Source organism: Erinaceus europaeus, chromosome 14, assembly GCF_950295315.1.
Source record: "Erinaceus europaeus chromosome 14, mEriEur2.1, whole genome shotgun sequence".
Classification (NCBI taxonomy): Eukaryota; Metazoa; Chordata; class Mammalia; order Eulipotyphla; family Erinaceidae; genus Erinaceus; species Erinaceus europaeus.
In genome coordinates, this window is record NC_080175.1 from 45,532,721 (window position 1) to 45,593,668 (window position 60,948).

The 60,948-nt window shown below is 53.4% G+C and overlaps 3 protein-coding genes across 15 annotated transcripts; 2 read left to right on the top strand and 1 right to left on the bottom strand.

Moving 5' to 3' along the window:
* The first annotated feature begins 15,485 nt into the window (after positions 1 to 15,485).
* Positions 15,486 to 46,787, top strand: SLC38A10 (solute carrier family 38 member 10). Of its 7 annotated transcripts, none has more exons than XM_060171790.1 (17): positions 15,488 to 15,889; positions 21,751 to 21,868; positions 27,888 to 27,933; positions 29,511 to 29,604; positions 30,807 to 30,950; positions 31,168 to 31,292; positions 32,905 to 33,007; positions 33,824 to 34,006; positions 36,583 to 36,691; positions 37,040 to 37,146; positions 38,443 to 38,614; positions 42,158 to 42,316; positions 42,561 to 42,968; positions 43,276 to 43,380; positions 44,073 to 44,096; positions 45,337 to 45,495; positions 45,609 to 46,787. In XM_060171790.1, exons 1-17 carry the CDS (start codon positions 15,791 to 15,793, stop codon positions 46,586 to 46,588), a joined length of 3,135 nt encoding a protein of 1,044 aa, XP_060027773.1. In that variant the 5' UTR covers positions 15,488 to 15,790; the 3' UTR covers positions 46,589 to 46,787. The 7 variants fall into 7 exon arrangements, with proteins under 7 accessions (XP_060027777.1, XP_060027779.1, XP_060027778.1 ...); XM_016193261.2 differs by having other exon boundaries at positions 15,489 to 15,889; positions 36,580 to 36,691; XM_060171796.1 differs by lacking the exons at positions 45,337 to 45,495; positions 45,609 to 46,787 and adding an exon at positions 44,808 to 45,326 and having other exon boundaries at positions 15,487 to 15,889; positions 36,580 to 36,691.
* Positions 46,788 to 49,733: 2,946 nt separating this feature from the next.
* On the bottom strand, positions 49,734 to 51,096 carry NDUFAF8 (NADH:ubiquinone oxidoreductase complex assembly factor 8). Of its 3 annotated transcripts, none has more exons than XM_060171801.1 (3): positions 50,841 to 50,999; positions 50,642 to 50,752; positions 49,734 to 49,881 (listed from the first exon to the last, which is right to left on the bottom strand). In XM_060171801.1, the coding sequence occupies exons 1-3, from the start codon at positions 50,922 to 50,924 to the stop codon at positions 49,855 to 49,857; spliced, it is 222 nt and encodes a 73-aa protein (XP_060027784.1). In that variant the 5' UTR covers positions 50,925 to 50,999; the 3' UTR covers positions 49,734 to 49,854. The 3 variants fall into 3 exon arrangements, with proteins under 3 accessions (XP_060027784.1, XP_060027782.1, XP_060027783.1); XM_060171799.1 differs by lacking the exon at positions 49,734 to 49,881 and adding an exon at positions 49,888 to 50,064 and having other exon boundaries at positions 50,642 to 50,765; positions 50,841 to 51,096; XM_060171800.1 differs by lacking the exon at positions 49,734 to 49,881 and adding an exon at positions 49,888 to 50,064 and having other exon boundaries at positions 50,841 to 51,028.
* Positions 51,097 to 51,143: 47 nt separating this feature from the next.
* TEPSIN (TEPSIN adaptor related protein complex 4 accessory protein) lies at positions 51,144 to 56,786 on the top strand. 5 transcript variants are annotated; one of them, XM_060171797.1, is made up of 13 exons: positions 51,144 to 51,322; positions 51,755 to 51,827; positions 52,098 to 52,189; positions 52,306 to 52,399; positions 53,690 to 53,757; positions 53,879 to 53,957; positions 54,095 to 54,166; positions 54,403 to 54,603; positions 54,879 to 55,059; positions 55,126 to 55,242; positions 55,317 to 55,395; positions 55,486 to 55,620; positions 55,971 to 56,786. In XM_060171797.1, exons 1-13 carry the CDS (start codon positions 51,275 to 51,277, stop codon positions 56,442 to 56,444), a joined length of 1,713 nt encoding a protein of 570 aa, XP_060027780.1. In that variant the 5' UTR covers positions 51,144 to 51,274; the 3' UTR covers positions 56,445 to 56,786. The 5 variants fall into 5 exon arrangements, with proteins under 5 accessions (XP_060027780.1, XP_007534814.1, XP_016048751.1 ...); XM_007534752.3 differs by having other exon boundaries at positions 55,129 to 55,242; XM_016193265.2 differs by having other exon boundaries at positions 54,879 to 55,242.
* The last annotated feature ends 4,162 nt before the right edge of the window (positions 56,787 to 60,948 follow it).

Sequence of the window (60,948 nt, forward strand, 5' to 3'; positions counted from 1 at the left end):
GGAGTTGGGGGAGAGTGGTTTCCACTCCTTGTGAACACTGTCAGGAGCCTCACTCAGGTGACCCAACCAGAGACAGATGTGCTCCTGGACAGAGTTGTGGCAGGGAGAGGGGATGTGGAGGCCTCCTGCCAGGAGGAAGCTAGGGATGTGGCTCTCCATGAGCTAAGCCTGGGACCTGGGTCTTCCCTTCAACCTGGCCACACCCTGTACCCCATCACAGGTGAGGGATGCCCTCCCTCAGGGTCATGTTCAGGGCAGTCTAGTGCTGAAGGGGCTCTGGAGCCTGCCCTGAAGGTCCCCAGGCCCCATGTGGACCTTATTGCACTCTGCTACAGTGTCCGTGGGCATGTACCCCAGCACCCCAGGGATAGACACAGACCAGACACAAGGTGGGAGCTAAGGTAGCACAGGGCCAGGAGACATGGGGCATGGTGGGGGCCTTGTGCGCAGGGAATGGGCCATGGGCACAGGCCTGTCCCCATACCCTCTTTGTCAATCACGGTGAGTCACAGAGCCAGACATTGTATAGCCCAGGCTGGTCACCATAGCACTAGTGGGTCTCAGGAGATCTCAGGTCCATCTTTCTTCACCCTTCCATGGGGGACTTCCTTCTGCCCCAGCAAGGGCCTCTGGGATTTGAGCGGACCTTGCTCTGGGGGTCTCCCTCCCTGGCTGGGGTGAAGAGAGAGTGTTGCAGATGGTCGCCACAACCAGTGGTCGCTCATGGGAAGTCAGGTCCTGAGGATGGACCAGGACAGAAACACCTGGACAATCAAGACAAATGCAGCTCATGGGTGAGGGTTATACCCCAACCTGCTATTAGGGTATGGGGGTCCCTGTGGGGAATGGGAAGTGTGCTCAAGGATTCGATAAAGACAAAAATTGAGGGGGGTGGAGAAAGGGAAAGAGACAGAGACACCTGCAGCCCTGTTTCGCCACTCATGAAGCTTTCCCTCTCTCTGCAGATGGGGAGCAGGGGCTTAAACTCAGGTCCTTGCATACTATAATGTGTGTGCTTAGCCAGGTGCACCATCGCCTGGCCCCTCCCCTTTTATTGTATATATTTTTTTCTTTTTCTTTTTCTTTTTTTTCTTTTTTTTTTTTTTTTGCTTCCAGGGCTGAGACACTGATCTAGTGCTCAGTGTTTGCACTATGATTCCACTGCTCCTGGCAACCATCTTTTTTCCATTGCTGTTGCTGTTATTGTTGTTGTTGCTGCTGTTGTTGTTGTTGTTGGGTAGGACAGAGAGAAATGGAGAGAGGAGGGGAAGACAGGGAAGGGGAGAAAAAGATGGACACCTGTAGATCTGCTTCACCACTTGGGAAGCGACCCCTCTGCAGGTGGGGAGCCAGGGGCTTGAACCGGGATCCTTATGCCAGTCCTTGCACTTGGTGCCATGTTCGCTTAACCTGCTATTCTACCTCCCAGCCCCCCATATATTTTTTTCAATAGACAGGCAGAGAGAAAGAGTGAAAGAGACCACAGCACCAAAGCTCCTTCAGTGCAGTAGGGGCTAGGCTTGAACCTGGGTTGCACACATGGCAAAGCAGTGAACTGTCTGAGTGAGGTATTTTGTCAGCCCACACTGATTTTACCTTGACAAACACAGAAATGCTCATTGGATAAAATGTTGAACTCCCCAGGGCCAGGTGGTGGTACACCTGCTTGGGCACACATGTTATAATGTGCAAAGACCCTGGTTCAAGCCTCTGGCCTCCCACCTGAGGGGGTGAGGCTTCATTAGCTATGGAGCAGGGTTATAGGTATCTCTCTGTCTCTGTCCCTTTCTATCTCCCCTTCCCTCAGGATATCTCTGTATTAAATAAATAAATAAATAAATAAATAATAAATAAATAAATAGAAAATGTTGGAGTATGAGGTCTTGAGTTTAGTTCCCAGAGTTTCATGTGCTAGAGCGATGCTCTGGTTATCTATCTTCTCTACCATAAATAAATAAACAAATGCTATTTTTAAAAAAGCATCCCAGAAGATGGTATAGTAGCCTAGAAGTGTTGAATTCTTTTTGTGTGTGTGTGTGTGTGTGTGTGTTTTATTTTTTAATTATTATTTATTTTCCCTTTTGTTGCCCTTGTTTTATTGTTGTTGTTGATGTTGTCGTCGTTGTTGGATAGGACAGAGAGAAATAGAGAGAAGAGGGGAAGACAGAGAGGGGGAGAGAAAGACAGACACCCACAGACCTGCTTCACCACCTGTGAAGTAATTCCCCTGCAGGTGTGGAGCCAGGGCTCAAACTGGGATCTTTATGCCAGTCCTTGTTCTTTGCGCCAAGTGCACTTAACCCACTTTGCTACTCCCTGGCCCCCAAAGTGTTGAACCCTTAAGCATGAGGTCTTGCATTCAAATCCCCAGCAATTGTCTGGTTCTCTCTCCCAACCCCCACCCACTAATAAATAAAACTTTAAAAAATAAATAGAACAGGGCTTACACCTCAAGAAACACCTCTAGACTTTCACCTCCCCAGCCCCAGAGACACCTGAGTGACATGATGTCTCACTGTGTCTGCCAGGCCAGGAGACCAGAAGCCACCCAAGTGTCCACAGCAGGGCCCTGGGCAAAGCACAGGAACTGCCCAGTGAGTACCCAAGGCCCCACATCCCAGGGACATCCCTGCAGGCCCCCAAGCCCTGCAGTTTGCTGCTATCAACATGAGCAACACAACCAGAGAGCACTATGAAGGCATGAAAAATGTTGGTGGCTCTGTGTGGAATGAAGTGGAAACTGTCACAGAGAGGGATGAACCCAAGGAGACTCAGATAGCACAACAGGGTGGGCAGGTGAGCACTCACCTGTAGAGCCACTCTGAGACCCACTGCTGGGGGTTGTGGGGGAACAAGGGAGATGCTGCCCTCTCCACCACCCCCTGTTGGCTTTGGGACCCAGAGAAAGCACACATTCGGGTTTCCTGATTCCCAAGTTTCCTCTAAAGGAAACATGCCCTTGGGTTGCAGTTGGAGGCAGCCTGTGGTCAATTCTAGCTACAGGGTGCCAGGGAGGGATGCAGGTCCCACCAGCATGGAGGAAGATGGGAGGAAGGAGTGCTTAAGGTCATGGAAGCATGCCAGAAGGCAAGGTAACGGGAGGCTATGACTTCAGGGCATCTTCTACCTATGGCTTCCTCCCCCTTCAGGTGGGCCCCTGGGAGACAGACAGTCCCAGCCCAGACCCCTTTGGCTGCTCTGTCCCCAGTCGCAGGCAGCCCGGGCTCCAGCCCAAACCCTACCGCTCAGACTCTTCCACAAATTGACTGGTGGGGGCCCTGTGCCTGACTAATTTCTGCATCTTAACGAGCGGGAAGATGAGGGTTCTTTTTTTTTTTTTTAATTCATCATTGGGGCTTTAAAAGTTGCAGTAAAGTGGCTCACTTTATAAAGAAGAAAAAAATCAATTGCACAAAGAAAACAGGGCTATGTAAATGGACAGAGTGACAAAAAGCAGGCCAATTACCCCCCCAAAAGAGACTCAGTTACAGCTCCATTAACTCAATTATATTTTCAAAAGGATTTCTTACCCAGCCCCCACCCCACCTCACCCACACATGCCTGTAATTTTTACATCAACTTCAAGCCATTAAGTTGCATTAAATTATTATTATTATTTTGCAGAAGAGAGGTGTGTTTGGGAGAACAGGAGACCATACAGATCCAGTCTGTGTGTGGGTGTGGGTGGGGGGGTTGGTGGGGGGTGTCTGGGGTTAGGTGTGAGCAGACAGGGCCCCCCACCAGGGGAGGAAACTCTGGGAAGGGAACCCCAGCCCGTGAAGCGACTACCCTGCAGGTGTGGAGCCAGGGGCTGTAACCGGGATCCTTACATCAGTCCTTGCTCTTCATGTCATGTGTGCTTAACCCACTGCACTACCACCTGAAACCCTCCAGGAGGCTCTTAACTCCCCCACCCCCACCCCTGATGCCCTGCCCCCTCCCCCCACAGGTAATTTCTGTGTATGCTTCAACTTACTGGCTTCCAGTATTTGTCTCTTAAGAGTCATAAAACTTAGTACTTTTTTTATTTTGTATTTGTTTTAACATACACACTAAACTGGGGTGATCCATGACTGCTCCTCCTCCAGCCCTTTGCAGGTGATGGTGGGGGACATCCTCTAGTTTCCAGGGTCCAGAAAGGCACTGGACATGGGGAACCCCTCTCCACTTTGCTGAGGGGCCTAGAGCCCTCAGTGCAGTGGGGGGCATACCTACTGCACCTGGCCCCCTGCTTCCTTGTCTATTTATGAATGCAGCCCTGAGGGTGGGGGCTGTAACCTGCTTTTCTCGCAGCCACCTGGGGAGCCACTGCTCTACTTACTGGCTGGCCTTGGGGACCCAGCACTGGTGGCAAGCATGTGGGGTGCAGGGAGGAAGGGCAGGGCCAGCCAAGTGGGGTCACTGAGCCAGGCCCAGGGTGGCAGACCTGGAAGCACACGCCAGGCCCTCCCCACCCCTGGGACTGCCAGAGAATCGGGCCTGGCTGCATGGGTCATCACTCCCAGCAGTGTGGCCACTCAGAAACTGACTTAATTTTCCTCCAGGGACAAAGGACTGGGTTGGGGGCAGAAGGAGGAGAAGAGGTAGACTCTAACCTAGGGAGGGTCACTTACTTATTGGGGTGATGGAGTCCATAGTGGCATTTCATGAACTTTGCCACCCCACAAGCACCCCAAGTTGCTATGAAGACAAGCCCCTGGCCTCCCTGATCCTCTCCCCAACTCCCAATTCCAGAGCCTGGGCAGGAGACAGCCAGCAGGACTACTAGACCCACCCACAGCATGTGCTGGGGTGTGTGAGCATGAGAGATGGAGTGTACAGCTTCCCTGTGCCCCAGGACCATGTGCCAAGGATGGGGGGCTGCTTGGAATTGGACCCTCACACCCATTTCAGGTTTGGTTCTGGGGCCTGGGCCACAAGGGAAGATATCCTAATGTGTCTGGGCCACAAAAAGGGTGAGGGGTCCCGGAGTGAAACCAGTACAGACTAAGAAGGGGTGGCCAGGCAGCTAGAGGGGGCTGTGTGGCTCTGGGAGAAGCTTCCACAGCCTGCCCTCCAACTGCCCTCCAGGGTTAGAGAACACCATTCCTACTTAAGGCCCCACTCTGTATCACCACTATCCGACATGGTGAACCCCCCCACAGGAAGTCCTTCTTACTGGGACAGCCCCTCCTTAGCCCCTCTCTCAGGTCCCCCTCTTCTGGTGGAGTGAGGGGAGCCCCCTTCCCTAGAGTTGGAGAGTCTTCCTGCTTGCTCTCTGCCTTCCTTATCTGCTCATTGTCACCAGGGTCACCCGCTGCATCCAGACCTGCCTCTTTGTGGTGAGCCATTGCCATTGTTCCCGAGGAGACAAAGGACAGGGCATGGCGCAGGCGGCCAGTCAGGGGGAGGCCCAGGCCCTTCTAGCCCTATTCAGGACAGGCCCTGGCTACTAGGGGTCCAGGCAGGAGCTGGGTCCTCTGTTGTCCAGAGCTCTCTGTGAAGGCACCCTGCCAGGCTGGGCAGCTTTATGGGGGAGGGGTAGTGCCAGGTGCAAGGACACACAGGCATCACCTCCTGGGACCTGCCTTCTGTCTCTAGGTCTTTCTCTCTCCCACCCCAGCTCCAATCTGCCCTCTACAGCCAGATGCAGGGATGTAGAGTGTTCCAGGGGCTGCCAGCCTGCTACACTCCCCCAGAGGCCTGGCCCTTGGTCCCCCATGAAGTGGCAGTGCCACTCATGGAACATGTGGGCACACTGGCAAGTGGGTGAGTGTGAGGGTATGGGGCTTAGTATGTGAGTGTGACCCCATGCATGTGCTCTGCTTTTTGTGTCTCTCTGCTTTGCAAGCTGTCCTGTATCCCCAGCAGGTGGTCAAGGGTTGGGGCCTTGTTGAGTGGAATCTACTCCTCTGGCCCTGTCTCCCCACCTGAGGGGCTGAGCTGCCTTCCTCTCCCAGCTTGGGACCCAGGCTGAGGTCTGTGCTCCTAGGTGACCACCAGCAGGGGCTGGCACAGTGGGAAGGGGTGGGGTGCCTGGAGAGGATGAGAAGAGATTGCATGTTTTCGAAGGGACTTATACTGCCTGCTGACATGTATCTGGTCTTCATCCATTTTATAGCCCACAGCTCCGGTGGCGAGACCATGGGGGGCAGCCCCTTCCTCCCAGAGTTGACTCCCTTTCTGCTGCCCTTTCCTCTTGGGTTTCCCAGGCCCCATCCCAGGGGTGGGGGCTTCTCAATACAGGTGGGGTCCCCGAGAGGAGGAGCAGCTAGTCACTGCCTATCTATCAGGCTGACAGGTCAATTTTCTCCCATGTTTTACAGGACCTTTCAGAGCAGGAAATGTGGCCTCTGGGCTGATTTATATCTTTACCTGCTCTTTGTTCACAAGGCCTGCTCCCCTGCCTTTTGCAGGACTGTGCATCCCAGGAGACTCTGGGTCCATGGGCAGGGTGGGTCCCCCCACCCTTGGTCTGTCTGGGAACCCAGATCAGAGGTACTAGAAACAAATTCTCCTCTGCCTGCCTTGTGGACAGCATTCTTGCCTCCTGTGAAAGGGTCTTTGGGGTGGGGGTGGGGGTGGGGGCTCCTGGGCAGAATGCTTCCTCCCTGTCACCTGCATGTGTGGAACAGAGATCTGGGGCCACTCTGTGTGGGTAGGTTGGCCAGCATAATTGTCTTTTTTAAAGATTCATTTATTCATTTACAAGAGAAAACCGGAGTATCACTCTGGCACATGCAGTTCTGGGGTTCAAACTCAGCTTGAGAGTCCAGTGCTTTATCCACTGCACTACCTCTCTGATCAGGTAGTAATCATGGTAATGGAACTGAGCAAGTCTCCCACTGAAAGAATTATCAGCTTCTGTGTGCCTCTCTTCTCCAGGACCCCCTTCCCAAGATCCACTGTTCCCTTTCCTTCTATCTTATCCTTTCTGATGCAGGGAAACATCCTGGCTTCTGGTATCATGAACTAACTCAAAGAACTTGGTCCATATCAGACCCACAAAGGTAACACAGGATTGGAAACATAGGTTCTACTCAGGGGTCATATAGTCCAAGTCATAGCCACCAGCTGATACCCACTCATTCATCCATCCATTATCCATCCATCTAGCAACCATTATCCATCTATCCATTCATCCAGTCACCCATCATTATCCATCCACCCACTCATCTCTCCATCTTCCCATTCATTTACTCATTCATCCATCCATCACCCTTCCATTATCTATCCATCCATTCATTACCCACCCATCCATCCACTCACCTACCTGTTCACCCACCCCCCATTCTACCCACAACTATGCCCAAACTTTCCCCTTCCTTGCATCTATTCTCTCACCCACTAGTCCCCCATCCTCTCCTCCATCCATGTATGTATGTATGTATGTATGTATGTATGTATGTATGTATGTATGTAATTGTTTATTTGTCTCCAGGGTTATCGCTGGGGCTTGGTGCCAGCACTATGAATTCACTGTTCCTGGAGGCCATATTTCCAACTTTAGTTGCCCTTGTTGTGCCCTGGTTGTTGTTATTGTTGTTATTGCTGTTGTTGTTGTTGGATAGGACAGAAAGAAATCAAAAGAGGAGGGGAAGAGAGATGGGAGAAAGATAAACATCTGCAGACCTGCTTCATTGCTTGCAAATTGGCCCCCTCCAGGTGGGGAGCCGGGGGCTTGAACTGGGATCCTTGTGCTGGTCCTGTGCTTCACACCATGTGTGCTTAACCTGCTGTGCTACCGCCCAGCTCTTCCCCCTCCATCTTTTATTAATCTGTCCCCTCCCTTCACCAAGCAGTGACAGTATTCCAGGAACTGAGCCCATAGTGACACACAGACCTAGCATGAGTCTCCACCTGGTGGAAGAGACAGTGTGTAGGAAGCCAGGGCTTCTGGGGACACAAACAGGGTGCATATAACCCAGCTGGGAGAAGCAGGAGAAAGCCAAGGTGGCTTCAAAGAGGAGATACTGGAAACATGAAAGGCAAGGAAGTAGGGACTTCTGAACAAAGGCAAGAAAGGCCTGGAATCTTCATGCTTTGCACTGTTCTCTGACATGCCACCTTCATTTGCTCCCACAGCTGGAGATGCACATGGCATTGAGCCCACTGTCATGCATGTGGTCATGTCAACTTGTTTTTCCTCTGAGTGACATTATGCAGCAAATTAACAATTGTCCTGGGGGCCAGGTGGTGGCTCATCCAGTAGACACACATGCTAATGTTACCATGCACAAAGACTCGGGTTCAGGGTTGGGTGGTGGCCCACCTGAGAGCATATTACAGTGTGCAAGGACACAGGTTCATGTCTCCGTCCCTACCTGCAGGAGAAAAGCTTTATAGGTTGTGAAGCAGTGCTGCAGGTGTCTCTCTGTCTCTCTCCCTCTCTATCTCCCCCTTCACGCTCTATTTCTGGCTGTCTCTATCCAATAAATAAAGATAATTAAAAAGGACTCAGGTTTAAGCCCCTAGCCTCCACCTTCAGGAAGCTTCACAAGCAGTGGAGAAGTGCTGCATGTATGTCTCTTCCTCTGTCAAAAAGGGAAGAAGAAAGAAAAAGAAAGAAAGAAAGAAAGAAAGAAAGAAAGACCGAATGATGTTGGAGTCATGCAGGCATCTAGTCTTAGGGATAGCACTGGTGAGGAAAACATAAATAAATAAATTAATTAAAAAGTCTTGGAGTTTTTGTCTGTTTTCATTCTTTCTTTATTCCTCTTCCCTCTTTTCCTTTCTACCTTTTTCTTTCTCTCCCTTCTTCTTTCAATCCATCCTCCTTTTCCTTCTTCTTCCCAAAAAAACAAAGTGAAATAAAATAAAAGATGTCCTGGTTCATGAGAGACATGGTGGTCATTGAGTCACACTCAGACTGGTCCCTTTGCTTTCTGCCCTGGGCCCCTGTTTAGGGTGAGGGTCCTTCAGGGGGACCAGGGACTTCTCTCCCCACAAGGATTAGGATGCAGCTGAGGAAAGCAATGCCTGGGCATCTGTGGGAATCAGCAGCTGGTATGACTCCCCCCACCCCATCCATCCACCCCTGTCCCCAGTGCACACCCCACATGGAACCTGGTGCTTTCAGTGCCCTGTGAGCTGGGGACCTGGGTTACCTTGTGGCTCAGCTTCCAGGGCAGACAGAGTTCAAAGGGACCCATGCTCTCCCACACTGGGCTGCTCTATCCCCAGAGGCTGAGTATAGGGAGTAGCCTATGGGGATGGAGGGCTCCTCGGAGGAGGTGTGGGGCAGATGGAAAGCATGGCAAAAGTATATCACTATGTGCTTGCAGACTCTCTGGCAGGGCCTGCTCCCACTGCCTAGCATAGAGGACAAGGGCATCACACCCCAGCTGGCAGTGTCCAGGCCCTGCAGGCCCAGAGCCAGGCTGGGGTGGGTGAGCTGCCAGTGCATCGAGCCAGGATGCAGCTGTGGCCTTCCTGCCCAGTGGCCTACTCCCAGTGCGGCTGTCCCCACAAACCTGGCCTGTCGTTAGTCTGTGCCAGGCTCCTCTCTGAGGCTGGTGCCATGCCCACCTGCAAGGCAGGGGTAAGAGGCAACCACTTCCTGCCACACCAGCAGAGCCTAGGGGTCTGGGGCTGGAACTCAGCCGAGCAAGTCTTATTGTTGTCCTCCCTGAGCAGGCACCTGCTATAAGCCCTCTGGAAGTCCCTTTCCCACCAATGGAGTGGGTTGACCAGTGCCATTTGTGAGCAAAGAAGCAGAGGCTGGAATGGAGGTCTTTTATTCCTTTGGTTTTTTAAAAAAATACTACAATTTTTTTATTAAATATTTTATTTATTTATTCATTAGAAAGATAGGAGGAGAGAGTGAAAGAACCAGGCATCACTCTGGTACATGTGCTGCCAGGGATTGAACTCAGGACCTCATTCTTGAGAGTCTAATGCTTTACCCACTGCATCACCTCCCAGACCACTGGTACAACTTTTTTTAATTTTTAAAAAATTATTATTTATTCCCTTTTGTTGCCCTTTTTTTATTGTTGTAGTTATGACTGATGTCGTTGTTGTTGGATAGGACAGAGAGAAATGGAGAGAGGAGGGGAAGACAGAGAGGGGGGAAAGATAGACACCTGCAGACCTGCTTCATCGCCTGTGAAGTGACTCCCCTGCAGGTGGGGAGCCGGGGGCTCGAACCAGGATCCTTATGCTGGTCCTTGTGCTTTGTGCCACGTGTGCTTAACCCGCTGTGCTACTGCCCAACTCCCTGGTTTTTGTTTTTTACCAGAACACTGCTCAGCTCTGGCTTATTGTGGTACAGGGGATTGAATCTAGGACTTCTGAGCTTCAGGCATGAGAGTGTTTGCAGAACCATTATGCTATCTAGCCCACACCTCTTTCTCCTCCATCTCTTTCCTCTCCTCTTTCTCCTTCTTAAATTCATTTATTTATTAAGAAAGTATGAGGGAGGGAGAACCCAAGCAGAACCTGTGAGGCCAGGGATCAAAATCAGAACCTCAGGTTTGAAAGCTCAACACATTATCTGCTGTGCCCTTTCTCTTCTGATGGGCTGGAAGTTGAGTGAAGACTGGAACCCCAGGGACCTCACCACCAAACCTGGGTCCCTTCAGCAGCAGATGGTGGGAAGAGGAAACTCCAGCTGCCCCTCCCGAGTCCTCCAGGCCCGGCAGAGGCCTTCCCCCTGGAGAGCCTGAGGCTGAGACAAGTTGGGGCCCACATGGAAAGGCTGACTTGGCCCTTGGCCCTCACTCTACCTCCACACAACCCCACAGGCACCTCTCTCTCTCTCTCTCTTGCCTTGCATTCAGGGATCCCCAGGGAGCTCACAGGGGCTGGAGCGGGGGGCGGGGGGCTGCCTATAATTTCCACCTGCATGTCCTTGTACCCCTGGGCTGTCGGCTCTAATTACAGCCTCCATCTGAAGCCCCCACCTCAGCTTCTGCAGCTGGGGTTCTCACCAGCCTCCCCACCTGCCTGGGCAGGCAGGCCACATTCCTGCATACCACCCCAGCCCCTGGTCCCGCCATAGCACCTAAGGGCAGCCAGGCCAGCAGGGTACAGGGCGTCAGAGCTGGCAGCTGGGGGTGGAGAGCCAAGATGCCATTCAGCTATGCCCCCAGCCCAGCAGAGAGCAGCTGCTCATATGTCACCAGGTGGACAGCTGGTCTACCCTCTGAAGCCTGTGCAGGGAGAGCTGGATTGGGACAGGCTTTGCAGGGACGGTGGCACCATAGCTCCTGCGCACTGTCCTCAGAGAGGGCCTCCCTTGAGCAGGCGTTCTGGCTTCTGGGGCCCTGTGTGGAGCAGGTGCAGGAGTGTGACAGCCAAAGGGGACAGCAGGTGGGCAGGAATCCCAGGGCTTGTCCTCACTACAGGCCACACATAGGCCACCAGAGCTGTCCACATCTTTCTGGATGCGAAGTGACAGTTTCCCTACTTACTCTGGTGAGCATGGGGACCCGAATGCTGCAGGACCCTGCCACCCCTCAGCCCCTGTCCTTGGGTGGACAAGCAGAATGGACTGGGCTTGCCTCCAAACCCTAAGCAGAGGCTGGCAGAAGCAGCCTTGGGATGGTCTGGCTGCCCTGAGTGGCATCCTGGTTTTTTTTTTTTTTTTTTTTTGGGGGGAGGGCAGTGAGCCAGCTGGCTGGGGAAGCCATGTAGGCAGAATCTGGGTGTTTACACTTGCTTTGGGGGGCTGTCAGGTGACAGGATGGTAAACTTGCTCAGAAACAGCCATTGCAGCTCCCATGTCCCTTACCCCAGCCCAAGGGACCACAGCTGGCTTCACCAGGGAGCCCCTGCCATGTAGGGCCCTGGGTCCTCCCCTGTACCCTCCAGCTGCCCCTCAGGCTGGGACTCCTAGAGAAGGGGGACTTCATAGGAATTCCTTCTAGATTCCTTCTCTGCCCCATCCCTCTGAGCACCAGCTGGGAAGGGGGTTGTCACCTGCAGGTCAGCTCTTTCTTCATTTTGCACACCAAGGCAAGTGGGGGGAGGGGGTAGGGGGGTGGGCCCTGTGGGAGCCAGGCCAGCCTGCGGGGAGTTGTGTGGTGGCATAGTGCCTGCGTGTCCCCTTTTCCCAGGCCCACAGGAAGCGTGCTGGCAAGGGGTAAGGTGTGCCACCACGGCTCAGCTCAGGGGTCTGAGGCCAGTGGCCTGGAGGTTTAGGGAGCCTTGAAGGCAGAGGCCCAGGCCACACTGCCACCCTTTTGAGCCACATGACCTTGAACCCACTCTGAACCTCAACTTCCCCATCTGTGCAAGGAGACTCTAGGGACTACTGAGAGCAAAAAACCCACCAACAGTAGCTGAACAGACACTGGCATGATGGCTGGGGAGATGGCCCACCTGGTAAAGCATTACATGTTCATGTCTGGGGTTCCTGGCTCCGAACCTGGTGTTCTGACTTCTCTCTCTCATGTGAAACTCTCTCTCTTTTCATGTCAAAAATGAAATAAGTGGTCCAGGAGGTGGCACAATGGATAAAGCACTGGATTCTCAACCATGAGGTCCTGAGTTCAATCCCGGGCAGCACATGTACCAGAGTGATGTCTGGTTCTTTCTCTCTCCACCTATCTTTCTCATAAATAAATTATTTAAAAAATGAAATAAATTTTAAGCAATGTAAGATTTTGCTCTCTCTGTGTGTGTGGTGGGGCCCAGGGCTGTGCGCTTCCTCCATCCAGGGTCCAAGTTTAATTGACTCCTCAGCGGCAGGTGCTGGAGGCCCCCATGGATGAGGTGGACATGGAGCAGGAGACATACATACATACAGACAGACAGAGATGACATGACACACTAGAGGCTGTGGCAGAGGTGATTGCTCAGAGAAAAACTAAACGTTGGGGAACAGTGAGGAGGGGGTGATTAGAGAGAGAGATAGATGCATGTGAAGGGTGGAAGAGATATCTGGGGTGATCTGGGCGAAAAACCTGAGTCAGGCAGGAGTGGAAGCAGAAAGAGGGTACCAAGGCCACCAGCTTGGGCATCCAGGGGCAGCTGAAGGTGGGTATGCAGGCCGGACGTAGTGGGCCCTGGAGGGAGGCAAAGTGGGGGGCAGGGTTTTAGAAGCTGGTGGTGTAAACAGAAATACAGGGGGAGGGTGGCATGGTGTGGTCTGAAACCTAGGAGTGTCTGAGGACTTCAGCATTGTCACAGGGCTGCCCAGGAGGGCTTCCATAGACTAGATGGGGATTAAAACAGTAGGGGCAAGGAGACAGTTCACCCAGTAGAGCACACGCCTTACCACATGTGAGGTTCTGGGTTTAAGTCCTTGGCTACTGCATGGGAGAACTATGCACAGGGGAAGCTTCACAGATGGTAGAGCAGTGCTGTAGTCTATCTGTGTGTGTCTCCTACCCTCTGTCTTAAAAGAGAGAGAGAGAGACTGTTGGGAGGAGTGGAATCATAATACTGGCAGAAAACAACTAAAAACAGTGGGATTGGGACTGGGGGAGGTGACTCAATGGCCAGTGAATGTGCATGTGCCAGTGTGATGCTGTGGTCTCTCTCTCCTTCCCTTTAGCTCATAAATAAATAAATAAATTTTTTGAAGTAGTGACAGTAATGAATCATAAGACAGTGATTAAATTATGAAGCCATGAGTTCATATTAACAGCAACAAATTGAACGTTTGATAAGAACCGAGATACTCTGTTTCAAAGTATCTCTCTCCAAAAAACCACTTGGGAACTACCAGAGGGGAAAAGGTAGCCAAGGGGAGAAAGGCCCCTCTACCCAAGGGAGCAGCAGGGGTACAGGGAAAGACTGCTGCACCTGATGGGATTTAGAGAAAATATGCTATCACTCCTGTGATACTCCTGCCATGACCTGAACCTAGTGCCCACAAAGATGTGCACCCCTTAGTCCCAGGCACAGTGGCTACGTTCTGTTACTTCCCATGAGGGTTTTGCAGATAGGATTAAGGACACAGACCTTGAGATGGGAGATGATCCTAGATTATCCGGATGGGCTCAGTCTAATCTCATGCATTTCTAAAAATTGGAAAACTTCCTAGGAGGGTCAGAGAGGTGTATGTGAAAGGTAGCTGATCTCACCCACTGCTGCTTTTGGAAAAAAAAATTATTTTGCCACCAGGGTTATCACTGTGGTTTTGTTGACTGCATGATAAATCCACCACTACTGGTGACCATCATTCTTTTTGACAGGATAGGGAGCAACTGAGAGGGCAGAGGAGATAGGAAGAGAAAGACACCTGCAGATTTGCTTCACTGCTTGTGAAGTGAATCCCCTGCAGGTGGGGAGCAGAAGCTCAAACCCCGGCCCTTGCACATGATGATTTGTGCACCTAACCGAGTGTGCCACTGATCAGCCCCCTTAATTTTTTTTCTTTTATAAGAAAGAGTGAGAGAGACATCAAACCTAGAGCCTCATGCCTGAGAATCAATCAGACGCTTTACCCACTGCTTCACCTCCCGGGTCTCTTCCTTTGCTCTTTTTTTTTTTTTAATATTTTATTTATTTATTAATGAGAGGGCTAGGAGAGAGAGAAAGAGCCAAACATCACTCTGGTACATGTGCTGCCGGGGATTGAACTCAGGACCTCATGCTTGAGAGACCAACGTTTTATCCACTGCGCCACCTCCCGGACCACTCCTTTGCTCTTTTGACATTAAAAAGTTAACTTTTAAGCACTGCTCCTGGTGGTCTGCTGCTGTTTCTAAGGAGCCAGCTAGGTATGGATCCTCACAGCTTCTTTTATGAGCTGTGTGACCTTTGCTAAGTCACCGAACCTCTCTGTGCCTCAGCTCGTCGCTCATAAAACCCAGGTGCTAATTGCCCCAAACAAGTGAGGTTTTCTGCTAAGGTTCTGGACCCTGTGCTCAGGTGTGACTGTTGCACGTAAACCCTCAAAAACTCGCTCACCACCGCCCCCCACCAAACCTTTTATTTTATTAAAATTTTACTTATTTTACTTGATAGAACAAAGATAAATTGAGAGAGGGAAGATAAGAGAGGGAGAGAGACAGAAAGACAACTGCAGCACTGCTTCACCGCTTGTAAAGCTTTCCCCCTGCTGGTGGGGATGGGAAAGTTCGAACTTGGGTCCTTGTGCGTGGTAGGTAATACGTGCACATAACCAAGTGCTCCCCCACCTGCCCCCCCCCCTCCCACACCGAACCTTTTCTCCACTGCTTTCCTGGTTGCCACCGCGGGGTCTTCGGTTCCCGCAAGGTGAGGGAGGTACCTGCGCCAAGCTCCTGCAGGTACACTCAGCCGAACCCCTGCCTAGCCCCACCCCCGAGCCTTCGGTCCCGCCCTTGAGATTCAACCCCGCCCCTGAGGCCCCGCGCTATCCTCTCATTGGCCATCCCTCCCTGCCCGCAGGCCCCGCCCTTATCTACCCAAACTCGCAGGCCCCGCCTACCCCCAACCGTTGTTCATTGGTTTTCCACAAAGTCCCGCCTTTTCCGGCCCCGCCCCGCCCGGCCTCTGTTTCCGGTTATCCTTCCAGGCCCGCCTCCGGTTGGTGGGCACCCCGCCAAGCCCCGCCTCTCTTGTCATCACTTCCGGGCGGAGGCACTCACGGAAGTCGGAAGTGTGTGTGCGGTGGCTGCTACGAAGTCGAGCTGAGGTGTCCCTGGCTGGCCTTAGGCGACTCTTCCGGTTGTGGGCGCGGAGACACGGAGGCGGTCCGTGAAGCGAGCGAGTCGATGATGCCTTGAGTCGGTTGCGATACCTGTCGGAGTCTCTGCAGGCTGATTGACACGCCGCCTTCCCGCGAGGCCGCCTCCTCCAGGCAGTCTCCCGTCCCTCTTGAGGGCTAACACCCCAGGGTGGTCCCCAGGACTTTGGGGACCCCTGGGTCAGCGCTATGACCGCGGCCGCCGCCTCCAACTGGGGGCTGATCACAAACATAGTGAATAGCATAGTAGGGGTCAGTGTGCTCACCATGCCTTTCTGCTTCAAACAGGTGAGTCCGGCGGGGCGGTAGTCGCAGCCTTCTGGCTCCCAGGCCAGGCCGATCGGCCGGGTGGAGGCAGCTGCCGCCTTGGGGTCTGCAAGTAGAGCTAGGGGGCTCCCGCAAGGGAAAGTCACGCACAAAATAATCCCACACAGCGCAAAGTGTAGACAAGCAAAGCTGTCACTCAGAATAGGGACGTAGCCAGAGCAAGAGCTGAGTCTTGCTTTCCTTTATTATACTTATCATATTTTACAACTCCTGCTCCATCTGCACTTGTATTCACAAGCGCGTAGGTCAAGCCCCCCCAGGCCCTGCAACTAGACAAGGGTGACATGGATTACCGGATTGGCCAGATTGTGCGCTGGGATAACTGTGCATCTCGACTGCGCAGTGTATCCAAAAACCGGTGTTGCCAACATTGAGCTCTGCCGCCCAGGTGTGTGTCTAGTGAGTGGGTGCCTGTTTAGATAATCCACAAGCAAACAGGCTTTGGGTACTTTGGGAAAGGGAGACGGGTGGACTTAGCGAGTTGGGTGACTTACTTTGCCAAGATGAACTCTGCTGCTTGTGTGCTGTGGACGCAGTCAGAGTTTCTGGTTCTGCCTCTCCTACAGGAGCTGCCCACTGGTAGGAGCGGCAGGGGTGGGGCATAGGGGAAGGGCAAGGTGGTCACAGGAGAGGCCACAAAGGCCAGTTTGATTTGATGAAACAAACTAGGTAAAAAAAAAAAAACCCAGCATCCCTCAATTATTTGTATTATTTTACTAGAGCACAGCTCAGCTCTGGCATATGGTGGTGCTGGGGACTGAACGTGAAATCTTGGAGCCTGATACAAGCATGACAGTCTGTTGCATAACCACTACGGTATCTTCCCAGTTCCCACTTGTTAACATCTAGGGATTTACCATTCCCACCTCCAGCCCTCCAGCCCTCTAGCCCATCGGTGCAAAGTTCAGGGTGTTTTGACTTAGCTGATGAGCACATTGGTAGAAAGACAGACTCAGCTGGGCACTGCTCAAGGCCTTGCTGGCGACTTTTCAGTCTCTTGGAGCAGCTGCTACACTTGGGCACTGTGACACCCAGATTTCTCTGCCACCTCTGGGTGTACCCACAAGGACTATCTATATGTCCTATGGTTCATTGCAGCACTGACTGCCTCTTGGGATGTGTAGTTGTCAGGTTGCAGTCTAGTGCAGCCACCCTGGTGCCTCTGTCAAATTGCCATTGTGGAAGGATCTGGTGCAGACATCTGTCAGGTGTGCTTTTAGCCCTGGGATAGTCTGCTGGCTGTGGATTTTGAGTGTCTGCCTAGCGGTGAGCAGCAACCCAGCCAGCATTAGAGAGAGAGACCAAGAGCATCATTCTGGCATGTGCAGTGCTGGGGCCCTCACACAAGCCAGTCCTGCTTGCTTCCACTGAGCCGCCTCCAGGCCCTGTGCCAGAGCCTTTGCACATAGGCCTGGCTGGCTGCCCACCTGGGACTGCTCCCGGCGGGCATAGTGGAGAAGGCTGGTGTGTAAGAACTGGACCGGTTCTCCTGTCCTGGGGGCCTGGCAGAGCTGGTTTCAGGGGCTGAGTGAAGGAGAGAATACTGCCTCGCCACGAGGCAGTCTGGCCTAGCATGAGGCTGGCGGGCAACATAGTGATGTGTCAGAGCATCTGGTGGCCTTGTTTGAGATAAGCTTTGAATTTTTTCTTTTTGTTTTTTTCATTGTTGGGTTTATTTATTTTTAAACTCCCCCCCCCCCTTCTCCCTTTTTTGCCTCCAGGGTTATCATTGGGGCTCCGTGCCTGCACTACAAATCCACTGCTCCCGGAGGCCATTTTTTCCATTTTATTGGACAGGACAGAGAGAAATTGAGAGGGGGAGGAAACAGAGAATGAGAGAAAAAGAAAGACACCTGCAGACCTGCTTCACTTCTTGTGAAGCAACCCCCCTGCAGGTAGGGAGCCAGGGGCTTGAACCAGGATCTTTGCTCAGGTCCTTGTGCTTTAAACTATGTGTGCTTAACCCAGAGCACCACCTCCTGTCCCCTCGTTGTTGGGTTTAAATAATGTTTTTGCATGCGGTGCCCTGGAATGAAAACAGGGCCCCATGCATTCATGGTACTGCCCAGCTGCCTCCCCAGCCCATTTCTTTTTTTCTATTTTTTGAGAAAAGAAAGACACCAAGGGGAGTTGGGTGGTAGCGCAGAGGGTTAAGCGCACGTGGCGCAAAGTGCAAGGAGCAGCGTAAGAATCCCAGTTCAAGCCCCCGGCTCCCCACCTGCAGGGGAGTCGCTTCACAGGCTGTGAAGTAGGTCTGCAGGTGTCTATCTTTCTCTCCCCCTCTCTGTCTTCCCCTCTTCTCTCCATTGCTCTCTGTCCTATCCAACAATGACGACAATAATAATAACTACAACAATAAAACAAGGGCAACAAAAGGGAATAAATAAGTAAATAAATATTTTAAAAATAAAAAGAGACACCATAGCACTGCTCCACCATCCATGGAGTTCCCACAGTGCTGCTGTGTGGTGGAGGGGTTTGAACCTAAGTCCTCATGGAAGTAAGCTGCATGTTCCAGCAAGTAATCCTAGCCTGATTTTGGTGCCTAGAAAACAAAAAACAAGCAAACAAAAAACAAGACAGATTTTATTGTAGCATAGCGTTGCATATGGAAGGCGTGTGCAGTTTATTTTATTGCCAGGGATTTTACTGCCCACCCTGCCCCACTCCTGGGCTCTTTTCCCCTTTTTAATTTCAGATAAGAATAGAGAGGGGGTGGGGAGACAGAGAGAGAGAGACCACAGTATCTCTCCACCATTCGGGAAGGCTCCCCTGGTGCTGTGGTTGGTGCTTCTGCGAGGGGTCCGAGAACTGAGCTGTGTGGGAAAGTGTGTGTTTACGAGGCCTGGTGTACTTTTCTTTTTTCTCTAGAGCCAGGGACTCATCCAAACACAATCATCCTGCTCTGGGCCACCTTTATATATTATTTATTTATTAGTGATTTAATATTGATTTACAGAATTATAAGATAACGGGTACTACTGCACCGTTCCTACCACCAGAGTTCTGGATCCGCACCCCTCCATTGGAAGCTACAGGAGTTCTCCCAAGGTTGCAGATATGGGTTAACTATTATTTCCACAACTATCTGTCTATATTTCTATATATTTGCTCCCCCTCCCTTTTAAGGTTCGATCTTCTCTTCCAAGTTACACATATACCTACTGTTATATCCAAGTGCCCCTCCCTTTTTCCTCCTCTCGCTCCATTCCTGAAGGAGTTGAAGATCAGAGCCCTCTGGTCATCTTCCCTCTATTACTTCCCCCCCCCCCCCAGGAGTATGGATCATAATTATATTTGGGGTACAGGAGTTGGGAGTTCTGGCTTCTGAAACTGCAGCTCTGCTGGACATGGTTGTTGACAGGTGGATCCATACTCCCAACCTGTTTCTGTCTTTCCCTAGTCGGGTAGGGCTCTGGAGAGGTGAGGTTCTGGGACGCATTGGTGAGGTCATCTGCCCAAGGAAGTCAGGATGAAATCTGCAATTTGGTGGCTGAAAGCCAGCAAGATATAAAGTGGAACAAAATAATCAATGAACAGGAAACAAAAAGTAGGAGTAGAGCAGATGAGAACAGGGATCTTAGGGTGGAAAGAAATGAAGTCCATTTTAGGTATGTTCCTAGGGGCCCACAACTATGGTAGTTTTTGTTTGAGTTTGATAGCTAACATGGAGTTGGACAAAAATATTATCTGAGAAGATAGTGTCAGAGTAGGGAAAAGGGCTAGAAAATTAGAACAGAGAGTAGCTTCCATTCTTGAAAAAAAAATCTATAAATAGGGAGAGTCAGGCGGTAGCACAGCAGGTTAAGCGCATGTGGTGCAAAGCGCAAGGACCAGAGTAAGGATCCCAGTTCGAGCCCCTGGCTCCCCACCTTCAGGGGAGTTGCTTCACAGGCAGTGAAGCAGGTCTGCAGGTGTCTGTCTTTCTCTCCCCCTCTCTGTCTTTCCCTCCTCTCTTCATTTCTCTCTGTCTTATCTAACAATGAAGACATCGATAACAACAATAATAACTATAACAACAATAAAAAGCAACAAGAGCAACAAAAGGGAAAATTAATAAATAAATCTATAAATAAAATTAACTACATCCACCTGACCCAGAGCCTACACACACACACACACACACACACACACACACACACACTCACTCTCTCTCTCTGTCTCTCTCTCTCATATTTAGTAGAGGAGCCTGTGTAACCCCTGAGTCCCTGTCAGTCTGAGCTCAAAGTCCATGGTCACAGCTGGGAACATTGCAAACTGCACTCATTTCAGGACCAGTCTTCCTCGAGTAGCATAGCAGGATGACCCATCGCTGCTTTATGGTGTGGGCTTATGAAGGTCCTAGGAAGGCTCATGAGTGGGCTTATGATGACGTTCCTGAAGGAACGTGACCAGTGGTGGTACAGAGAAGGATCCATTAGAGGTCTAGACTGGGCCACCTTTCTATTCAGGTAGAGAGACACAGGGAGACCCACCTATGTGGTGTTGGACCTTGAACCTGTGCTGTGCACTCTACTCTGTGAGCTATATCTTCAGCCATTAGGCATATTCTTTTTGTTAAAAATTTTATTATTAAGAGAGTGAGAGCTTCCCTTCTGTAGGTGGGGGGCAGGGACTTGAACCCAGGTCTTTGTACATGGTAACATGTGCTCTACTGGGTGCACCACGGCCTGGCTCCACCTAGATGTACTTTTGATGGCTTTTCACAAAATGAAGAGACATGGGTCACTGGTGTCCAAGGAGAGCAGTGGGACCAGTGCCCCCCATCCTCATCCTCTCCTCATCCCAGCCCACTGGCAGCACTGTGGGCCTTGTGGTGGCATGTGTCTCTCTGTGCGTGTTTAATGGATTTTATTTTATTTATTTCTTTTACCCAGATCACTACTCAGCTCTGGCTTCTAGTGGTGCTGGGGGTTGAGCCTGGGGCCTCCTACCCTCAGGCATGTAGGTCCATTGTATAAAACACTCTGTTATCTCCTGGCCCCAGTGGGACCATTTTGCTCATCACCGGAGTGAAGCACAACTCGCTTCTTCTTTCCCCTCCACCAGGCAGTTGTGGCATTTCCATCTCCCTTGTGAACCTTGGGGTCTGGGCTGTGTGTGTCTGAAAGTGTTGGGGTTCCCAGTGGGGATTCTTCCCATATGAGCCATTCACCGAGTTGGGCCAGCTTGCCTGTGCTTTGAATTAACAGACTTTATTTTCCTGAGCGGCTTGAGATCTGAGTCAGAAGCCAGAAGCCCAGTAAGCCCCACACTTCCTGTTGTTGACATCTTGTGTGGTGGTTTTATATCTATTTGTTTGTCGTTGTTGTCACTGGGGCTTCCTTGCCCCAGGACAACTTTTTCAGATAGAAAGAGATACACCAGAGAGACAGAGACATAGCCCCCAGATTCTCGCATCTCTCACATGGTGTACCAGGTGGCTCTAAGCTGGCTCAGGCTCCCCCAGGTTGCACTAACTCCCAGCCCCTCTGATTTTTCAAGTGTTACTATGTTCATTGAGCCAACTGGGGAGAGTATACCCCTACCCACCTCCAACTTTGGTTGGGAGTTCACGTGCATGAGTGCAGACTCCCTGCAGATTCCTGTACCCTGGCCATTGCCCCTCCCCCCCCCCAGCCTTGGGCTGGTGGGAGTTCTGTGTCCCCAGTCAGAGTGCATAGTCTCCCTTTCCAGGAAGGGGGTCCCCTCAAGTGCCAGGGATTGTCACCCAGGCAGGGGAATGGAGCTTTGCTGGGACTCCACTGTCTGCCCATGGGGCAGGGCGGGGTGAGGGGATGCAGCTACCCTGAGCCCCTTCCTCACCATCTCCCCATGTCTAGTGTGGCATCGTCCTGGGTGCCCTGCTGCTGGCCTTCTGCTCCTGGATGACACACCAGTCCTGCATGTTCCTGGTCAAGGCGGCCAGCTTGAGCAAGCGGAGGACGTATGCTGGCCTGGGTGAGTGGGTGCCCCCCAGCTTATTCCTGAAGTCCTCCCTCATTCCCTCCTCTTCCTCCCTCTTCCCCTCCTCCTTTCTCCTCCTCCCTCCTGCCTCCTCCTTCCTTATTCCCCTTCTCTTCCTCCTCCCTCATTCCCTCCTCTTCCTCCCTCTCCCTCTGCCCCCATCCTCCCTCCCTCCTCCCTCATTCCCTCTTCTTCCTCCCTCCCTCCCTCTTCCTCTCCTTCCCCCTCCTCCCTCCTCTTCCTCACTCCTTCCCTTCTCCCTCCTTTTCCTCCCCTTCTCCTCCCTCCCTCCTCTCTCCTTCCCTCTTCCCTCCTCCCCTCCTCTTCCTCTTCCCCTTCCTCCTCCCCCTCTTCTTCTTTTTCTTCTTCCTTTGTTTTTATTTTTTACTACAGCCCTGCCCAGCTCTGGTTGATGGTAGTGCTGGGGAGTCATCCTGAGACCTCAGAGCCTCAGGCAGGAGAGTCTTTTGCAGAACCACTATGCTAGCTCCTTTGCCCCCTGGAGTATGGTTTTCTTCTCTTCTCTTTCTCTTCCCTACTTCTTTTATTTATTAACAAGAGAGGAGACAGAAACATCACTCAGGTACATGTGATCCTGAGGATTGAACTCTAGTCCTCATGCTTGAGTGTCCAACACCTAATTCATTGCATCATCTCCCAGGCTGCTAGTCATCTATTTTTATTTATTTATTTTTTAAAATATTTATTTATTTATTCCCTTTTGTTGCCCTTGTTTTATTATTATAGTTATTATTGTTGTTATTGATGTCGTCGTTGTTGTTGGATAGGACAGAGAGAAATGGAGAGAGGAGAAGAAGACAGAGAGGGGGAGAGAAAGATAGATACTTGCAGACTTGCTTCACCGCTTGTGAAGCGACTCCCGTGCAGGTGGGGAGCCGGGGGCTCCAACCAAGATTCTTACGCCAGTCCTTGCGCTTTGCACCGCCACATGTGCTTAACCCGCTGTGCTACCGCCCGACTCCCTATTTATCTATTTTTCAAGAGTTATTTATCAGTGATAAGGAGAAATGGGGGGGGTGGAGAAAGGACAGCAGAGCATCTCTTGGATATATGCAATGTCAGGGCCTCATGCTTGGGAGGACAGTGCTTTATCCCCTGCACCACTTGCAGGACCTGCTTGTCAGCCCTTGTTGACTATGTATCTGCTTCCCTGAAACCTGGAGCCTGCACCCCAGTTCCCAGAGCCGTTTTCCTGTACATGAGACCGCTCCTCATCCTGGAGCCCTCCCTTGCCCCTCGCAGATCTGGAGCCCTGGGTGTCCTGATACTGCTTCTTGTTTCCTTCAGTTCTCCTCTTTCTTCCTTTGATTTTTGCCCAGGGCAGGACGTCGGTGCCTTCTGCTTCCTGTCAGAGCCTCCTGGTGGGGTGGTCAGGGGCTGATGTCTGGGGTGGAAGTCCCCACCCTGCAGCTAGTGTGTGACCCCAGTCTACTGCCTCAGCTCAGTTCAACTGTGGGGGGTAGAGGGAAGGCAGGGAAGCACCTGCCAGATACTGGCGACTGTTCCCACTCAGAACTGGGGTGCAGCCCTCCCTGGCTGGCAAGAGTGGCACTGTGACTCATGTCAGGGCTGCCCCAGGAAGTGAAAGTGACTCTTTAGAGTGGACCTTGTTCAGCTCAGGTGTTTTCCTCCCCCAACCCCTCCACCAGGGCTATCTCTAGGGAGGGTTCCTTTGGCAAATGCACCTCAAGTGCTTGGGCGACACCAGTCAGGGGAGAACCCAGTTCCTGACTACTGTCTGATTATTCTTAGAAAGTTCCCAAGATCTTCCCCTCCTCTTTCCATTTCTTTCTGTCCTATCTAACAACAGCGACATCAATAACTACAACAACAATAAAAAAAGGGGGGGGGGAGTCGGGCGGTAGCTCAGCGGGTTAAGCACAGATGGTGCAAAGTGCAAGGACCGGTTCGAGCCCCGGCTCCCCACCTGCAGGGGAGTCGCTTCACAGGTGGTAAAGCAGGTCTGTAGGTGTCTATCTTTCTCTCCCCCTCTCTGCCTTCCCCATCTCTCTCCATTCTCTCTGTCCTATCTAACAACAACGACATCAATAACTACAACAATAATACAACAAGGGCCACAAAAGGGAATAAATCAATCAATAAATATTTTTTTAAAAAAAACTTAAAAAAAAAAACAAGGGCAACAAAGGGAAAAATAAGTAAATAAATATAAGAAAAAAAATTTTAATAAAGAAAGTTCCCAGGATAGGAAACTGGTTTGGCTAGATGCCATGGTGGGAGGAAGTTGTCCTTATGTCCTTCCCATTACCCCTACTCCTGAGGTTTTGCCTGTCCTTGGGGAGCAGAGTCTACTCCCCCAGGGTCAGAGGGGCTGTTTTTTGGTGTCACCCTAGCTCAGCTGTGTGAGCTCTCAGTTTGTGGCCTTGTCCATTTTCCTGGCACCTCCCTCAGAACTGGGTGGGGACCCCATCACTTAGACAGGAGCCCCAGACAGGAAGAGATGAGGATCTCAGACCAAGAGGGCTAGCTACCATTGGACACCTCCTGGCCCACAGAGGAGACTTAACTGTGGGCCTCCTTCCCAGATGAGGGGGCCCACTGCTCCTTGTGTGCCACCACAGAGAGCAACCTGAGAGGCCACCTGCAGGGCCTGGGGGCTTCGAGCAACTGGGGGTGGGGCCATAGGGTGGACAGTTGCCTTTGACCCAGAGCCAGGGACAGGGCAAGGGACACTGCAAAAATCCTGGGGTAAGAGGAGCCCAGGGTAGCAGAAGTATCTGGACCCAACAACCTGTTCCAAGTGTGTGTGCTCTGGGATTACCACTGGCGCCTCCTAGTGACATGTACTGTGTACCTGCCTTCCTATGATGTGTGTGTGTGTGTGGGGGGGGGGTAATAGTGGGGTAGTATTAACTCTGGTGAAGAAAATGGAGAGGACAAGGAGGCTGCATCACCTGATGGCCTGGGCATGGCAGGGCCTTGGGGGCAACCCCCCTTGGATGTCATTCAAGGGAGAGGGTGATAAGCTTTTCTGGGTGAAGGAGTGAGGCCCTGGTTCCATCCCCGGTACCACATGTGAGCACTGTGAACAGCACCTCGGACCGGAAGTAGTAGAGCTCCCTGGATGGTGGAGCAGTGCTGTGATACTGCTCCCTTGCTCCCCATTCTAGATCTAAAAATATAGAACAAGACAAATTGAGCCAGCAAGACAGCTTGGCAGGGCCAGGCATGCATGAAGCCTGGGGATTGTACTCCGGCACCCTGCTTAAAGACAAAGAAAGGCCACCTCTGCATTTGGCCCCCTGACCTCCCAGGTCACTTCCTGTTACCTCACTGTTCAGGATGCAGCTGTATTCTGGAACTTCCTGTGCTGGGTTCTCAAAGCATTTGCAGTATCCCGTAGACACTCTGCTTCCTCTGGAGAAGAGGGCCCCCAGGGCACAGCCACCTCCCCATGGCTCTTCTCCATTCATTCATTCATTCATTCATTCATTCATTCATTCATTCTTCTGGCTCTTCTCAGTTATTCATTCATTGATTCATTTCAGAATGCTGCTCAGATCTGGCTGATAGTGGTTCAGGGGATTGAACCTGGGTCTTTGGAGCCTCGGGCATTAAAGCCTTTTGTGTGTGGTTTGTATGTGTGTGCCTCCAGGGTTATCACTGGGACTTGGTGCCGGTACTACTAGTCCACTGCTTCTGTAGGCTGTTTTTTTTCCATTTTGTTGCTCTTGTTTTATTTATTGTTATTGTTGTCATTGCTGTTGCTGTATAGTACTGAGAAATCAAGAGAGGAGGGGAAAACAGAAGGGGAGGGGAGAGAAAGATAGATACCTGCAGACCTGCTTCACTGCTTGTGAAGCAACCCTCCTGCAGGTGGGGAGCTGGGGGCTTGGCTGGTCCTTGCACTTTGTACCATGTGCGCTTAACCCGCTGTGCTACTTGCCTGGCCCCTCCATTAAAGCCTTTTTGCAGAACCATTCTGCTATGGATCCTGCCCTAGTTTATTTTATTTTAGTTGTGATGTTGGAGTGGGAACTCCGGGCCTCAGTGTTTGCAGGGCAGGTGCTCAACCGCTGAGCCACCCCCCTACCCTCTATCTGCTGATCAGATCTCTTTTCCTGTTTGTTTTAACATCTCAGTGTGCAAGGATCTGTCTCCATTTTCAGTTACTCTGTAGCCAGGGAAGCCAGGTCAGCCTGTTAGAGCACAGGATTCCCATGCCTAAGGCCCCAGAGGTTCCAGATTAATCTCCAGTACTGCCACAAGCCAAACTTGAGCAGGGCTTTGCTCCCTGACGACTGTGTCTGTCTGTCTGTCTCTCATAAAAATCTAAAACAATCTTTAAAAAAATAAATAAAAGTAAATGACTGTTAATTGAAAACATAGATTGCCTCATGGTGCAAACCGGCTTCATTACGTGAACCTGAAGCTCCAGTCAGATGGTGGCGGCAGTGGGGGGTAGGGGAGGTGAGTGTCCCCCAAGGTCAAAGCCTCTGCCACGCCAAACCATGCTGCTTCCAGCTGGTGCAGGTGCCAGCACTGTGCCTCTTCCCACAAGACAAAGGTTTTACCTTGTTCAGCCCTGCTGGCTTGTGTACCTTCTTGCTTTCCCAATACTTTAGGATGTCCTGACCCCCGTGGAGGGGAATAGGACAGGGTGTGGGGCTCCCTGCTTCATGTACCCCTTTCTTGTTCCTGAGAGACAAGACATCCCTATGCCCTTGCCCTGCTGGGCTTTGGGGGTGGGGGTGAGGTGGGCAGTACAGAAGTTGGGGCCACTGTCAGGGCTTGGGGTGTTCATGCAGAATCAGCATATCCTTTCTTCTCTGCCATGAGAGGAGGGCAGGATGGGGCCTGCTCCCCACCAGGACCATGCGAGGCCGAAAGGCACAGTGTCTCTGTCCGTTTCCACAGTCACCCTCAAAAGGATCCCTCCAGGGACCAGGAGGTGGTTCTTCTGGTAGAGCATGCATGGAACTATACATGAGGACCCCATTTCAAGCTCCAGGCTACCATGTGGGAGAACTTTCAGGGGGAGAAGCTTCTCAAGCAGCAGAACTGTGCTGTGTGGTGTCTCTTCTTTTCTCTCTCCCTCTCTTCTCTTTTTATCTCCCTCTTCCTCTCTTTCTGTCTCTTACCCTCTAACTAGAAGGAAAAAAAAAATTGGCCATTAGGGTCAGTGGAGTCATGCATACAGAGCCCCAGCTATAACTGGCACCCCCTCAAATCAATCTTTGCCAAGTTCCTTTGGTGCCAGTTGTGAACACTGAGCCCAGACCTCCCAGCCATCCTCAGCCCCTCTGTCCCTTCCTGCCATACCCACACACTCGAGTACAGGGTTATGTACACACACCGCATACACACACCCCCTGCCTTCACAGGCATACATCAATACATACATCAATACTTGGCAGGCATGATTTTTTTTTTTTTTTTGAGTGAAGCCTTAAAACTAACTATGTGCTTCCCTGGCTCTTATTTTCTGTGGTTTTCATTTGCCAGTCAGGCTGTTCTGTTCATGACCAACATAAAAACAAGTCCATCTGCTACCTCTCTCCCCTAGCCACCCCCCCACCCCCCCACCCCACCCCCGCCGGCCTGTGAAACTCTAAACCACCATGTTTTCTTTTTTAATTTTTAAAAATGTTTATTTATTTATTTATTTATTTTCCCTTTTGTTGCCTTTATTGCTTTTTATTGTTGTAGTTATTGTTGTTATTGATGTCATTGTTGTTGGATAGGACAGAAAGAAATGGAGAGAGGAGGGGAAGATAGAGGGGGAGAGAAAGATAAACACCTGCAGACCTGCTTCACTGCCTGTGAAGTGACTCCCCTGCAGGGGGGGAGCCTGGGGCTCGAACCTGGATCCTTACGCTTGTCCTTGTGCTTTGCGCCACATGCGCTTAACCCACTGCGCTACTGCCCAACTCCCACCACTGTGTTTTTGTAAGCCCACTATCATCATCAGTAACAGTTGTGCTCTGTTCTGGTGCCACTGGCTGAGGCTGACTCTCTCCTTCCCCTCCAGCTCTGCACGCCTATGGAAAAGCAGGGAAGATGCTGGTGGAGACCAGGTTGGTGGTGGCTGTGTCTGAGCCCTCTCTTCTTCCTCACCCTTACTCTCTAAACCCAAAGAGAAACATGCAGATTGTTCCAGAATGGATGCTATGCTTCCCACATAGTTTGGTTTCAAACATAGTATTTTTCTAAAGCGTGGCTTACTCAGCAGTTGGAAGTTCAATTTATCGTGCTCTTGAAATGGTGAATGTGGAGGCTGAACACCCTATTTAAGTCTCACTAACCTGGGGAGCATAGCAGCAATGTCTTGGTCCTGTTTTTAGATCTTAGCCCCGCTTAAGGTGGCATTAAGTTGAAAATGTCCTATTTCTCTCCCTTTGGAGCAAAAGTTTGCAAGATGAGAAAATTACTTGGAGATTGCACTTTTATTTACTAAACAAGGGAGTTGTAAACTTAAAAGAACAGCTCCAGGGCTGGGTGGTGACATATCTGGTTAAGCACAGAGAGACCCAGGTTCAAGACCCTTATCCCCATCTGTAGGGGGGAAGCTTCATGAGTGGTGAAGCAGGTGTCTCTGTTTCTCTCCCTCACAATCTCCTCCTCCCCTCTTGATTTTTCTGTCTCTATCCAATAAATAACAAATAAAAGGTTTTTTAAAAATAGCCTTCTCTGAATGCAGCTGCTTGTGTCTCACATCACTGCATTTTCATAGCACCTGAAAGAACTTTCTTTTTTTTTTAATTTTTTTATATTTATTTATTCCCTTTTGTTGCCCTTGTTGTTTTATTGTTGTAGTTGTTATTGATGTCATTGTTGTTGGATAGGACAGAGAGAAATGGAGAGAGGAGGGGAAGATAGAGAGGGGGAGAGAAAGACACCTGCAGAACTGCTTCACCGCCTGTGAAGTGACTCCCCTGCAGGTGGGGAGCCGGGGGCTCAAACCGGGATCCTTAAGCCGGTCTTTGCGCTTTGCGCCACATGTGCTTAACCCGCTGCGCTACTGCCCGACTCCCCTGAAAGAACTTTCAAAACCTCTCATGCCTGAGGCTCCGGAGTCCCAGGTTCAATCTTGTACCACCGTAAACCAGAGCTGAACAGTGCTCTGGTAAAAAAACAAACAAAACAAAACAAAAAAACCTCCAGTGAGAGAAGAGCAGAAGGCCACTTAAAGGAAAGCCCAGTCTTCCTCTTTTTTCTTTTTTTTTTTCCTCCAGGATTATCGCTGAGGCTTGGTGCTGGCACTATGAATACACTGCACCCGGAGGCCATTTTTTATTCCATAGGACAGAGAGAAACAGAGAGGAGGGGAAGACAGGGGGAGAGAAAGATAGATACCTACAGACCTGCTTCACTGTTTGTGAAGCATCCCCTCTACAAGTGGGGAGCTGGGGACTCCAACCAGGATCCTTGTGCAGCTCCTTGCACTTCATGCTATGTGCGCCTAGTCTGGTTTGGCCCAGCCCCCTCCAGTCTTCATTCTTAACTATAGCAGCGAGCTCCCCACCATGTGCCCGGGTCCTGTAAACCTGTGGCAGTTCGGGCTTGGCTGAACCAAGATCTGCCTTGTTCTGCTGTGACATAGCCATGGGCTCCTGATCACAGGCCAATTCAGGCCCCACCTCCTTCTTTGCAGTATGATTGGGCTGATGCTGGGGACCTGCATTGCCTTCTATGTCGTGATTGGTGACTTGGGATCCAACTTCTTTGCCCGGCTGTCGGGGTTTCAGGTGAGAGCACGTCCTGTGACGGCTTCTGGGGTGGCTCATTATGACCCTTCTGAAGTCAGATGGAGGAGTAGGAGGGTGGCTCAGAGCCACACTGACCTGGAAGAAGCTTCTAGATGTCAGTCCTGCAGGTAGACATGCTGGGGGATGTGTGGATGAAATCCAGGACAAACCGCAGGAGCAGTGCAGAGACCAAGAGGCTCAGAACGACCCACCTGCCTGTGCCAGGAGAGGGGAGGAGCATCCTGACTCTTTGTGATGTCTTGTAGGCCATGGGCCAGAGCTGCCTCTCGGGCCAGGCCAGGTGGGTCCACAGGCACAGCCTTGAGCCCTGCCAGGCCTGGCTCTTCAAAGCCAGTGGGGCATTTGGGTGCCTCTGAGGATTGTGCCATGTGGTGCACATCACATGTGCCTCCTCCTGCTAGAGCTGAGAGCTGTGCTGTGCCAGGGCCGGGAAGGTCTTGGCAGTTCATGCTGGCATGGGAGTGGGCACTCTGGGCATCAGCCCCCTCTCTGTGAAGAGAGTCCAGCATTTGGATGCTGACAGGGGAGACCTGGTTTAAATTGAAAAGACCAAGGCTACAGCCCAAGAGAAGCGTTATTCTGGGTGAGTGGACTGTGCCAGGTCCCGTGAGGGTCCTCAGACAGTGGCCTTTTAGCACTCAGAGCAGGGCTTCCTGCTGAGTAAACACTTCCTAGTCTGCCACTGTTGAGCACACTGGCCCCTCTCCACATCTCAGGAGAGGTTTCTGTGCCCTTGCTCATGCCAGGGGGCTCCCCAGGCTTGGGGAGCACTAGGAGCTACTCTTGGAGGGTCTTGGGGGGGGGGAATCAGGGTCTTTAGCCTGGTGACTTTGGTCTGAGTGTGCAATTGGGGTACTCTGGCCAGGGCTAGACCAGGCATAGCTAGTTCCCAGACGTCTCCCTGACCTCCTGAAATAAATGCTAAGCTGGCATCCAGATTGCTTTTCTGGGTCAGGACCTCAGGATTCCCACCCCTTGGATGGCCAGCTTTGGGAACATGCTGGAAGTAGGACCCTGCCTCAGTGGCCTCTGGTGGGGACACCAACATTCTTTGCTGAATGGTCTTGTCCACACTGGCTGTGGGGGGTGTGTGGAGAAGGGTGGGTGCTCTCAGGCTGTCCTGCAGGGGGGCTGTGAGCAGAGCAGAGGCCCCAGGCTCCTGCCCACTGCCCACCCCTCAGGTGAATGGCACCTTCCGAGTGCTCCTGCTTTTCACTGTGTCCCTGGTCATTGTGCTGCCCCTGAGCCTGCAGAGGAACATGATGGCCTCCATCCAGTCCTTCAGTGCCATGGCCCTCATCTTCTACACCGTATTCATGTTCGTGGTGAGCAGCACCTCAGTGCAGTGGGTTGGATGTCCCCGGCCCTGGATTCGGGCCAGCTGGTGGCACAGCCCTGTCCTCAGGCAGGACTGGGGAAGAGCCTGTTCGGTTTCAGGGTGGGGAGGGCACCCCAACTTGGCCACCTGCCCCCACGGCAGGAAGCAGCCCCAGACGACCTGTCCTGGGGTCACGCGCACCTCAGCTCCCTTCCTGTCCATAGATCGTGCTGTCGTCCTTCAAGCATGGCCTCTTTGGCGGCCAGTGGCTGCAGCGTGTCGGCTACTTCCGCTGGGAGGGCATCTTTCGCTGCATCCCCATCTTTGGCATGTCCTTTGCCTGCCAGTCGTAAGTACCGCCTGTCCAGCCTCCCTCAGGTGCATTCACTCCACCCAAAGCTGCTTGCCATGCTGCAGGCGACAGCCCTGTTTTGCCAGCCCCTGGTGAGAGTTGGCTGTGGGATCGCAGACTATCCCAAGCCATCTGACTCCCAGAGTGCTGAGCACCATGCCAGACTGCAGCTCCTTGGCTGCAAACATTTCAAAGGAAACTGAACAAACACTGGCTTCTGCTTGTGCTGAGACACTGTCAAGTGGCTTGTGTGTGTGTAAGCATGTGCATCATGTCTGTGTGCACACATGAGCAAGTGTGTTTGTGTAGGTGTACCTATGTGCCTGTGCATCTGAGTTTATGTGTGTGTGTGTGTGTGTGTGCACGCGCGCGCGTGCACCTGTATGTGAGAACCTCTGAGTGTGTGTGTATCCAGGCAGGGTGCCTGTGTATATGCCTGTCTTTGTGCCCATGGTGTGTGCATGCATGTGCCTGTGTGGGTGTCTCTCTGTGTGCATGTGTAAATGTATGTACATGTGCCAGTGTACATGTGCCTATGTGTGGTTGTTTCAGTGCACATGCATGCCTGTATGTGTGTGCATGTGCCTGTATGGACACATGCATGTGTGTGTGTTGTGAGCAGAAGCAGGGTTGCTTGCTTACAGCATGCAGAGCTGTCATCTCTGATCAGGCCATCCCCTTGGCTCCAGCCCCCACCTTTTCCAAGATGACAAGAGTCCCCGCCTCGCACCCAGTTGGCTCTGTGAGAGGTGCAAACCAGGCGCTGACGGGAAGAGACCATCAGTGCAGGGCTGGTTGAGCAGGCCACAGGCAGTGGAGGCCCAGTTCCACGCCAGCTGTGAAGGACTGTGACAAGTAGGATTTGCCGCCGCTGTGTTTACACCCACACGCGCCATCCGGAGTGCAGTTCCCTGCCACGGCTCCTGGCATTATGGCTCCTCCACATCATGCTCCCATGCTGCTCAGCGTCCTGAGCAGCCAGAGACAAGTGTTCTCCATGCCCAGGCACCAGGACAGAGCCAGAGCCTGCATGACATGGGGCCACCAGGGTGCCTCCCCATTGTGGATTTTCATGCTGTGGACTTGGGGAGAGAGACCCCAGCTCGCCTGCCCATTCATGGCATCCTCCTGGTGCTGCTCATGGTGCTTCATGTGGTGCTGGGAATCAAGCCTGGGGCTTCATGTGCATTCTGCCTATTGAGCTGTCCTCTTGTGTGTGGCACATGCAGAGGGACTTACTGGGGAGCACCCAGTCCACACTCCCTGAGGCAAAGACATCTGTCTGCCCCTGTAGCCTGTGGCATGTTGGAGATGCAATTTTTCACCACCAGTCTTGGCCTACTTATTTTATTTTACTTATTTTATATTTTTTACCAGAGCCCTGCTCAGTTCTGGCTTATGGTAATGCTAGGGACTGAACCTGAGGCATAAGAGTCTCTTTACATAACCATTATGCTATTTCTCTGCCCCATGAGAGTCTTCTTAGATAACCATTATACTGTTCCCCCCCCCCCCCCAGTTTCACACTGAGGTCATAGGTCACCTCGGGCTCTGAGCTCGTGTGCCCCCTTGTGTGTGTCCGAGTGTGATGCCACATGTTTCTGTACAGCCAGGTCCTGCCCACCTACGACAGCCTGGACGAGCCCTCCGTGAAGACCATGAGTTCCATATTTGCCTCCTCCCTCAATGTGGTCACCACCTTCTATATCATGGTAGGATCCCCACAATCCTTCCTCCTTCCACTCTGGCCCATCCTGGCACCCACAGGGAGCCCCACTCAGAAACTCAGCTCCCACAGCCCCAGCACCAGCTGAATGCACCACATGAGACCCAGGTATCCATAGATGAGAACCTGAAAAGTGTGAACTAGTAGGAAAGAAACTAGGCTCAACATCCAACCCACAGACATGGCTACTCATCTGTGTTTGGGTAGATTTTTCTCCCATTTATTTATTTGTGTTGTTGTTATTTTTAATTTTTAAATGGAAGAAAGAGAGAGACCAAGACCATAGTACCAAAGCTTCCTTCAATATGGTGGGGCCCAGCTCGAACCTGGGGCACACACATAGCAAAGCATCGAACTATCCAGGTGAGCTGTTTCACTGGCCCTGCCCATTTATTTTCTGTGAACAAAAGTGAGCAAGTGAGAGAGACCACAGCATTGTTCCACCATTCATAGAATTCCACTTGTTTTGTCTTTTCTGTTTTAGAACTCTTTCTGCTGAGCCACCCTCTGCCCCCTCTCTCCCTAGCTTCCTAATTATATGACTTTTTAATTATTTTACACTGAACATGTAAGTCCAAACACAATGGGGTTTATTTCTGGGAACTTCATGGCCCTGGCATTCTCATGGGTTTTTACTGAGCATCCACAGAGATAGTGCTGGGTTTGGAGCCACAAAGGGCAGCCTCTCCTGAGGGCTTGGGGTGCTGATCCATCTACTGTGAGCCTCCTGAGCCACCCTGCCTTCTAACAGAGGGGCCCAGTGGAACCAGCCCACTCCCTGCGGTGCCCCTTTGCCCTCCAGGTAGGATTCTTCGGCTATGTAAGCTTCACAGAAGCCATTGCGGGCAATGTGCTGATCCACTTCCCTTCTAACCTGGTGACGGAGATGATCCGCATGGGCTTTGTGATGTCGGTGGCCGTGGGCTTCCCCATGATGATCCTGCCCTGCCGCCAGGCCTTGAACACGTTGCTGTTTGAGCAGCAGGTAAGAGTCCCACTCCCCCAGCTCTTCATGTTGGCTTCTTTTGGCCCTTTCGGAGGGCCTAAATGGTGCTCTCTTCCTCGTGAAAAAGTAAGACTCTTGGTGCCTTTTCACTGGGAGGAGGTGCAGTGGGCAAAGGCGTTGGGCTCTCAACCACAAGGTCCTGAGCTCTGTCTCCGGACTGCATGTGTCACAGTGATGGTGTGATTCCACCCCCAAATGTATTTTTAAAAAATAAAGAGAGGGAGAGAGACAGAGGAGACCCCACAGCACCTGCCATGCATGGTGTTCCCATGTGGTACTAGAGACTTGAGCCTGGGTCCTTACACATGGTAAAGTATGTGGTCTACTGGGTGTGCTATCTCCCAGCTCCTTGGTTGACTTTTCCTGGCTCTTTTAGAGGGCCTTGATGGTGCTCTTCCTAGTTAAAATGGGGGGGGGGGGGAGAAGCAGCTAGGATCTGGGCAGTGGCATACCTGGTTGAGTGCACCTGTTACCAGGTTCAAGTCTCCTGTCCCCACCTGCAGGGGGGAATCTTCACAAGTGGTGAAGCTGGGCTGCAGGTGACTCTCTTTCTCTCTCCCTCTCTGTCCCCTCCTTCTTTCTTGATTCCACTCTATATCTAGTACATAATAATTTTTTTAAGAATCATTAAAGAAGAAGGTTCAATTAAAGTGAGGTCTGTCACTGGGGATTTTTGAAACACTAACTTGGGGACAGAGAGGTGGCACCAGAACAAACAGGGAGATGAAGAGTCAGGCCCACATCCTGGACTCCCCGCCTGACCGCTGGCACCTTGCCTAGAAGCAGCAGGAAGGGGGAGATGGCTCAAGGGCAGGCTGAGGGCCGAGGTGTGTGAGGAGGTTTGAGGAGCGGGTCAGCGGATGGCCTGCAAGCCCCGGCTTTGCTCTGTGTCCTCTGTCCCCAGCTGTGACACCTGTGGCTTCTCCCATTCTACTTGGGCTGTTAGGACCAGGGTGTGCCTGTGGGGTGTGGCCCTAGATCCCAGGGCAGCGGCACAACCAGACTGGAGTACACCCCTGCAGCTAGACCAGGCCTCATGGTCCCATGGCTGGGCAGTGGTCAAGGCAGCACCCCTTGCCTCTGCTCCAGGGACAGTCCCTCCAGCAGAGCCAGCCGGATCCCTGGAGTGACTGTGTGGTGGGGAGGAGCCGGGTGAAGTGAGGCCCAGCTCTTAGACCAGGTTCTCCCTGATGGTGCTCCCTGGAGTTTGCCCACTACCTCCCTTCACTTGGCTGCCAGTGGCTCTGTGTGTTCCTGAGGGGACATACGCCCATCATGTGGTGGTTAAAGGCCCAGCATGGTGTTGAAGGAAATGTGGAGTCCAGAAAACATCCCCTCCCTCCCCCCCCATGCTGGCTAGCATACTCCAGACTGGCTGCTCTGAAATCCTTGTTCTGGAAGCTTCTGAAACTTCACATGAATGTTTTCCTAGCCTGGGTATAGCAATCCCAGTCAGCCCTTCTGTGTACCCAGAATGTTCTAGAAGCTTCTGCCATCTAGAACACCGCAGCCTGATAAAGACCCCATTTACAGATGAGAAGCCGAGGCATGGAGGGTGTTGGTTTGATTATGCCTGCTGTGTACTTTTTTTTCTCAGACACAGCTGCTGGGGGACCAGCATGGCACAGCCGCCATGTGTACAATGAGCATGGAAGGGGCTTTTGCCATGCAGTTGGGTCAGTTTTTCTTTTTTTAAAAAAAAAAGTGGTCCAGGAGGTGGCACAGTGGATAAAGCACTGGATTCTCAAACCTGAGATCCTTAGTTCCATCCCAGGAAGCACATATACCCGAATGATGTCTGGTTTTTTCTCTCCTCCTATCTCTCTCATGAATAAATAAATAAATCCTATTAAAAAAAGGGGGGTTGGGTGGTGCGAAGTGCAAGGATAAGAAGAAGGATCCTGGTTCGAGCCCCCAGCTCCCCACCTGCAGGGGGGTCGCTTCACAGGTGGTGAAGCAGGTCTGTAGGTGTCTGTCTTTCTCTCCCCCTCTCTGTCTTCCCCTCTTCTCTATTTCTCTCTGTCCTATCCAACAACAACATCAGTAACAACAATAATAACCACAATAACGATAAAACAACAAGGGCAACAAAAAAGGGGAGGGGTCATAGCCTCCAGGAGCAGTGGATTGGTGGTACGGGCACCAAGCCCCAGCAGTAAACCTGGATGGAGGCAAAAAAAAAAAAAAAGTGTCATATTTTTATGAGAGCTAGAGACCACAGCTCTGGCATACAGTGGAGGTAAGGATTGAAGCTGGAGTCTCTGGAGTCTCGGGCAAAAAAGCCCTGTCTCTCCAACCCTGTGAAGTTTCTTCTTCTCCTCCTCCTCCTCCTCCTCCTCTTCCTTCCCTTATTAACATGAGAGAGAAGGACAGAGAGAGAGAGCCAGAGCATCATGCTGGCACATGTGACACCACAGGGACCAAACTCAGGGCCTCGTGCTTTTAAGGCCAGTGCTCTAACCACTGCACCTCCTTGCCAGCCACCTCTAAGGGCTTCTTGCAGGAGAGGGAACTAGTGAACCAAAGCTTTTCCATCTGTGTCTCCCACTTAGCAGAAGGATGGGACCTTTGCAGCTGGTGGCTACATGCCCCCCCTGCGCTTCAAGGCACTCACCCTCTCTGTGGTGTTTGGAACCATGGTTGGCGGCATCATGATCCCCAACGGTAAGTGGGTGGCTGCCTCAGGGACCCCATCTCTGTCTCTGTTGAGTTGCTCTCTGGGGCCCCAAGAACCCAGCAGAGCGGCATGGTGGGCCCACAGAGCTGTGTGGAGGCCCAAACGCAGAAGCTGCTCCTTCCCAGCTGTTGCTTCTGCATGGGGAGAGGCCGAGCGGGGTGTCACTTGGAAAACCCCGTTCCCCACACAGAGGAGCTTGCTGTCAGTTGCCCTTTGGTGCCTGCAGGTCCCTGGGAGAAGCTGAGCACACTGTCCCTAGCCCTGCTGTTGGGGGGGAAACCTGGTGACTCCAGGTGGGCTTGGCTGAGTCCCTCACATGCCATCTCTGTCCCTAGTGGAGACCATCCTGGGCCTCACGGGTGCCACCATGGGGAGCCTCATCTGCTTCATCTGCCCGGCTCTCATCTATAAGAAGATCCACAAGAACAGCCTTTTCTCCCAGGTGGGAGCTGGGCTGGGGCCGCTTGCCTCCAGGGCTTCTGCTGGGCACCCCTCCTGCCAGGGTGCAGCTGCTGCTTCTAGTCTCCTAGCCCATCAGACAGCTTTCCAGCTGTGGGGAAAGATACAAGCTGAAAGATCTTTCTAGGCCAGGAGGTAGCTCACCCAGTAGAGTGCAAACCCTACCGTGTGCTCCAGGCCCTGGATTTGAACCCCAACACCACAGGGGAGCTCTGTGGATGGTGGAGTGGTACTGTGGTATTTCTTCCTGTCTCTCCCTTGTCTACACCTAGTCACTCCTATTCTTTTTTTCCCAGAGCACTGCTCAGTTTATGGTGGTGCAGGAGATTGAACCTGGGACTTTGAAGCCTCAGGCATGAGAGTCTCTTTGCATAGCCATTATGCTATCTATCCCTGCCCTTCCTCCCCCCTCTTTTTAAAAAAAATATTTTAATGAGAGAGAAACAGAGACCTTTGGCTTATGCTGGCACTTGGGATTGAACCTGGGACCTTGGAGCCTCAGGAATGAAAGTCTTTTGCTGGGGGTCGGGCGGTGGCGCAGTGGGTCAAGCGCATGTGGCGCAAAGCGCAAGGACCGGCATAAAGATCCCGGTTCGAGCCCCCGGCTCCCCACCTGCAGGGGAGTCGCTTCACGGGCGGTAGAGCAGGTCTGCAGGTGTCTATCTTTCTTTCTCCCTCTCTGTCTTCCTCTCTCCATTTCTTTCTGTCCTATCCAACAACGAACAACAACAATGGCAATAATAATAACCACAACGAGGCTGCAACAAGAAGGGGGGAAAAATGGCCTCCAGGAGCGGTGGATTCATGGTGCAGGCACTGAGCCCAGCAATAACCCTGAAGGAAAAATAAAAAAGAAAGTCTTTTGCTGAAACATTACACTGTCTCCTCAGCCCTCGTTTCTCTTATTCTACTCTGTTTTACTCCTATAGCATACCTCTATGCCACCCTACAGGCTGCTAAGGTCCTGAGCTCTGTAGCTACAGGCTAGCAGGTGGGTTGTGGACTCTTCCTGGGCCTGAGCAGCAGGCTGTAGGCTCTGCCAGCTGGTGGCCCCATGCTACCCTCCACGCTGGCTCCCACCTCCATCTAGGTTCCCTTCCCAGTTGGCTGAGGGTGTGTCAATCAGGCAGTTAGAGCTCTTCAGCTCCCAGCGCAGGTGTGGCTGCTGGCAGGTGCAGTGCCTATGGCCTGGGATCTCGGGAACCACAGTTCCCACACGGGGTGGGGTGGGGGAACATGGTGTCACTGACCTCTCCTGCCCACGTCTCTGTCTCCGCAGGTGGTGCTGTGCGTCGGCCTGGGCATCCTGGTGGTCAGCACATACACGACACTGACTGTGAGCGAAGAGACACCTGTAGACCTGGCGCCAGAGGCCCTGGGCGGGCGGCTAGCAGAGGCCGAGGGCATGGTGAAGGCAGAAGCTGCTCGGCCACCAGGAACACGCCTGGCAGGTACACCCACAGCTAGGGCCTCCCACAGAGTACTCAATTCCATATTTGTAAACTTCCTGTTACCCAGTATTGCTGACAGGGATGCCCATGCTTCTAGAGGGCTACAGTGCTGGGGATCTGAGCATGGATTTCTGGGGTACAGCAGCCACTCCCCTGTGTTTAGGGAGAGGAGTAGGAAGTGGCTTCTTAGGGTCTGTGGCCCTGCAGGCAGAGCCAGAGGTCAGGGGTCCACGTGCCCCACAGCTGTGCATGGCCATCTCTGGGCCTTGTCATTCACACCAGCTGTGCCCTCCCCTCCCAGATGGCCTGGCCACCCACCAGCACAGACCCAGGGAACCTTGGGCAGGGACTTGGTGGGGCAGCAGGGCTGTCTAGGGTTGCTGACTAATCTCCCTCTGTGTGGAGGGAGGTCTTGGGGGTTGGAGGGGCAGGTCCCCTGCACTGGGCTTCTGAGCCCACCTGCCTTGCTGGGGGTGGGGGAGGGTGGCAGGAGCTCCCTTTGTCCATCCCTGTCCCCCACCTCCACCCCCCCCAGAGGGTACCTCAGAAACAACAAGGTTCACCAAAGTAGCTGGAAATCACTGAGTGTCCCCTGCCATGTGAAGGTCCCCTTGAAGCAGGAGGGGGTGTGACGCCTGGCTTCCCCAGGGACCTGGGGTCTCTTGTTCATGTGCTTTGGGGACAGCCTGAAGAAGGTGGATTCAGGCCTCTGTGTCATGACATTCCCCACCCCCACCCCCACCCCCACCCCGCAGCCTGTCCACATGGGATGCAACTCAGCCGAAAGGGTAAAAGCCTGGGCCACAGAGTGAGCTGGCCTGGAGCACAGTTGGCCAGCCAGTGACACCTGGTGGCAAGGTGACAGGCACCGTGTGGGCTCTGTTACTCCCATGCTCTGTCCCATCTGCCCAAGGACCCCCCTCCCCCCCAACAACCTTAGTCATAGCAGGAAAGGCCTTGGATGGGTGCTGGGCTAGTTCGGGGGTGGCCCCCATGGAGGAAGCTGCTCCCAGGAGTACATGTCCTCCTCCTCCTCCTGTCCCCACAGCCTTGGTGCCACGGGCTACCCAGCAGGGCATTTGGGTCAAACCCTGGGCTTCTTGCACATTCTACAAGACAAAGGGTATTGAGTCAGCAGAATGAATGTAGGAATGAAATGTGCCTTTTTCTTTCTATCTTTCTTTTTTTTTAATTTATCAATGAGACAGAGAAGGAGAGAGAGAGCCAGAGCATCACTCTGGCAAATTCAGCACCTTGTACTTGAGATTCCAGCACTTCCTCCACTGTTCCCCCTCCCAGACTGTGAAAAGCCCCTGTGGGGGTGGTGTGGAGAGTCAGGGCCTTGTGGCAGGATGGTGCCTGGCTGCTCAGTTGTGTCAGGTCCCTTGTTGATATCTGGGTGTATGTCCCTGGGGTCCCTGGCCAAGGGGATCTCCACAGTGGCGGTCGCAGTCCTGGAGAACTACCAGGCCGGGGTGCAGACGCGGGAGGAGGTGGTGGCCCCTCCTAGTGTGTATTCCAGGGAGGTCACCCAGCTCTGGACTCTGCCCCGCCATCTCCCAGACCCCCAACCTGATGACAGCCCAGAGCAGTCAAAGGACTGCACCACACGGTGCCTGGGTGCTGACATAAATATCAGATTTATGGCCAGGTCCCCCTTGTCACATGGGCAAGATCCCTGCCAGGCAGGGGTGGTGCCAGTCAGAGCAGCCAGGGTGGGGCAGGACGGTGAGCCTGGGCTGCTGACCTTGAGGACAAGTGAGCATGGATTGGAGGGCGCCCTCTGCTGGCCACTCCCGGACCTTCACTCAGGGCTGGTGGGTGAGCCCCTCCCAGGAGAGTAAACTAGCTGGGGTGGGGGGCTTCCTTTACCCTCCCTGCTGGGCAGTACCCACAGCCACATTCTGCTCACCAGGCCACAGGGCCTACACAAGCTGTTGCCAGAGGGCAGTGCTCGAGGATGTTCCAGTTGCTAGTTGAATTTTCTGAGTTTTCCTGAAGCCAAGTCCCTGCTGACAAACTCAGCCAGAGTGGTTCTGAGCACACAACTGTCCAGGGCCTGGGGGATGACTGTGAGTAGGGGAGGCAGGTCACCCAGGGCCCACAGGAGCTGGGTGGGAGCCCCTGGCAGTGGCAAGTAGATGACTCCTTTGTCTTGTGCTTTTCTTTTATTTATTATTATTTTTAATAAGAGACAGAAATCAGGAGGGAAGGGGTTGATGAGACAGAGAGAAAAAAAAATGCCTGCAGCACTGCTCATGAACTCTAACCCTTAAACAGGTTATGTGCAGTCTCCTATGTGCACCTTCTCTGAGGCCCAGACAGACCCTGTTGGTTCATGGTGCCTCCATGAGAGTTTAATTGTGAGAGGGGACTAGAACATTCTAACCTGCTGTGCTGCTGCCTCGTAGCAGATCCCACTCCGTGGGGAGCACCCGCCCTGCAGGAGAGAGCTTTTCCACACAGCACTGTCACCCATGCCACCTCCTCCTTCAACCCAGGAGGTAGTGGGATCCACTGAACAGACCTGCTGTAACCATCCCCAAACACCTCAGTCAGTCACGGGTGAGGCCTCGCCAGCCCACAGAGAGCCTTAGTCTCCCATCCTCCAGAAACCAGGTGGGGGACAGCCGCTGGGAAACAGCTCAGCTGGCAGAGTCCAGGACTTGTGTAACTGAGGCTCCAGGTTTGATCCCCAGCGCCACATGTGCCAGAGTGATGCTCTGCCTTCTCTGTCAGATGAAGTAAAAAAGAAGGGGGAAAAAAAAAAAAGGAAATGGGGACAGGTTGTTTTGGATCCCTTAGAGGATGTAATGAATCTTCTGTAAAGTTTATTCTCTTAGTGCTGTGGTTCCCACCATGTTGGTCTTAGGCAGGAAGGATAGTGATGTAGGCGATCCCTCCCCAATGGGGCTGGCCTGTGCCACCCACTGTGGCCTCCTGCCATGCATGAGAACAGTGGGCTGATGGGATGTGGAGCTGGACCTGCCCACATAGGGGCCAGGGCATAGTCCCTTGCCCCTGTCTCCCCACCATCCCCCCCCCCCCCCCCCGCCCACACACACACACACACACACACACACACACACACACACACACACACTGTGGTTTCACTTTCAGCACCCAGATGGGAGCACAGGGCAGCCTGTTACTCCTCCAGAGCACCTGTCCGGGCTTTCTAGTGGGAGGAGGGGTGCTGGGTTCTAGGTGGTGGTCCTGACAAAGGACCACATGGTTCATGTCTCCGCCCCCCACACCCAGCCTGGCAGATGGTGGCCTCGTGCTGCCACCTGATGGCGGTTGCTGGTGTTGGAGCTGCCCCCCAACCCTTAGATGGGAGTAGTGTTTTGCTACATCTGTACTATGAACTCAAATGGGAAACCACAGTCCTCTGTGCTCCTTAGCTATAGGTGGTTGCATAGGGAAGACAACCGCTTGGCTCTGCCAGCCCCTGGGAAATGTGATTGTGGAGTGTGGGGTTGGGGAGCTGCCAGGGGGCAAAGTCATGTGTACAGGCCACCCCTGACCCTCAAGTGCTCACAGGCCAGAACCCTGAGGCAGAGGATGGCCGGGAGAAGCCGAAGGTGCCTGACGAGAAAGATGAGAAGGAGCAGGCCCAGATCAAGGGCCCCAGGAACGCGCCCTCCAGAGAGGACCCTAAGGAAAGGCAGGAGGCTGCGCAACTTGACCGCCCTAGGCAAGGTGGGGAAGGTGGCAGGGGTGGGGGCAGGGCTCCTGCATGTCTCACTCTGGGGTTTGGGGCTGCTGTGCCCCAGAGGAGCAGGTTGCAGCTGCCCCGCCTGTGGGTTCCTGGAGCAGCCCCAGTGCCCCATCAATAACAGGCCTCACACTGGGCCCTACTCACACCCTGGCCTCCGCCTTCTGTCTCTGGGAACAAAGGCTGGGGTGTCCCCCTGAGCTCCCCTCCGTATGTCTCATCTCACAGGTGTTGCAGTCGCCATGGGCGAGGCCCACCGCCATGAGCCCCCCATCCCTCACGACAGGGTGGTGGTGGACGAAGGCCAGGACAGAGAGGGGGTGGCAGAGAAGGCAGGCCCATCCAGACACAGGGATGGCCAGGCCCCAGGAGGCGAGCAGCAGGTGCTCCCACCCCGGCCAGACTCCGGCCCAGAGAGGCCCAGCCAGGACCATGCCATGCAGGCAGCAGGCAGGCTGCCTGAACAGCCCCAGAAGGTTCCAGAAGCCGGCACCCATCCAGCCTCCCAGCCCGTGGAGGGTCAGGAGCTGGGTATGCAGGTGGCGCTGCCCAAGGACCAGGACACCCTGGTGGCCGGCGTCCCTCAGCCAGATTCCACCATGGGTGCCATGGGCAAGGCTTCCAGAAACAAGGCTGGTGGGTATCAGCTGGGCAGGTCTATGAAAGTTCCTGGGAGATCAGGGAGGCCTCTTTGGTCCCTGAGACCAGTGTGTGAGTGTGGCAGTCTGGGGGTGACAGTGCCCAGGCTGCCTGTTCCAGCTGTTTGTAGGCTGCTGGCTGTCTGCGCTGTGCTGCCAGGTGCTCAGTGTTTTCTCACTTTGCCAGGGATGGTCAGGTTGAGTATGAACCGCTGGGGGCGGGGAGATGGTGTGTAGGGGAATTGGTGGTGTTTTAGGGTGCAGCTGTCACCTGTTGTAAGACTTTGGTGTCCCTATCTGTGCAGGTGGGAAGGAGAAGGTGCCCCCCAGGGCCAGGGTGCAGGCTGAGCCACGAGAGCAGAGGAACTCAGAGGGCCAGGCCGGGGACCATGCTGGCAGTAGGCTGGAGGGTAAGACCTTTGCATCCTGCCCGGGGGAAGGTCCCCGCTGCTCCTCCAGAGATAGACATGACATATGGCCCTCATGGGGCTCCCCTTCTCCGCCTCTTCCCAAGGGACTTCTTCCTGCTACCTTCTAGAAGGTTCTGTGGTTTTATGTGGCCCTGTGCATTTGCTCTTACGCATATGTTCTAATGTTTGTGACAGAACTTACAGCCAGGTGGGAGTGGGGTACAACTGTGCTGGTGGAGGGCTGGGGGTCCCCCCCCCCAAGTGAGCCATGCCCTCCCTTTCCAGTGCACAAAACTTAGTTTCTTTCTTCCACACTATGCCCATTTGGGGTGACAGCTGGCATCCCCCCTAGCACTCTGATGGGGGCAGTGGTCACTGTGAATGATTAGTTGTGGATTTTACCAGGGACCCTGCCCTGGTGACCCTCTGGGAGCCCCAGTCTCCACCTGCTCCCCAAATTTCCATGTAGGGGGCAGAGGGCTGTGGGGCCAGTGGGGCTGGGTGCAGGGGCTTCCTGAGGCTCCACTTGCCACTCTGCCTGTTTTTTGTCTCACTGTTGTGTCCATCTGGTCCCTGTTGTCTGTCACCTAAACCTGTTTGCTTCTTTGACTTTTTTTTCTCCTTTTGAAAAGAGGTTTTTCATGGTTTCCTATTCTGCCTTTCTCCTGTGTGCCTCTCAATGGAATGAGCAGCTGAAATCAAAAAGATAGTTGCAGGTATGCACCAGAGGCCAGTCTGCACTTGGCAGATGGCAGGGACAGAGGTGGCGCCAGTCCCTGGCCCCAGGCAGCCTGGCATGGAGCACAGGCCCCACACTCAGCTCTGCCTCCTGCACTGGTGCCCACCTTTTGGGCTCGGGGCCTCTGCTGTCACCAGGGCACAGCTACCTAAGGCCTCCAAGCAGGATGGGGCCCACACTCGTATCCTGTATGCCATTGCTGCCCGGGGGGGCCTACGGGGTCTCCACTCTCACATCTGTCTCTTCTTTGGAATCTGTCCAGGAAGCTACCACAGGGACAGGTATAGGACATGGGCTGTGAATCCTGGGGTCCCTGGCTGCCAGTGTGGCCACATTAATTGGGGCAGCTGGTCAAAGACCACATGTGTGTCCTCCATCGAGAGGGAGCTATGTGGAGCCCCTAGATGCCTGGAAAAGCTCCTGGGGTCTGGGACAGCCCTGCCTGGCCCACAGGCCCACTCCTTCATGTGGCCCCATCTTCCCTGGCAGCTTCTGTGCCCCCATAGGCCTGTGCCCACTGCATCCACATCTTCTCCACCAGTCATAGAAGGACAGGCCAGTGAATGGGGTGCATCCAGCCCCCACCACCCAGAAAGCGTCCTTTTGATGCCCACGTGCCTACTGCCCACTCCCACCCCTGGGTGGCTGCTGTCAGCAGTTGCCCCCCCCATCCTTGTCATTTACCTAGTGGATCCAGCTGGCACACCGGCCCCCCAAGTAGCCATGTGAGTCACAAGCCTGGGCCCGCTCTGCCTACAGCGGCCAGTTGCTTTTCCTGTTACTGTACTCTTCCATGTAGGATCCATGTCTGGCAGTGTCCTGGTCACCTGCCAATGTGTCTGGGGGTGACCTGGTCACCTGAATTGTGTCCAGGGGTGTCCTATCACATGCCCTGTTTGGGGTGTGGCTCTCTGTTCTGGCCCCTGGCTGGTCTCACCGACTTCCAGCCTCCGTGTTGTCTTTGGATCATCTCACAGGGGTGGGGGGGGGACATCCCTTGTGACAGTACGTATAGGACAGTATAGAGCTCAGTCCTAGGTACAGGGTGCCTCCAGGGCCAGGTGGACCTGCCTACTCCTTTGGACACCTGTGCAGAGAGCCAAGGTGTGAGTTGTGGCTTCAGCTGCGGGTCTGAGCCTGCATTGAAAGGCTGGGGGCAGCCCCAGGCTGCCTGCCGACCCCCCAGGCCAAGGCACTCAGGCCATGCCTCCCTGCAGAGGCAGGCCGTGTGGAGCTGCTGGACCACGCTGTGCTGCTGCAGGTGATCCAGGAGCAGCAGGTGCAGCAGAAGCGCCTCCTGGACCAGCAGGAGAAGCTGCTGGCTGTCATCGAGGAGCAGCACAAGATCCACCAGCAACGGCAGGACGGCGAGGATGGCAAGTGGGCGGGCAGGGGGGGTGGTTGTGCAGGTCAGAGCTCAGCCCTGCTCTTGGTCCCTCGGTGGCTGTCAGTGGTCCTTCCAGTGACCAGTATCTGCCTTCACTTGCAGGGGACATGCCACCAGAGCCTGGGGTGGCCGCACCCAGAGGAAAGGAAGATGAGGCCCAGGCTGGGGATACAGCACAGAAGCCCCCCAAGCTGCCTTTGGTTCCTGCTGTAGGATCACAGGATCGGCAACCTGCTCCACCCCCTGGGCTCAGCCAGCACCCAGCAGAGGGGCCCCCAGGTGCAGTGGGTAGAGCCCCAGCCATCCCTCCTAGGGACCTAGACACGGAGCCCCACGCAGCCCAGACCAAGCAGAGGGATGCTATGCTTGAGGCAGCCCAGGAACACTTGCCAGAGCAGGTCCCCAAGTCAGAGCCATCCAGGGCCCCAGGAGACCCCAAGAAACAGGAGCCCAGGGAACACCCTGGGCAGGACCAGGGCATTTCTGCAAGAGACATTCATGAGAAGAAACGGGCAGAGGTGGTGGTGGCAACTGCGGCATCCAGCATCCAAAAGGAAGCACCATGGGTGGCAATGGGGATTGGAGACCCTCCTGTGAAGCCCCAGAAAGAGGATCAAGACCCCAGGCTGGCTCTGGCCCAGGCTGCTGTCCATCAGCCAGGACCAGGGGCCATCCCAAGGAGGGGTAAGGATGTCCCCTCTGAGGGGAAGGAGGCCCCCAGAGACATTGTGCCAGCCCCAGAGGGGGACATTGCCATCCCAGAGCCAGGACAGAGGCTGAGCTCTGAGCTTGGACCCCAGGCAGGGCTCCCTGTGGCACAGAAGCCAGACCACGCCAAGCCCAACCGTGAGCTCAAAGTGCAGGCGGGTTCTGACCTGCGCCGCCGCCGGCGCGACACAGCTCCAGAAGAGGGGGCCCTACCCCCCAAGGATGGGGTGCTTATCAGCCTGCATCCCCTGCCTGACGTGCAACTCAATGACCTGCGCAGCGCCCTGGAGACCCAACTGCACCAGGCTGCAGGAGGTGCACTGCGGGTGGTGCCCGGGCGCCAGGTGAAGCAGACCGCCTTGGAGGAGGCCTGAGCCCACAGCCACAGCTGCCTGGGACTTCTGGAGGGACAGGTGCTCAGCAGACAGTGTTGCCCCTCCATTGCTCACAGCCCAGCCTAGCAGGCAGCATATTCCTGGCCATGTGTCTCCAGCTGCTGCAAACTGTAGTTATTTATCTCTCACTCTCTGAATGACCAGACAGTAATAAATGCCCTGCCTTCCCGCCTCTGTACACAGCCTGTTCTGGGTGGCGCGGCCTGTCTGTGGCCTTTGTGGCTCCAGCACATCCTACAACAGAGGTCAGGTGAGGGCATGGACTGGGGGCAGGTCCAGGATGGTGACATCAAGCTGTGATGGGGGGCTGGAATGACACCAGAAGCATCCCCACTTGATAGAATGATGACCTGTTCCTGCCCCCGACACTCTGAGAGCCAGGCCCATGGTCAGACTCCCTGTGTGGCCCAGATCCCGTCTCCCTGGGCCAGGAGGTTTGGTTGTATCCAAGGAGTAGAAAGACCGCTGTTTACCTCTGGCCCTGAGGCTGGTCAACAGATGAGTCAGATGTGTGCGGCCTCACCTCTCTTCCTGGGGTCAGCGTCTCAGGGGACTGCTCACTGACCACCACCCCCCCAGCCCAAGATGCAGATGGTGTAGAGATTGGCCACACCCCCAGGCACCTCTTGAAATAAGTTTTTTTTTTTCCTTCTTCCATTTTATTAAGTAGGGCAGAGAGAAACTGAGGAAAGAGAGACACTTGGCAGACCTGCTTTACTCATGAATCCTCTCTGCAGACGGGGAGCAGGGGCTCGAACCTGGGTCCTTGTGCACAGTACTGTGTGAGCTAAACTCGGTACACCATCGCCCAGCCACCTTGAAAGTTTTCTTTTTCATTTTTATTACTATTATTTTTAAAAAGGCAGAGAGAACAGAACACTGAAGCTTCCTTCCATGTGGTGGAGGCTGGGCTCGAATTTGAGTGTTGCGCATAGCAAAGCAGGCATTACCCATGAGCTATTTTGCACGCCTAACAGCCCTTGTTTTCTTATTGTTGTTGATGATGATGTTGTCGTTAAGACAGAGAGAAATGGATAGAGGAGGGGAAGACAGGGAGAAAGACAGACACCTGCAGACCTGCTTCACCGCCTGTAAAGCCACCCTGCAGGTGGGGAGCCAGGGGCTCGAACCAGGATCCTTAAACCAGTCCTTGCACTTCGTGCCACCTGCGCTTAACCCGCTGCACTACCACCCGACTCCAAAGCTTTTTTTTTTCCACTGTCACTGTGTAATTGAGTATGACGAACTTCATCCAGGTAAACCATGCCAGTTGGGAATGTGGGCACGTCCCTCAAGTTCCAGCCTTGTCTGCAGCCTGAGGCTCTGAGTGCCTCACCTCCTATAGGCTTTCACCTCCTTTTTGGGAGGCCACATGCCTGCTGCTGCTTTCTGCCAGGTCACTTGTGCTCAGGGCAGGGTGGCCTAGGCTAGAGTCACCCCTACTACAAGTGTTCCTGCTGCATGGAGTGAGTGCACTCTATAAGTGAGCTATTTTGCCAGCCCCATTGATATCTTTTTATTTTATAGGACAAAGAGACATTGAGAGGGGAGAAAAGAGAGATGGAGAGAGACACCTGCAGCCCTGCTTCACTGCCTGTGAAGCTTCCCCTGTACAGGTGGGGAATGGGGCTTGAACCCAGGTCCTTGTGCATGATGATCCTCTGGCACCCGGCCCCTATCTTTTTAAACTATAGGCAGGGGTTCTCCCCTACCCTTAGACTCTGCTGTTATCTTAGAATGAACCTCCAATAGTAGCAAGCTGCTCAGCTCTGAGCTGCTGTCCTCATTGCAGTTCAGTTCTCTGGATCAGCTGCTACAGTGAACAGAGCTCTTACAATCCACCCCCCACTCCCCCCAAGCCATGGCATCCACTGACAATACCTTTCAGACACCAGCCCCCTGACTGCAAGCAGCCCTTCTTAGTCCTATGTGGAACTCACATCACCTGGGTCCACCAGGCTTCCCCAGAGAACTCCTACCCAGCACCTCCTCCCACCCTAATTCCTCCTTTGTCGTTTGTGAAAATTTGTAAGTCGCTGTTATGTGGACTCAGGGTAGTTTTCACACACATCAGCACAGCAACTGATAAGACATGGTCAGAAAATGTGGAGGCTCAGAAGCAAGTGGTACTGACTAATGGGTGATCAGAGCCTGGAAGCACCAGAAAGAATGGGCTGACCTCAGGACAGGGCAGCCAAGCTGGAGGATTTCTTGCTTAGGCTTGGCCAGGCTTTGCTTCTGACCAGATGCGCCCATATGGCTAGTGTGGCCTGAAGTCCTGGACAGGGAGGGGGCAGACTCATGGTAGCCAGTAGAGCTACCTTGACCAGACTGGACTGGCAGAGAGCACAGGCCGAGTCCCACACAGAAACAGAAACTGCCTGAGTGGTGTCCCTTATGCAGCCTCCCAATGAACGCTGCCTCAGGGAAGAGCCAGTTTGGGGAGGTCAGAGATGTGCAGGGTCAAGGTCAGAAGTGTGTGTGTGTGTATGGGGGGGGAGGACCAGGGCTGGATATGAGTGTGGCCCAGGCTGTGAGATGTGGGTTGGTGTTTGATAAGGTAGAAACAGGGACCCAGCCTGGAGGCCTCCCATGACCAATGGATGAGCCTTGAGGTTGGGGACAGCTATAGTAATGACACCTAACACCTGAGTGCCTCAAGTCCCGAGACACAGGCAGGAGGGCTGTGTTGTTCCCCCTGGTCCTGAATTCCTACAGTTTCTGTGATGTCTGCCCAGCCAGTCACTCAGCCCTGGGACTGCACTGTGAGGGGAGTATATTTATTCTCCCCATATCCTTGAGGAAGGCAGAGCACTGACGGAAAGCACTCTAGACAGGTGGTGCCTAAACTTTCTTCTCGGGACCCAGAGGCCAAGGGCTGCACTCAGTCAGCCACTGTGCCACTGCTCTTAACCTGTCATAGCCGTCACTGTCACTGCTGGAGCCTGAAGAACACACACCCTCTTTAGTGCAGAGATCAGCTGCAGGGAGTCCCCCACTGTGAGGCCAGTCTGCAGTTGCCTGCATGATGTATTCTGGGTAAAGATTCCTGAAAGTGAGAAGCGAGAGGCAGCTCGCTCCTTGAGCCCACATCACAAACACATGTAGCAAAGGCCAGGGACACTATGCGAACTGATGCATTTTTATTGGTGCCCACATCTCATCCCAGGTGAGCCCCTCAGGTCATTTGGTGCCAGGCCCCCAGCTTCACTCTGACAGCGTGAGCAGAAATGCAGCCCCTCCTGCTAATGGCCCTCAAGGGTCTTCTTGGCCTGGAAAAGAAACCACTTTGTCTGCTGGGCTGTTTCCTACTCGGCCAAGACTGCAGAGTAAAAAAGTGACCATGCCAAGCACTGGTGGCCATGGTGAATGGCAGGGCCAGGAGTGCTGTGGTTCAGTTCCCCAGGCCAGCCAGCTTCGCTCACGGAAATGTACCAGCTTGTCCTGAGCAGCAACTATGGAGGGTAAACAAGGAGGAGCCCAAGGGGTGTGAGGAATAAGGAAGCCAGGTGATTGGAGAGACAGACCTGTGTTGGGCCTTCCTGAACACCACAAAAGAGCAGATGTCAAGCTGCTCTTTTCTCAGGGAGAGCTCCAGAGACAGGGAGCAAGTCTTAAAGAGTGTCTGCAACTTGGGAGACGTGCAGAGGCAGGTGTGTCCTGGCCACCACCATAAGTATGTTGATATCTTTTTTTTTTTTTTTAATTTTATTTACTCATGAAAAATGATAGGAGAAAGAACCAGACATCACTCTGAGAGTCCAATGCCCCATCCACTGTACCACCTCCCAGACCACGACATGTTGATATCTTTCTACTTATGAATTTTTAGATAGAGACAGGCAGAGAGTAAGAGAAGCACCAAAGCTTCCTTCAATGTAGTGGGGGCTAAGCTTGAACCTGGTTCACACACATCATAAAGTAGTGAATGCACTATACAAGTGAGCTATTTTGCCAGCCCCATTGACATCTTTTTATTTTATAGGACAAAGAGACATTGAGAGGGGAGAAAAGAGAGATGGATCCACTTACCGCGGCGACAAAGCAGCTCCGCAGAGCCTCGAATTCCTTTACGCAAAGGTCCTTCCTCAGGTGGCTGCCCGGCGCCGTGGAGGCCTGCACGCACCGACCATAGGCCGCGGCCTGGGGGCAGGGTCTAGGTCACCCGGCTGACCCCGCCGCCCTCACGCTCCCTCCTCCTGCAAGCACCGCCCGCCCCACGGCTCCTCACCTCCGCCCCGCAGGCCGCCAGGCACTCGGGGAAAACACGGAGACGGTTTCGCACGCGCACCCACACCACTCCGTTCCCCGACATGAGCAGCGCCTCTTTGCACCCATGGGTACCGCCATCTCAGGCCCGGTCTCTACCAGCCCCGGGTTGTTCGATAGGTCCACGTTTCCCCTCAGAGCCTTCCTCGCGCTTTGTCATTGGCCCGATTTCAGTCTTCGGGAACCACGCCTTGTCCCCTTACGTTCTTACTATTAGCTGGTGCTCTTGTCTGTTTAAGAAATGCGCTTTGGATTGGTTCAAACTTCAATTGTTTACTAGCGTCAGCCTAGGGCTCACTCTACGTGGCTGATTGGCCGGTGTAGTTCGACGACCTCAGTGATTGGAGGAACCCGGGACCTTGCGGAAGCGGGCGGAACCGGAAAGTGACCGGCATTATGGCGGTCACGCTGCCTCTGCGGGACCGTCTGAGCTTCCTACATCGGGTGAGTGGGCGCCAGAGCCGGTCGGTCCGGGGTCGCGGGGCTTCTGCGCTAGGCTTCGGTGTTCCCTCTGTCCTCCTTAGGCCCCTCCCGAGGCGGGGACCTCACTGTGTCCTCGCGTGGGCAGGTCACTCCGACCAGTAACAGGTCCGCTGGGTCAGTCAGGCGCCTCGCCCGAAATGGAGAGGGGAGAGAGAGAGAGAGAGAGAGAGAGAGTGTGTGTGTGTGTGTGTGTGTGTGTGTACACACCCTTCCCATGGTGCTACACAGAACCCCAAGAGCAAAGACCTTGATAGCTGCACAGGAACAGTTGTGTGTGATGGCACTGTGCTCACCCTTGATCAGAGGAGCATGTTCATGGTGGTATGGACTTAGACTGTGCTCACCCTTGAACCGAGGTCACTCATCATCAGCAGGGCCTCTCAATTCTTCCAGCTCCCACTTCTCCTGAAGGGAACATCGGATGATGAAGTCCCGTGTCCTGGCTATTTGTTCGAGGAGATTGCTAGTATCCTTCCTGCTGTCCACATGCTGCACAGAGACCTGGGCATTGCCTTCTCTGCTGAGAGGCCTGCAGATCCTTCTCTACAGTCCCTGGTGTGGCAGGACCTAAAACTGCGTCTCTAATGACTTGGGACCTAGGAGACCATAGGAGCCCAAGGCTCCTGAGACCAGGACCAGGGTGGGTAGCTGCAGGCAGGACCCCTGGAAAATGGTAGGCAGGAGGTAGCCAGCTTCTTCCCCTGCCAAGGCTGTTTCCCTAACCCGGTCCTCCCAGAAATCTCACATGAGTCCTTGGGCAGCAGCCAGTGCCTCCTGGAATACCTCCTCAACCGACTACATGGGGGCTCTGGCCACGTGAAGCTCAAGGTGAAGTGTGGGCCACATCAGAGTTGCTCTTGGAGGGCAGGTCCTGCCCAAGTTTCCACCATGGTGGGGGTGGGGGGCAGTAGGCGCCACAGGCAGGATGACCAGGTTGTCCCCAGGTGCTGAAGATCCTGCTCCACCTGTGCACTCATGGCTCTTCATCCTTCCTGCTGTTGCTGAAGCGCAACCCTTCCTTCATCCAGGAGGCCACAGGTGAGCGTTGGGCCCAGTGGCAGGACAGCAGCTGGCCTGGGTCCAGAGCCTGGGCATGCCTCCTGCCCTTCCTCCACCCACAGAACCATCTTCCCTTTCAGAGCTGCCCCATGGACCCTGGCAGGACATTAGGAGAGGCTGGGCTCTGGCCTGTCATGATCCATGTGAAAGGTGGCCCAGAGGAAGCCCCACCCCCTTCCCTCATGTCATTCACCAGGACATGTGGGGACATGGCTGAGGTCTTGCTATTAGAAGAGATAGGATCTAGGGGCCAGGTGGTAGCATAGCAGGTTAAGCACAAGGACTGATGTGAGGATCCTGGTTTGAGTCCCTGGCTCCTCACCTGCAAGGGTGTCACTTTGCAAGCGGTGAAACAGGTCTGCAGGTGTCTATTTTTCTTCTTTTTTTTAATTTAAAAAATTTTTTATTTTGAGAGAGATACAGAGAAACACCAGAGCACTGCTCAGCTCTGGTTTATGGTGGTGTAGGGGACTGAACCTGGGATTTAGGAGCCTCAGGCATGAGAGTCTGTTTGCATAACTATTATGCTTTCTCCCCTGCCTAGGTGTGTCCATCTTTCTCTCCCCTCTCTGTCTTCCCCTCCTCCCTCGATTTCTCTCTGTCATATCCAGTTACAACAATAACAACAATAAGGGTGAAAAAAGGTGGGGGGGGGGGAAAGAAAGAAAGAAAGAAGGGACAGAGGCCCTGGATGGGGGGGGGAGCCAGCAAACTTCTGGTCCTTTTCTCAGACTGAGCTGGGGAGGATGAGCAGGCTGTGCAGAAGCCCCAGTGGGGGGCCTGGGGGCTCAGTTCAGTGGCATCACTGAAGCTGTCAGACTCCAGAATTTGAGTGAGACTGATGAGTTGGCTGACCTGCCAAGGCAGTTCCCCTTGAATTAACTTGAGTTTTATCGATGCTTCTCAGTGGGACCCCAACTCCCAAGTATTGAGAAGCAGTCAGGCAGCCCTGCAGAAATTCTGGTGGTGGTGAGGAGCTGCCATGGCTTCTGGAGGTTTAGTCACAGACCTCGACACTGGGGGAGCATGCCCAGGGTGGGGGGCAACAGGCAGGGGACCAGGGCCTGGAGGACTGGCTGAGGGCTCTGTTCCAGGAGCGGAGCATGCTGGGAACTGTGCATTTCTGGGGGGTCACAGAGGTTCAGGCTCAAGGTTAGGCCCATGCTTCAGGGAGGCCTGGGGCCAGGAGGGGGCCAGCTGTGCAGGACTACCTCCCAAGATGCTGGGGCTCCCAGAGACCCCCTCATGCTGAGTACCCCCTCTGCTCAGTGTTTGCAGGGCCACCGGACCCCCTGCATGGGATCAGCTTGTACCAGAAGGTTCGGGCGGCCGCCCAGGTAAGCCCAGAGCTGGTCTCTCCCCTGGGCAGCAGCCAGGCAGGCCCCAGGGCTGTCTACTTGGGGCAGGAGGATTGTGACCCCTCATGGTATGCTGAGTGCCCCCTCTGCTGACCTCCAGGACCTGGGCAGCACCTTGTTCTCTGATGCTTTGTCACCACTGCCAGTCTCCCAGCCCTCCAGAGCCCTGCCCCCAACTGGTATGGCAACCCTTCCCTTCCTGGGGTGGGAGGGCTCTGTAGATTCTGAGTGCCCTTCTCCCTGCCTGTGGTTCCCAATTCTGTACCCAGGGGCTGGGGGGAGGTGGCCACACTTGGCACTGAGCTGTGTCCCGCAGGCATGGGCTCCCAGTCCTGGCCCCAGAGCACCCTCCAGGGCTTTGGCTACAGCAAGGACCATGGTCATTCTGGTGAGTGCAGTGGCTGGGCTGTGTGACAGGTGGGCAGATGACACCCCGTGCTATTTGCTCTGTGAGCCCTGGGCAGGGAGGACAGCTGAGAGGGCAGATGGGGTTCGTCTAGTGAGTGCTTGGGCCATAGCACCAAGAGTGGGGGTCGAAGCTGAGGCCCAAGGGTCCTGCCATTTTGTCTACACTTGTATGCTCTGTTGGGCTTGGAAACAAGGCCATGTCCATCCCTGGGTCAGGCTCGGCAGGGGAAGCGTTCCTGTCCACCATCCAGAAGGCCGCTAAAGTCATGGCCAGTGCCATACGTCCTGCTGACAGCCCCAACACAAAGAGACCCCTGCCACGGGGCAACACCTACCAGCCTGCTGTGACGCCCTTGGCCAGCCAGGCCCACCCCAGCCCTAGAAGCCTGCTCTCTGGAGTCACACGGGGGACACGAGGTAGCCCACAATCACCCCCTGGGGGTGGGGCATTATCATGAGCTGCCAGCTCCTGCAGGAGGCTGAACACAGTGCCCCTGGAGCCAGCTTGACTAGACAGGCCCAAGACACCTCACTGGCCACTCTGGAGCCCTGCAGAGCTGATGTCTGTGGCCCTAGGCCTCCCAATTCAGGCTCCAAACCCCAACACTTGGGAGTGACTGTGCTGGGTGCTGCCAGGTCCCAGGATGGGACCCCGAGGCTGTGTCTGAGCACCCTTCTGCCTCTCCCCACAGCTGTGAGACACCAGCCAGGCCAGGCCGGAGGGGGCTGGGATGAAGCCGACAGCAGCCCTGGCTCTCAGGGCTCCTCACAGGGGACAGGCGACGCCACTAGCAAGACCTCGGAGAGGAGCAGCCCCTCCAGCAGTGACAGTCCCCTGGAGGGCAGGCGGGTGCCCAGTGACCTGAGGGAGAGGTGGGCCAGCGCCTGGGGGCGCCCCTCCGGTGCCTGGTATCCTGACCCCCAACCCCATGTCCCCAGCAGGGTGGAGGCTGCGGGCCTGAGTGACTGTCAGCAGGAATTGAGTCTGGTCCAGGATGTGATGCGGGGCCCCCACACCTTCCTGAGCCGAGAGGAGGCACAGCGCTTTGTCAAAGAGTGAGCCCCCCACTTAGCGCTCCCCCCCCCCCCCCCCGGTACCTTCCACCCCTCACCTCACCCCTCCCCTGCAGGTGCAGTCGGCTCAACTGCGAGGTGGTGCTGCGGCTGCTGCTCAGCCTGCTGGGTGAACCTGGACCCTGTGCACAGATGGTGAGCCCTGGGCCCTGGGGAGGGGCAGCTGTCGAGGGTGTCCCCTGGAGAGGGGCCCCGCTGACCTGTCCACTGCACTTGCCTTCACAGAGAGCCCTGAGCGCCCTGGCTGCTCTTGGGGGCACTGACCTGCTACCCCAGGAGTACGTCCTGCTTCTTGCCCAACCCAGACTGCAAGAGCTCAGTATAGGCAGCCCTGGACCTGTGACCAACAAGGCTACCAAGGTGGGACCCCTACCCACACCCCATCCCCAAGCCCAACCATCTTGTTGCCCAGCCTTGGTGCCTTGGGGGTCGGGGGTGGCTGCCCTGTGGCTACCAAGTAGACTCCTATAGGAAGCCCTCCTTGATTTGGGGGGAAGGTTGATTCTATTGCTTGGGATGCTATGGTCAACTTCTGGCTGGGAGTGGGACAAGACTGCTCCTTTCACTGGAGCAGGGTCCCATGAATGAGAAGGCTGCCGTTGACCCTGCCACCCCCACTGTTGTGGGCCCCCCAGACTTCTTGTTTCCTCAGAGCTTGTCCCCTGGGGTGGCGCTAATGCTCAAGGCCCATCATCCTGTCCCTCCTGCAGGTCCTGAGGCACTTCGAGGCTGCCTGCCGGCATCGGCCCCCAACCCAACCCAGTCCCTCAGCCGCCTGCAGGTACCCCTCTGACCTGCTGGCTGACAGTGATGCTGTGCCCTTTGCCTTCCTGCAGCCTGTGACCTCTTCCCTGCTGCCCCCCAAGGGCCCTGCTCACCCAATGGGGCTGCAGCCCAGCGTTGAGCTCCCCCTTTCCCTGGAGGACTCCCCACTTCAAGTCCCTGAGGACAGCAAGGAGAAATTGGACACCCCAAAGGCAGGCCGCCCCCCGAGCCTGGTGGCCAGAGACTCCTCCTTGTTTGCGGGTATGGAGCTTGTGGCCTGTCCCTGCCTGCCAGGCATTGGGACCATGGCACAGGAGCCCCTCCTGGGCACCCCGGGCCCTTGGACGTTGTCACCAAGGGGGGAAGCCAAGGAGCCTCCTGACTCTGAGCAGTCAGTGTTTGCATTTTTAAACTCCTGACTGTGTTACCTCTTGCTACTTGGGAGTCGCCTGGTTCCCTACCTGTGGTTGTGCCTACCAAGAATGACCCCACAGCATCTGTCCCCAGCCTGGGTGCGCCTCACCTGCTGGGTACTTGGTCTGTCCTGTGACCAGACAGCCACAGGGACACTTGGGTGCAGGAGCAGACCATCCTATAAACTCACCATCACCCCAAGCCCTCAGGTAGTGGGCCAGGAGCAGCCCACAGGAGTGCTGGAGGGGTGGCCAGGCCTGAGCTTGTGGACAGTGATCTGCTCTGGTTCCAGGTAAAGCTGGGGCTGGCCTGCCTTGGGGGCAGAAATAAGGACTTTGTGGATCTGGCCCCATGACTTGTGTCTTTGTGTCTGAGCTTAGGTTCTCCATCACAGGGTGGCTGGCAGACAATGTTTTGTCCGCTGTGCCAGCTCTCAGGCTGCCTATTTTCCTGATTTCTCTTTTTCTTTTTTTAAGATTATAATTATTAATGAGAACGATAAGAGGAGAAAGAACCGGATGTCACTCTGGTACATGTGCTTCCGGGGACTGAACTCAGGACCTCAAGCTTGAGAGTCCAATACTCTATCCACTGTGCCATGACCACCTGATTTTTTAAATTTTTATTATTATTTTTTTAATTTATTGAATAGAGACAGCCAGAAATTGAAAGGAAGGGGAAGGAAGAGAGATGGATACCTGCAGGAGCCCAGGCAGTAGTGCACCAGGCTAAGCGCACATAGTGCAAAGATCCTGGTTTGAGCCCCTGGCTGCCCGCCTGCAGGGGGTGTCACTTTGCAAGTGGTGAAGCAGGTCTGCAGGTCTCTCTTTTTGGTTTTGGTTTTGGTTTGTTTTGCCTTGCTGGGGCTCAGCAGGGATCCAGTGATCCTGGCAGCCATCTTTCTCTCCCCTTCTGTCTTCCCTTCCTCTCTTGATTCCTCTCTGTCCTATCCAACAATAACAAAAATAAAAAAAGATGGTCGCCAGGAGCAGTGGATTTGTAGTGCAGACACCAAGCCCCAGTGATAACCCTCGAGGCAAAACAAACAAAAAGGAAAACAGGTGGTCATGGGGCCAGGTAGTGGAACACAGCGTTACAGTACACAGAGCTCCTGGTTCAAACCCGCCTTTCCCCACCTGCAAGGGGAAAGTTTTACAAGTGGTGAAGCAGGTCTGCAGGTGTCTCTCTTTTTTTAAAAATATTGTATTTATTCCCTTTTTGTTGCCCTTGTTTTATTGTTGTAGTTATTATTGATGTCATCATTGTTGGATAGGACAGAGAAATAGAGACAGGAGGGGAAGACAGAGAGGGGGAGAGAAAGATAGACACCTGCAGACCTGCTTCACTGCCTGTGAAGCGACTCCCCTGCAGGTGGGGAGCCGGGGGCTCGAACCAGAATCCTTCCGCTGCTCCTTGTACTATGAGCCATGTGTGCTTAACCCGCTGCGTTACTGCCCAACTCCCGCTCTCTCTTTTTTAACCTTTTGTTTTGTTTTTGTTTTGGTTTGCCTTGCTGGGGCTTGGCAGGAATCCACTGATCCTGGCAGCCATCTTTTTTTTTTTTTTTTTTTTTTTTGATGGTGGTGGTGGTGGATAAAATTTTTTTTAAAAAACTATGCTTTTATTTATTTTTTTAAATTATCTTTATTGACAGCCAGAAATTGAAAGGAAGTGGGATATAGAGAGGGAGAGAAACAGAGACACTTGCAGCATTGCTTCACCATTTGTGAAGCTTTCCTCTTGCAGCTGGGGATGGGGGCTTGAACCTGGGTCCTTGCTCAGTTATAACGTGTGCTCAACCAGGTGTGCCACCACCTGGCCCCAAAGTATGCTTTTATAAATATGTAGTTATTACTACTTAAATTCTGACAAGGAAAGATAACACTTTCAATTACATCATTAAAATTCCCAAGCTTTTGTTAAAGGTTTGTTTTAGGACACAGAGCATAGTTTATCTAGATCTCTGCTCACATGCCCTTCCTTGGTCTAGAGCCAAAGACTATTAAAATTTCTAAAATCCTCAAGAAAATGCTAGTCAAATCAACAGGGTCACTGTCACAGTGAGTTTATCCTGGTGGTGTAATGCTAGTTCAGTAGGTGAACATCACTCAGAGTAACCCACCATAAAAGAAGAACACTGGAGGAAATCACAGGATCATATTCTGCAGCAAATGCAAGGGAAGGTCAGCTGTCATGATATTAAAAAAAAAAAAAAAAAAACCAGCAAACTGGAGATTTAACAATTTCTTCTATCTGGTAAGAGGTAGCTTCCAAAATCTTGGGGGTGCTTGTTCTGATCATGATAGTCCAACATTGAACTGGATGCCTGGATAGTTCAAAGCAAGAAAACTGAAAGACAAACACGCTGGAGAGGAAAAAACAGAACTGTTACATACGTGTCTACAAAAGTTCATAAGATATAGTGAGACTGGGGGTCGGGCGGTGGTGCAGTGGGTTAAGCGCATGTGGCGCAAAGCACAGGGACCGGTGTAGGGATCCTGGTTGGAGGCCCCAGCTCCCCACCTGCAGGGGAGTCACTTCACAGGCGGTGAAGCAGGTCTGCAGTTGTCTATCTTTCTCTCCCCCTCTCTGTCTTCCCCTCCTCTCTCCATTTCTCTCTGTCCTAGCCAACAACGAACGACATCAACAGTGGCAGTAATGGTAACCGCAACGAGGCTACAGCAACAAGGGCAACAAAAGGGGGAAAAGATGGCCTCCAGGAGCGGTGGATTCATGGTGCAGGCACCGAGCCCAGCAATAACCCTGGAGGAAAAAAAAAGATACAGTGAGACTGATTTAAGTCACTTCACTTCAGGCCTTACACAAGTGAGATATCTGTATTTTTCCCTTTCTTTTTTTTTTTGGTGGTAGTGATATGTGTGCTTAACCTAATGAGCCACTGCCTAGCCCCTTTTTTTTTTTGTTTTGTTTTGTTTTTTGGTAGATGGCAGCAAGTTGATGCTGAAGTTTGTATATATGCATAAGACACATACAATTTTTTGTAGGTCAGGGACTGGCAAGATAGCTCACCTGGATAATGCACTGCTTTGTTACATATGTCAGATTCAAGCCTGCCTCCCATATACACTCCTCACTGAAGGAAGATTCAGTGCTGTGTTATCTTCTCTCTCTGAAAAAGCCCTGGAGGAGTGAAACCTTAACAGTGGGGGGAAAAAAATGCAAGTCAAAAGTGTTCACCAGGATGTTTCGGTTTAATTACTGTTATTGTTAATATTTTTGTCTCCGGGGGTTATCTCTGGGGATTGGTGCCTGCACTATGAATCCACTGCTCCTGGAGACTATTTTTTCCCTTTTGTTGCCTTTGTTTTCATTGCTGTTGTTGTTCAGTAGGACAGAGAGAAACGGAGAGAGGAGGGGAAGACAGAGAGTGGGAGAGAAAGACACCTGCAGACCTGCTTCACCGCTTGTGAAGCGACTCCCCTGCAGGTGGGGAGCCTGGGGCTTCAACTGGGATCCTTACACCAGTCCTTGCTTTGCACCATGTGCACTTAACTCACTGCGCTACTGCCTGACCCCCTGATATTATTATTTGCCTCCAGAGTTATCACTGGAGCTCGGTGCCTGCACCACAGATAAACTGTTCCTGTAGTTATCTTTTTCCATTTTTGTTGATAGGAGAGAGAAATTTCGAGAGATGGGGAAAGGCGGGTGAGAGAAAAATAGATACCTGCAGACCTGCTTCGCTTGCGAAGCAACCCCCCTGCAGGTGAAGATCCAGGGGCTCGAACTAGGATCCTTGCACTTCACACTGCATTTAATCTGATGTACTGCCACCCTGCCATATATATGTGTATATATATAATGAGAGTTACAGAGAGAGAGGAAAGAGACCAGAGCGCTGCTCAGCTCTGGCTTATGGTGGTGCTGGGATGGAACCTGGAACCTTGGAGCCTCAAGCATGAGAGTCTCTTTGCAAAACCATTGTGTTGTCTCCCCAGCCCCATATATATATAATTTTTATTTTATCTTATTGCCTCCAGGGTTATTGCCGGGGCTCTGCCTGAACCACGAATCCACTGCTCCTGGAGGCCATTTTTTCCCTTCTGTTACCCTGGTTGTTTTACCATTGTTCTGGTTATTATTATCGTTGTTATTGATGTCGTTGTTGGATGGGACAGAGAGAAATGGAGAGAGGAGGGGAAGACAGGGAGAGAAAAACAGACACCCGCAGACTTGCATCACTGCCTGTGAAGCGACTACCCTGCACGTGGGGAGCCGACAGCTTGAACCGGGATCTTTGCGCCACGTGTGCTTCATCCACTGCGCTACCGCCCATATAAGTTTTATTTTTTAAATCAGAGCACTGCTCAACTCCGGCTTATTACGGTGGTGTAGACTGGTGCCTCAGCCATGAAAGGCTTTTTGCATAGCCATTGTGCTGGCTCCTCAGCCCTGCCAGGGTAAGTTTTTGGTTGTCTCTAGGACTTCACCACTCTGAACCTACTTCCTCTGCCCCCACCCATCCAGGTTGAGGGAGAGAGAAAGATA

Coding starts and splice junctions, on each gene's coding strand:
- TEPSIN (XM_016193265.2), top strand. CDS start 51,275: ATGGCGGTCACGCTGCCTCTGCGGGACCGTCTGAGCTTCCTACATCGG. Junction 54,167..54,402: donor CAAGGACCATGGTCATTCTG/GTGAGTGCAGTG, acceptor TCCCTGGGTCAG/GCTCGGCAGGGGAAGCGTTC. Junction 55,243..55,316: donor GCACAGCGCTTTGTCAAAGA/GTGAGCCCCCCA, acceptor CCTCCCCTGCAG/GTGCAGTCGGCTCAACTGCG.
- SLC38A10 (XM_016193261.2), top strand. CDS start 15,791: ATGACCGCGGCCGCCGCCTCCAACTGGGGGCTGATCACAAACATAGTG. Junction 37,147..38,442: donor AGAACAGCCTTTTCTCCCAG/GTGGGAGCTGGG, acceptor CTGTCTCCGCAG/GTGGTGCTGTGCGTCGGCCT. Junction 38,615..42,157: donor ACCAGGAACACGCCTGGCAG/GTACACCCACAG, acceptor AAGTGCTCACAG/GCCAGAACCCTGAGGCAGAG.
- NDUFAF8 (XM_060171799.1), bottom strand. CDS start 50,959: ATGGCGGTACCCATGGGTGCAAAGAGGCGCTGCTCATGTCGGGGAACG. Junction 50,766..50,840: donor TGGCGGCCTGCGGGGCGGAG/GTGAGGAGCCGT, acceptor CGGGTGACCTAG/ACCCTGCCCCCAGGCCGCGG. Junction 50,065..50,641: donor GGAGCTGCTTTGTCGCCGCG/GTAAGTGGATCC, acceptor TACCCTCCATAG/TTGCTGCTCAGGACAAGCTG.